The sequence below is a fragment of the Eschrichtius robustus genome, chromosome 2, assembly GCF_028021215.1.
Source record: "Eschrichtius robustus isolate mEscRob2 chromosome 2, mEscRob2.pri, whole genome shotgun sequence".
In the NCBI taxonomy this organism is placed as follows: Eukaryota; Metazoa; Chordata; class Mammalia; order Artiodactyla; family Eschrichtiidae; genus Eschrichtius; species Eschrichtius robustus.
The window spans coordinates 30,088,527-30,160,615 of record NC_090825.1 but is presented as its reverse complement, the minus strand read 5'-3'; the positions used below and the strand labels follow the sequence as shown (position 1 = coordinate 30,160,615).

Here is a 72,089-nt window from a genome sequence, read left to right as displayed (position 1 = left end):
CGTCGAGTGCTGCTTTTAGTTGGTCTAATTGGGAGCAGTCCTTTTGGAATTAATTATTTGGTTTAACGGAAGGAGCTCATAATAGAGGACTCCCTTCCAATCCCACCATATACACAACATCACCTTCTTTGGATGAAGACCGGCCTTTGGTGTGGTTGGTGGTGGTTCATTTCACTTGCCCCACAATCTCTTCCGTTCCACATTATTGTACAGTGTCCACTTTTCATTGCCCGTCACAATTTGTTTTAAAAACGGAATGTTTTCGTTATGTTTAAGTAGAGGATCGCATGCGGAAATAATGGTCAAGAAGGTTTTTTTCACTTAACGTATGTGAAACCCTCACATCAAAGTGATTAACATAACCAACGTGGTGCAAATGATTTTCAACAGTTGATTTGGATATTTTGAGTATGCGGCTATCTCCAGCATGGTATAACATTGATTGTTCTCAATTATTATCTCAATTTGATTGCTATCAACTTCAACTGTTCCACCCGACCGTGGAGCATTGTCCAGTGAGAAATCTCCAGCACAAAACTTCGCAAACCATTTCTGACACATTCGATCGGTCATAGCACCTTCTCCATACACTGCACAAATCTTTTTTTGCATTTCAGTTGCGTTTTTACCTTTCTTGAAATAATAAAGCATAATATGCTGAAAATGTTGCTTTTTTTCTTCCATCTTCAATATTCAAGTGGCTACACAAAAATTCACCAATTTTGATAAGTTTTTTTTTTAAATGCACGCTGATATGACAGCTGTCACAATACAATCTAACAAAATTGTTTCGAATGAAGTTAAAGACACCTAAACACTGTTAGAGCCATCTTACGAAAAAAACTGAATGAATGTTTTTGCCAACCCAATATATGTATATACAATATCTATTCATACATGTATTTATCTATAAACATTTTATTTAAACAAACATTATACAATTTAAAATAATAAGTACATATTTTGTTTCCCTGCAAAAGTGGTTATGATTAGTAACAGGGGCTTAGACTTTAGCACTGTACTGACTTGGATTCAAATCACAGCTCTGACACCAGATATATAATTCTGAATCTCAATTTGTTCATACGCGAATTTTAAGTAATAGCAGTACCTATCGTTTATTGAGCATTCTATGCACTCAGCACTGTCCTAAGCATGTTTTCTGAATTAATCATTTAACCCTCCCAAACTAAAACTAGTAATAAGGTGGTAGGTACTCTTATTATCACCATTTTACAGATGAGGAAACTGAAGAACAGAGGTTAAGTAAGTGGCAGAAACAAGCAATCTAGCCGTGAATCCTGAGATCTTAAACAACTATACTTTCCCTGGACTTTGCCTCCTCCTATGACATAACTAAACAGAAAAGAAGCAGCAACTGAGGCACTCAGGCCAACCACAAGGGTAAAATTTTCTTCACCTCACACATCTGAGCTGGAACCAGCGCTGGAGGGGCAATGGCCTTGACTCAGGAGATGGCAGAGCACTAAAATTGGCTGTCATCACCAGAAAGAGAAACTAGTCAGGGCTGAACACAATGAGGAATTAATGAGATGATCATAATGACTAACATGAACCTAATACTTACAATATGTCATGTACTGAACTAAATGCTATACATATATTATCTCATTTACTCCTTAAAACCTATGAGATAATTACTACTGTTTTCTCCTTTATACAGAGAAGGAAATTAAGCCTCAGAGAGATTAAGTACCTGGACTAAGGGTCAACCAGCTAGGAAGAAACAGAGCAGAGAATTTAATTGAGATTGCCTTACTCCAGAGACCGGGCTCTTGGCCAGTTCTTTACATTGTATTAGACTGGCAGAGTAGAAGCTTGCAAATCTATGAGCTCCTCATCCTCCCAACCCCACCCTGTGATTTGGGCAAATATGAATAAATGTGATGACTGAGCAAGGCCTGTGGAGTCTGAATCCCAGGAATCCTTAAAATATATCTCCTACTTGCTTGCTGGTGCAGGAACATAATGTAGGTAACTATTTAATCTGGTTTGATGGGCTCCTTTAAAATGCCTGAACTTAGCTAAGCAAAGTGCACCAAGATTTTTCCAAGCAGCATCACTCTGGAAACTTAACAATTGTCACCTTAGTACCAAACCACAAGCTTCTCTTGCTTGAATCTTGTGAGGAACCCTTGTGAAGTTGAGACTCGTCTCTGTTACTTACTTGCTGTGTGACCTAGTGCAAATCATTTGTATTTCTGAGAAAGTTACTTGCCCCATCTGAAAATGGGTGTATAAATACCTTATATAGAGTAGCATAAGGGTTAAAGTAAGATCATAAATTTGAAAATGCCTGGCATGTAGTAAATGCTCAATAAAATGAATTAAATGAAATAAAATGGCCTTCTTATTTCCAGCTTCGAACTGTTTCTCCAGCCTCTCTCTGCTTAAGTTCGGTCTGACCTGCAGTGATTGCTCCATCTCCCAAATTTTTTTCCCCTCTGGCAAATTCTGCAACCACATTCATAGGCAACATGGGGGAAGGCCTGGACTCAGTAATAGAAACTCCTGACTCCTCAGCAGGACTTAAGTCTTTAAAACCTAGTTCTGACATGTTTAATTATTGTATTGCCTTTAAAAAACATAATGTACTTCCATTATTTTTCCAACTGAAAATTTTTCTAAACTCAATGAGAAAAGTTGGAAAATTTCAGAAAGAAAAAAACCCACCATAATCCAGTGACCTCTAAATAAACATTATTAACAGTTGGAGGTATATATTTAAGTGTTTTTATTGATATACCTTGAGAAAGGGAGCCTGGTCTCTATTAAAGATTTTATTCTGAATCAGAAATTCAGCCATAAAAAAGTTAAATCAGCTCAAATTAGCATTTGATATGGAGGACCTACTGTGTGTGAGACATTTGACTAATAGTCTACAGAATTTAAAGTGAAATAATCAGTGTGTTACCTCAACAAAATGTAGAAAGGCAGACTGGAGCACACTATGAAAAGTTAGATGAAAAAACAAAGGGCTAGATGGTAATATATACAAAAGTAGGAGAAATTTCATATGGCAACAACTCACGAAAAAATTCCCAAATGAGTGATATCAATAGTGAGTACTATGAGTTCAAACTTGCCAGGATCTTTCAGCTAACAAGAGCAATTATGAAAAGATGAAGTTTCTGATAATAAAATGAGAATAACATAGGTCCTGTGTCAGGTTGGGGGTAATGTCTGAAGGCTTTTCCAAACTAGAATAAACAGGTTCAGACTTAGAATTTAGATGCCAGGGAATTCGTTGATTTGAAAAAGACTTGGAAAGAATTTTCTAGGCTAGAAATCATTTTTTCTATATTAATATTTCAATCTTATCCTCCTGGGTCACAAATAAACAGAAGGAGCTGAAGGAATCGTAGGGGATCTTGAAGGATAAAGTCAACTTTTCATTCACTTTATTGGATGTTTATTGAACACCTACTATGTGCCAGGCACCTAGAGAGCAAGGTGCCATGTATGTACACACATAGTCTATGTATGTACACACGTAGATTATGACCTGATTGTGCAGTACACGATCTATACAACTGTTTGTGATAACCCTGCAATAAAGATACAGCAGTGAACATGTTCCTGCTTTTGTGGAGTTTACAGTTGAGGGAAGAGTGGGGAAACTAACAATAAATATGTCAAAAATAAGGGTATTTCAGACAGTGATAATTGTTCTGAAGAAAGTAAAATAGGGTAATGAGATAGAGAATGATGGAAGCAATATCACAAGAAAAGCCTCTTTAAAGAGGTAACATTTGAGTCGAAACCTGAATGACAAGGAGTTAACCATACAAAGATTTGAGAGATGACTATTCCATGTAGAGGAAAAAGGAAGGGCAAAGTTTCTGGATGGGAATGATTTTGCCATTCATTTCAGTATGTCAGTGACATAGTGAGTGAGGGGTGGGCAACAAGACTGTAGCAGTAGGCAGGGACTAAATTATGTAAACTATGGTAAGAGGTCTAGATTTTATTTTAAAAGAAATATTAAATCTTTAATAATATACGGTAAGAAAGAGTCAGGTGCTCTATGTTGGGGTGAAGATTTGGGTGAACAAAAATTCTAGCAGAAGGATGGATATAATAGTTTTTGGGGTTTTGTTTGTTTGTTTTGTTTTGTTTTGATTTTTGGCATTGAGCCAGCCTGGCTAGAGATCTTGGAACCAAGAACAAGCTGTGGACCAACTGCTATTCCCAGGTCACCGCATGAAAGCCTCAGGTTTGGTTACATTGACTAGTGATGTAGTAGTCTAAAAGATTGGTGACAAAGGTATCTATACAACAAGGAGATAAGACTACACACCCATTAGAATGGTCAACATCCAGAACATTAATAATGTCAAGTCCTGGCAAGATGTGGAGCAATAGGAACTCTCATTCATTGCTCTGGATCTATGACTCTGTTTCTATATTGTTATGTTTGTTCATTTGTTTTGTCTTTTGATTCCATATATAAGTGAAGCTGTACAGTATTCCATATATAAGTGAAGCTGTACAGTATTTGTCTTTCTCTGTCTGACTTATTTCACCTAGCATAATACTTTCTAGGTCCATCTGTGTTGTTGCAAATGGCAAACTTTCATTCTTTCTCATGGCTGAATATTATTCCATTGTAAACAAATATACCACACCTTCTTCATTTATTCAACAAATGAGAGTTCATTCAATGGGAATGAAAAATGGTACAGCCACTTTGGAAGACAGTTTGGTGGTTGGCATGTTCCACCAAAATAACATAGAGAATACTTACAAAACTAAACATACACTTATATGATCCAGCAATCACGCTCCTTGGTATTTACCCAAAGGAGCTGAATATTTATGTCCACACAAAAACTCGCACATGGAGTTTAGAAAAGATTTATTCATAATGGCCAACACTTGGAAGCAACCAAGATGTCCTTCAGTAGATAAATGGATAAGTTAACTGTGGTACATCCAAACAATAGAATATTACTCAGCACTAAAAACAAAGGAGCTCTCAAACCCTGAGAAGACATAGAGGAAACTTAAATACATATTGCTAAGTGAAAGAAGTCAGCCTGAAAAGGCTATACACTGTATGATTCCAACTATATGACATTCTGGGAAAGGTAAAACTATAAAGACAGTAAAAAGATCAGTGGCTGGCAAAGGTTGGTGGGGAAGGAAGGAATGAATAGGCAGAGCACAGAGGATCTGGGGGGCAGTGAAACTACTCTGTATGATACTATAGTGGTGGATGCATGCCATTATAAATTTGTCCAATCCACAGAATGTAGAACATCAAGAGTGAACCCTAATATAAACTATGGAAGTTGGAGGATTATGATGTGTCAATGTAGGCACATCATTTGTAACAAATGCACCCCTCTGGTGTGGGATGTTGATAATGAGGGAGGCTATGCATGTGTGCAGGCAGGGTGTATATGGGAAATTTCTGCACCTTCTGTTCCATATTGCTGTGAATCTAAAACTGCTCTAAAAAATAAAGCCTATCAAATACCAATAAATATATCTTATTATACTTCAGCGTTTATATTTCTTTTAATTTTGCTTTAAATTTTCTTTTTTAAATTTTATAAACATTTCTTATTATCTCAGCTCTTCTATCATTCTAGTAACCATAATCAGGTATAGTTTTCACTAGCGTTCTCTATTTCTCTAACTTCCCTTTCTGTGTGTGAAGACCTAAAGCGACCCTCCAGCTTTGCCACGGGGCAAAACCTCCTTCCTTAGTTCATCAGGAAGTGTAGAAGAGTGTGGACTGCATGCTTGCCAGCAGGGTGACTCTGGGGTTCTGACTTTTGGACTAACGGAAATACAACATGAGATACACATGTTACTTTAAATTTTTCTAGTAGTCACACTAAAAAAGTAAAAAAAACTAAAACAAAAACCAAAAAACCCAAAACAGGTGCAATGAGTTTTAACTATATTTTATCTAACCCAGTATACCTAAAATATTCAATACTATCATTTCAACAAGTAATTAAAATAAAAAATTATTAATGAGACATTTTACATTCTTTTTCATAACACCTTCTAACTCCAGTGTATGTTTTAGGTTTATAGCCCATTTCAATTCAGACCAGACACATTTAAATGTGTCTAGAGGCTACCATGTTGGATAGGGCAGTTCTAGATCTTACTTCCATTGACTTTTGAGACTTGGTGATTCCAATCTACTTTGTTCTGTGGTGATTGGGCCTCTTGTCTTGGCTCTGACGTGACTTCCTGTTTCTAGATTTCTGTTCACCTTGAACCTTAAACTCCTGAATTGCTGATACCAGAAATGGCTCCTTTGCCTGACTCTCTTACTACCTGCTTCCTGGGACTAACATTGCCCTGCTGCTACCTACTAGATGCGACATGAGTAATTACCTAGACTTTTCTGCATTAGAAGAGAGTTCTATTTTATAGAAGTATCATTGAATGGAAAAACATGCTGAATTCTCTGTGGCTCACTTAAATTAATCTGTGGGGAGATTAACTACTTAGAACATAAAACTATTATCTGGTTATCACATCCACCTGGGGCAGCTTACTGCTTGCTGGCATAGTAGACAGAGGAAAACCATTTTTTTTTTTTTTTAAATTTTTTTTGGCTGTGTTGGGTCTTCGTTTCTGCGCGAGGGCTTTCTCTAGTTGCGGCGAGCGGGGGCCACTCTTCATCGCGGTGCACGGGCCTCTCACTGTCGCGGCCCCTCCCGCTGCGGAGCACAGGCTCCAGACGCGCAGGCTCAGTAGTTGTGGCTCACGGGCCTAGTTGCTCCGCGGCATATGGGATCTTCCCAGACCAGGGCTCGAACCCGTGTCCCCTGCATTGGCAGGCAGATTCTCAACCACTGCGCCACCAGGGAAGCCCTGTTTTTTTTTTTTCAAATTAATTAATTAATTTGTTTATTTATGGCTGCGTTGGGTCTTCATTGCTGTGCGCAGGCTTTCTCTAGTTGCAGCAAGCGGGGGCTACTCTTCGTTGTTGTGCTCGGGCTTCTCATTATGGTGCCTTCTCTTGTGGAGCTCAGACTCTAGGCGTGCGGGCTTCAGTAGTTGTGGCACACGGGCTCAGTAGTTGTGGCTCGCAGGCTCTAGAGCGCAGGCTCGGTAGTTGTGACACACGGGCTTAGTTGCTCCACAGCATGTGAGATCTTCCCAGACCAGGGATCGAACCCATGTCCCCTGCATTGGCAGGTGGATTCTTAACCACTACGCCACCAGGGAAGTCCCCGTCTTCTGGTTTTGAGAGGCCTTCTTTTTAGCTCCTGAGTCTTCTGAAGATCCAGGGGGTGCAGAACAATGGAGAAAAACTGGTGAAGTCATTCGGGTATCTAAGTCTCAGGTGCAACTCAACCAAATTCCTTGATTGCCATGTGTTTTAGGGGACTTTTTGGCCAATGATCTGGGGAAATTCCTTTTCCTTGCTAGGTCCCTGGAAATAATTGGTCATTTTGTAAGCTAGTCAGTGAAAGTTTTAGATGTCAGTCATAATTATTTTTCAGCAAAGTCTCTTTATTGTCTGCTCAATGTAATATTAATGAATAATGCAATATTACTCATACTAGTTACTCAACCCTCTGGTGGTGAAGTCTCTGTTCTTAAGGGTTGAACTATTTTAAAACGCCAGAAATTAGAGATCCCCTGCTCTCTATCCCACCCCAACCACTTATCTTAGGGGAGGCAGAAAGAGAAGAGATTTGTCTAGGTAGAAAGCCATATCCACAAACTGGCTGTTGCCTCCTTCCTAACAATCTTTGTTTAATAGTTTTACTTTCTCATGTGGAGCACTGAAAGGCAGCTTCTATCAGAGATGACCCAATGTAAGTTAAAAAAAAAATTAGTGTTCTATGAACTATGTTATTTCCTTGTTATCGTTTATATAAATAACTTCATTAGAAGGGGGAAGACTTACTGTGCTGTACTTTCCTGATGAAAAGTTTAGAAGTTTGTATGTTCACTGGCAAGGAACTTGGCAAATGGCCAAGAAAACCCCCAGCTGGCCCAATTCAGGATTATTTAAGGGTCTCAGGCATCCCATCTCAAAGTCTCCTTTACCTCTAACCTAACTCTATTCAAAATAATAGTCACCTTAAAAACAAAAACAAAACAAAACAAAACAAAAATAAGTCACCTTAGGCCTGTGGTTCTCAATCTTTAATGGGATTGTTAAAATACATATTCCTGGGTCCCACCTTTAGAGACTTCAGTTTCACCAGTTCTAGGATGGGACTGAGTACTCTGTTTTAACGAGCCCTGCAGGTGATGCTGATGCAGGTGATCTGTGTATACACATTGAAAAATCACTGCATAAGGGAATCCAGCATCTTGATTTTAAAAATCATACTAAGGTTATAACTATCAAATATTCCTTTCTGAAAACACATTCTAATGTTGGTGGTGGGGTTTGGGAGGAGACTGAATACTTTAAAACTTGGCATATAACAATGGTAGGGGAAGGGTACTTAAAATGGGGACTTTGCATGTACTTAATTCTTTATAATTTCATAAAGCTTCCTTTCTAGTAACAAGATCTTGTTAGAAACGAGAATAGGTGCACAGCATAAGAGAGGAAAAAGAATGGGAGATGAAAACATTTCTCCTCAAAGGGGGTGTCATTAAAATGCTTTAGATAATGCTTGAAGTTAGGAGGAACAGGCAAGGTGTCATCTTTTAATTTTCAAAAAATCAGTTTAGAAGATTTCTGCTGCAAGTAACAGATTACCCAGCCATTAAATCTATAATCCATAATCCATAAAGACATTCAATTATCTCATAAAACAAGGAACCTGCCAGTAGGGGGTTCCAGATGTGAAGCTCAATGATTCAGGCTCACTCCTCTCTGTCATCCTCAGAATGTTGGCCTATTGTTCCAGACTTATCACCTCATGGTCGCAAGATGGCTGCATCTTCAAACTTTCAAGGAAGAAGAAAAGGATCATCTTTCTTTGAGCAAAATTCTTCCCCAAAGTGCACCCAACAGATTTCCCCTCATCTCATTGTTCAGAACTAGCCAGAACTGACTCATACAAAACATTAACAAAGGAGAATGAGTTTACACTCTTGGTTTATGCCAATTATGGTCTACGTCCTGGCCTGGAAGGAGAGTCCACCTTCTATGAAAATGCTGCTAGAAAAAACTCAAGGTCTCTTAAATTGATATATAAACTATAAAGAACTGGTGAAATAACAATAAATAGGCAACTAATCATATGTGCCTTGATTTTTAATTAGCCTTAGGATTTTAGTGGTTGCAGAATCCTAGGAATGCATTGAGAATGGGGTAGTAGAGTGGGAGGGAGGGATTATGGTCAGAATTGCCTCTGAGGATGGTGGGAGGGTGGAGTGGGATGGGAGTGGGTACGTAGCAGATGACCTGGAGAAACAGTTGGCTTTCTTTTTTGATATTTTGATCAGTCATGCCTTGGTTGAGGATGCCTTGGTAAGAACTAGAAGTGTTTGTAAAGCTTGTATTGCCACAAAGAATAATAAAATAAAAGTGACAGCAAACTTGCAACTCTTCTGTAAGCTAATAATCTTTGGTTATGTTCAAACCCTATCTGTAAGATTGCTTATTGCAATAATTTAGTATCTTACCACCTTCTGCTTGAATATAAAACAAAGTATTGTTTCAGCTTCTTACAACTCCCATGAAAGACTATGGTAAATACAACTGTATAGTGTTTGCTTTTATCTTCAGCTCTGGAGATCACACGAGGCATTTAGACATGTTGGGGAAAAAATGTCAGCCATATATGTAATGCATTTGTTTATTTTATGCTTTGCCTTGTTCCAAAAATACTTGAAGTGGCTTAAAAGAATGCACCTAATACGGATAATAATAAGTAGAAATGTCAGCCTATCACCAAAGTAGGAGAAGGTTACTATGTTTAAATTATATATAATGTAAAATGATAAAAAATGCATTTAATCTTTAAAAAATGAATTTAGTCTAACTAATGTTAGACTTTCAAGGATTATTATTTCAAAATTAAAATGTAAATTGTAGTTGGGAAGTCTTTGCTTTCAACTTTGTTCTCATTAGAGTTGTTTTAAACAAAGGAATTTATTTCTTTTGTAACAATTTCAGAAATAAACGTGAACATTAATATTCATGTCAATATACTTAATGGTTATTGGAATTTTTACTTTATAAAAATTGAATTTCTATTTCAGAAATAGTATATTTAATAACTATTGACATTTTAAACACTTAAATTCTCTATTGATATGAACAATATTGAAAAAATAGGCATTGGTTTATCTGACATTGTAATATCTTAAAAGATATATTTTAACATTTTATGAGGAAGTTAAATTTCACTTAAGTAAATTGGAAATTACTATTGCATCAAAATGGTGCAATGCAATACGCTTTAACTTTAATAACTGTTTTAACAATATCTTGAAATATATTGAAACAATATTCTTGAAATATGAAAGAAACAGACAACACTGTGTAATATAGTCATTTTAAACTAAAACCTTGCCTTTGGAAAATAAATCCAGGAAAATGGCCCAATAATAGGGATTCTCTTGAAATTTTTTTCAATTAAACAGCGGTAAAGATTTTAATCTCCTTTCCCTCAGGAATGAAAAACATGCCATCTGTGTTAATGGTTTTAAAATTTTAAGGTTAAGCATTTTGAAATGGTTAGAATATCAAATTCTTAATACTGGACTTTAGAAAGAAAAACAAGCTAAATCTAAATTACAGTGTTTTAATGTGTGTATGTATATGAGTCTGTGTGTGTGTGTGTGTGAGAGAGAGAGAGATCTGAGAAACTTTTCATAATCATTTGAAATATGACTTTGCAGAACTGAAAAGTGAATTAATTGAAATAACTATCTGATTAATTCTCATTTATTCAAGAGCTTTTAAAATTATTTAGGCTAATGACTGACAAAACCAAAGCACATAAATCAAATAGCATAAAAAGTTAACCTATGGAGGTTGAGTTAAAAAAAGAGCATTCTAATCAAGTCTGGGCAAATGGTTAGATTAAGCACTGACTCTTGAGAGTTAAATGTTAATGAGAAATGCACTAAAGTGTCTGTATACTTTTTTCTTCAAAATTTACTGTGCATCATATTTATCATTTTACTTAGTAATGCTATTGAAAAATAAGTATGTTATAAGAAGTTATATTTTGGAAAAGGGGAAAAAGGGATTGGAAAATTCACTATCTAACATGGTTCTTGGGTAAATATACCTAGGGTAAAAATACCATGTGACTGATACATAGTAGGCGCTCAATAAATACTTATTGGAAATGAATGAATATGATGGGTTAATTTGGACAGCAGAGCTATGTGCAGATTCAGTTCTTCTTATTTATGAATAAACTCCTTGAACATTATTAATTATAGTAATATCACTATTACCGAAGGGCAACCACTTTATCACAGTTATTTGACAATGCCATACTTTAAGGAAATGAAGAGAAACACTTGGGAAACAGAAAGAGATATTATACAATTGTTGGAGAGGGATTTTCCCAGAATGTCAGAAGTGATAGTTATTATTCTTCTATCTAATAATGTTTGGCATGGTTGAATCATGTGTATTGCAAAGGCTAGTAATACAAAGAGTATTGTAATCATGTTAATCTTATTTCAAAGTTCATCTGATATATATGTGATGATAGTCATAATTGTACTATGCTACCTGATCTTTAGGCAACAATAGTGACATAGGGATCACAAAAATGGATATATGAATTATTATCCATCTTAGAAGATTGGGCTAGGGTTAGCGGAGGTGGATCAAGGGAATGGGAGGTGGTGGAGAGGAAGGAGGGTGGGGCAGTGACGGGAGACTGAATGGTTCAGGAAGTTACTTAATATCTAACTTTCTCAAGAAAAGTAACTGGGAAGTCACAAAACTTCCCCTCCTCCACACCTAGGGTTGTGTTTACTTAAAGGAGAAATCTCTTTGATAAAATTAAGCGTTGTTCAGCTGCTCTCAAATTTCCAAATCCAAGAAGGAGAGAGAAAGAGATCCCATGGGTGTAAAGGACAGAAGAGTAGCTTTGGGAAATGCACTGAAATATCTGCAGGTGTAAACATGCTAACACCTCTGAGAGATTGAAAAGGAAGTTTTCATTCATTCACGTTTCATTCATTCCTTCAGTGAGCATTTATTGAGCACCTAGTATTTTCTCCAAGCCACTGTATAGATATAATGCAATTCCAAGGACACTGAATCTAATCTCTGTTGTCAGAGGCCAAGAGGGCACTCTGTGTTTGCCATAAGACTATCCCTTCCTAGATGTCTTTGCTTTCATCTGTACGGAAAAGAGGAAGCCCTAAAAACATTACTCCCTAATCACAGCTTTACCACCAATATCTGCTGTGAACCCACAAAAATTAATTTCATATTAAAACTGCAAGTAGCCCCAGACTCCCCTTCCTAATCATTTCCCACTTGAATTCATACACTGCTCACACCCTCTATTTAATTCCTTTCTCCCACTTCTCCCTGACTTCTGAAACCTTTAACACTATGTCTTTTGGAACTTATGGATCCATCATCAACAAATTGTTCTATATCCTCAACCTTCTCTGAAGGTTCCCCTCACTTCCTTGCTCTAATTGAAACCTGACTCTCTCCCGAGTCTACTTCTACACTATCAAGTGATAAGATGTTTTTTCTCCCATAGGATTGGGGTTAGGGTGGGGGGAGTATGTGGCCTATTCTTTATCACCACTTTTAGAGCATTCTCACTCTCCCTCTTCCCTAAAAAATACTCAGATGTGAGTCTCATGTCATCAGACTATCCCCACTACCTCCCTTATTGCTTCCATCTTCTGGCCCCCTGGATCACAGCTCATCATTTCTTAGTTTTATCTCCTGACCCACTGTACACTATTCCTACCTTAATTCTTGGTAATGTCAATAAACACGTGGGTGATCCTTCCAACACTCTGGTCACTTAGTTCCTTCACATCTCTCTTCCAATAATCTTGACCCTACCTTAGCTCCTCATCCCATAATTATATCCTAGACTTTCTCATTACCAATAATTGCAATGGCTTCATAATCTCAATTTGCTGCATACTATTCTCTGACAACCACCTTTCTAACTCATGTCTCTGTACAGTAACTCTAACAAGCTTTGGATCTAACCAGAACCTCAGTCCATTGATCCTATATAATCACTATGTAAATCACTATATAGGCACTATAATCACTTACTTTCGTTCATCCTCAAATCCCTTGCCCTTCTCTCTTACCTCATCACACTGCCATAGCGAAACCACAACCCTGATTAATCTAGCCATTGCTGCTGTGTGCCTGCAACCCCACAACTGAACAGAGCTAGGAAACAACACACAACTGTGCTTTTGGTCTCAATTGAAATTCATGATCATTAACCTCATTGGGCCCTTAATGATTTTTGAGAATCGTCCTGTATTCTCCTAGTGCATTCACTTTACCACTCTCTTAGGTGACAAATTCATACCTTCTCTTTTCTCCTCAAACCTCCAACATCTCCTCTCATATCTTCATGCAAGTGAAGTGTAATTTTTCAATGAACAAAACAGCCTCTTTTTAAAGGCCAATCTCATCTTCTCTTGTCTATTAAAGTACATCTCCAGCAACTCTTCTCTCTCCTACATTATCATTTTTTCCCTCTTCATGGTCATTCCCATTAGCATGCAAACACTCTATTTGTTCTTGCATTTTTACTTTAATGGAAACATTTATTGAGCATCTACTTGTGCTGGAGGCATGAAAAAGAAAAAGAATCATTGCCTTTTACCTCTACAAGTCAGAGGTAGCGCTTACCCGAGAAAGATTTTAGGATTAAAGACTGTAGATGTAACGAGTTAGCGTACTTTAATATCACCTGTGAATTTCCATAATACCAGCTTCCTATTGACCAGGTAATATCTATAATAGAGGTCATTTTGCTCAGAGTAGAAGATTTTTGTGAGGCTTTGCACACTTTCTGTCACTAGAGATGATAATTGAACTTAATTGTGAATTCTCATGCATAGTACCTGGCTATTTTCCTTGCAAACAACAAAGATGACTCTGCTCCTTAAATTAAGGTTAGGGTAAGAATAATTGCCACAATTTATTAAATGTAAATAAATTTACTGAATGCCAGACTCTTGGCCCCAAGTTTTTGTACATCTGTTCATTTAATCCTCACTGCAATCTCGTGAGGCAAAGGGTGATCCCTTAACTCAAAGGTGGATAACTGAAAAACAAATAATTTTTTACATGTAATAAAGACCCTCCCCATGGGTTTTATAAAATTTTTATTTTAATTGGAATAACATACAAATTCTGGTTTGAATAGTCAAAGACAAAAAAAAGCATGCACGCAGATGGTCTGAACTAAATAAATCATGTGCACTTGAGAATGAATGCTGTCTTATGAAAGAGAACACGTCAGTAGCTACAGTGGACTTATTGTGTGAGTGGTTTCTGCATGACACCAGAAACCCTGGGCAATGACAGGACAATTTAGCCAACAGACAACTGGTACCATTAGGGGACATGCGGGCAGGAGGGCATGGGTGAGAAAGGAGGAGGGAACACCCAGTTATTGTTAGATAAGGTATACTTTTAAAATTAGATGGTTTAGCTTTTTTACTCTCAATTTTATACTTTGAAAAATTTCAAACCTATAGAAAAGTTGAACTAGTACAATGAACAACCATATATTACTTATATAGGTTCAAAAATTAACATTTTGCCATATTTGCTTCTCTATATATTTTTTCCTTTTCTTTTGGCCGCGCAGCTTGCAGGGATCTTAGTTCCCCGACCAGAGATTGAACCCACACCCTTGGCAGTGAAAACCAAGTCCTAACCACCGGACCACCAGAGAATTCCCTTACTTATTTTAAAAGTTAGTTGCAGATGTCCTGATGCTTCAGCATGTATCTCTCAAGAACAAGGACACTCTACAAGCCTATTTATCACACTTAACCAAATTTGACATGAATCCATTATTATTCTCTAATATGCAGTCTATTTTCAAATCATTCCTACTGTCCCAATGTCCTAATAATATCCAATATAAATCAGGTTTAACTCTGCTTTAGAACCTGATCATAGATACTACATTGCATTTGGTTGTCAAGTCTCTTTAATGTCCCTTAGTCTAGAACACTCCCCCAATATTTTGGTCCTTCATGACATTGATCTCATGGAAGAGTCCAGGCCAATTGTTTGGTAGACTGTTCCTCAGTTTGGATTAATATGATTTTTTTCTCTTATGATAAGATTCACATAAAACGTTTTTGGTGGGAGTACCACAAAGATGATGTTAAGATTAATTTGAACACATTTTCTTAATAAATGTATTACCATAACTATGTTTCATTTCAGTAATTTACATGTACATTAAAATTTTTTTTTGCTTATAATGCAATTTTACTCAAAGCTGTTAAACATGAGATGAAGGGCTTCCCTGGTGGTCCAGTGGTTAAGACTTCGCCTTCCAATGCAGGGGGTGTGGGGTCGATCCCTGGTCAGGGAGCTAAGATCCCACATGCCTTGGGGCCAAAAAAACAAAACATAAAACAGAAGTAATACTGTAACAAATTCAATAGAGGCTTTAAAAAAAATGGTCCACATCAAAAAATCTTAAAAAAAAAATGAGATGAAATGTGGTCTGTAATAATTGTCATGAATAAGAAATCCTTTGCAGATTAGCAGATTATATATTTTCATAGAAAAATTTTAAAATTAAGAGTGATGCAAGCTAAAATGTGTGGATGTAATTTGTTTAAAATATTTATGTATTTACCGTGTACAAGACTAACAAGTGCACTATATTATTTTTGTCTCGGTGATAATGAAGTAATGTGAACGCTTTTTAGCAAGTCTTAATAAGTCTTTGCTGCAATGTGGAGTAAAACTAACAAGGTGTTTGGTGAGAAATGCCAAAATTGTAAATTATAGAAACAGGAAATAGAGAAAATCTCCTGAAATAGCCTAATGCTTATTTACAGTATTTATTTACAAACTGTTAATGCATGGTTTACAATAACAATGGCTGCTGTTTACTGAGTATGTGCCAGATCTGTTACAAGTATCTCCTGTAATTAGCACAACAATCATAGGAGAAAGATATAAATATTAGCATTTTATAGGTTGGAAACAAAGCAGCTTTTAGCCATTATTCTAAATCCCTTTGGTTTTATCAGTCTACAAAGGTGCTATATTTTATTGCCATTATTGATGCCGTAGTGTATTCTAAACTTCAGGGTTTGTGTGTGTGTGTCTCTCTTTTCTTATAAAAAAAAGAGAAGAATAAGCTTAAACTTATATCTTTCTAAAATTCATTTTTACTGTTTTCCCCTGGCAGAGTCTTTTGTGTTCTGGATAGAACTCTGAGGATAGTACTATTTTTCTTGTTTATCACTTTATTTTTTCAATAAAAAATACTAATTTGGTATAATATAAACAGTTATATCAACAGCCAAGATGGCCAAGAAAGAAAGCTGCTGTTTACATTCTCTTTCTTAATAAATGTTATGTTTGCTTTGGCTAAATTGTCATTTTTACAAATTATCAGTTTTTGTTATTTTGCCATGTAAAAAGTGATGTGAAGGCTTAATTTTAACTTCTAAATTTTGAATCAAATTCTTAAATGAACATTATAATGATTAACTACAATATTTCTTTATTTTATTATATAAATATCTTAAAAATAACCTACGGTAAATTCATAATATTAAAGTAAACACGGAAGGCAGGGACCCCATACAGTAAACTCTCTTATTTTTAGTGCTAAGTTGTCAAAATGCCTTTATAGTAGGAGTAATTTTTAGTTCAAACCTTCACCCAGCATCTGATTTTAATTTCTGCATGATCTTCTACACCTAACTGGATATATAGAATGAAAAAATGGAGTGTGTAAACAAATGTGCTCCAATATTACTCCTAAAAGAAGATTTCCCCAAAGGTCTGGCTAAGCAATCCGATGAAGGCAGGTCTGGGGAAAAAAAGACTTTTGGACACATGTACATGCCTAAGGGATCAAAGAAAACCAGGGTCTAACATGTAATGCAAGTGCTATGATTCGACACACTTATTTAATTTGATGATTTAAAACTGTGATAAGAGGCATGCGAAATGCGGTGTCAAATTCAAAACAAAGTGTGGTGATCTGCCTTGTTTTCAACTTGTTGCTATCTGATGAAAACACTTTTCCACAAGCAAGACTGATGAGCAGATGGTGCTAATAAGGCCAATTAAGTGCTAAGCTTCTGGAAATGTTTTTGTTGAGTGACATCTTCAGACTGGTTTCTGCTAACATGCATCTTAAGCCATGTGTTTCTCAGGTGCAATAGCATTAATGCTAACGGTCACTGGAATTTTCATTTTCAAGAACATGCAGTCAGTCAAGACAAATACAAACCCTTTGCCCCAGTTCCAAAGACAGTATATGAAGTTGAATGATGAGATTCTAACCCTTTTGGGTTTCTGGGGGGCTCAGTCTAGGTCACTGGTTTCTAGTAATTGGGGCATGAAGAAATTTTCTCTGGTCTGCAATGAAAAAAGGAGTATACAAAAAAAAAAAAAAAACAACAAACCTAAAAAAAAGTAATAGATATTTGGGGGTGCTTTTCCCTTTTCCCTCTTAACTTTTACTTTCTTTTTTTTTTTATTCTTGTAGTTTGGAAGTAATTGACCCTATTCTTTTATTGATTTCTATCTGCATTCTATGTTTTATTTGGATCACAGGTAAACAGAATTGAATTAACCATAATACATTGCCATCACTGATCCATGAACAATCCTTCTTTAACTTTTTATTTTATTTTTAAAAATTTTACTTCCCATCCCCCCAAAAGATATGACTAATACTCACCCAAGCCAATAACTACCAATAATTTACCTCCACCTGTCTCCCTCCCCCATGTATACATTGCCTTCTCCATGTATTGGGTTGGCCAAAAAGTTCGTTCAGGTTGTCCCGTAACATCTTATGGAAAAACCCGAATGAACTTTTTGGCCAACCCAATATGTGTGCATCTCCAAATTTCTCCTTTTTTATAAGGACACCGGTTAGAGTGGATTAGGTTCCACCATAATACCTCGTTTTAACTTGATTACCTCTGTAAAGACTCTGTCTCCAACTGTTACATTCTAAGGTACTGGAGGTTAGGATTTCAACATATAAATTATGGGGGAATACAATTCAACCATAACAATAGAGAACTTGCTTTTTTGTTTATTACTATCAAGTTAAGAGTGAGTCTCTTGAAAAAGTTCAAAGAGGGTTCAAGTCCTTTCCCAGAAAGGAAAGTGAAGGAAGAGAAAAAATGGAGTAATGGGAAAAAAGAAATTTTTTTCTCCTTCCTTTGGTAGCATCACCCTGATTTTGTTCCATACAGGGTTCAACCAGGGGCTGAATCGGAGCGTACCATTCCATCTCCCTATGCTGAGTTGTTGGAGTAGGGATGGCTACTTGACCTAACATGGGCCAATCTTGACATCTGAGAGTGTTATTTGGGACTTCTGTTGGAGCCCTTGACCTGTGGTATGATCTGTCTCCTGGGGTTACCGGTGGCCAACTTTGACACTTCTTCGAGAGAACCTAAGTCAGCACAGGAGAAAGTATAACTGAATGACGAGGGAAAGCAGAATTATAACGACATCATCTCGAGTTCTTAGATTCAGCCATGCCTGAAGTTCACCCTTTAAACTTCCAAGTTACATGAGCTGGTAAATTTCCTATTTGGTTTAGGTTGGGCTCCTGTTATTCGTAACCAAGAGTCTTAACAGATGCTCAGTCAGTTTCTGAGGAAAGATAATAAGAAGTAGGCAATGACAGAAGTGGCATAATTTGTCACATGCTTCAAGTGAGTTCACAAATAACAGGACAGCTCTACATCTTTCTAAAATGAACTTATATTGTCTCCTCCTTTTTCACTTTCATTGATTGCTTCCTCTCTCAAAATAATCAAGTGAGAAGAAAAACACTCACATTGTATATAAGTGGCTGGATATGAGCATCACTGATGAGCTTTAACTCATGTGTACTTATTAAATATTTTGTTATTAAAACATATTTCTAATAAAGTTGCCATTCTATTATTGGTAAGGCCTTGAGCATATATGCTCTGAAATTCCATAGTCCAGATGGAAGTGTATTAATCTGTGGGTAGTTACCAATCTATGAACAGGCTGTATTCTAATAGAAATTTGCAAAAAAGACTGGAGATCAGAATGCATCTTCCCACAGAAATAATGTTATATAAAGTTGTTGCATACGCAAGCTAGCAACTATGGAGAGAGGCAGTATAATACGTACTAGATAAGAACTTGGCTCCCAGATCCAGGCTACCTGGGTTCAAATCCTAGCTCTGCCACTCACAAGTTTGTCCTTGTAAAAGTTATGCCCACTAGAATATCTAAAATTAAAAAGACTGAACATACTAACTCTCGGTGAGGAGTTGGAGGAATAGGAATCCTGATACACTGATGGTGGGGATGTAAAATGGTACAATCACTTTGGAAACTGCTGGTAGATTCTTAAAAAGTTAAATTTATACCTACCATATGATGCATCCATTCTACTCCCAAGAGAGATGAAAACGTATTTCCATATAAATATTTATATGTATATATTCATGATAATTTTATTTGTAATAGCCCCAAACTGTAAACAATCCAGAATTCTATCAATAAACAAGTTGTTTTCTATCCATACAATGGAATCCTACTCAGCAATAGAAAGGAACAAACTACTGATACATGCGACAACATGGATGAGTCTCGAAGTAATTATACTGAGTGAAAGAAGCCAAACAAGAAGAGTGCTTACTGTAGCATTTCATTTGTATAAAATTCTAGAAAATAAAAAACTAGTTTACAGTGATAAAAGCAGATCAGGGTTGCTTGGGGATAGGGATGAAGAATAGAGAGGATTAGATTACAAAGGGGGATGAGGAACTTTGGGGGTTGATTTCATGGGTGTAGTTATACGTCAAAATTCATCAATAAATTCATCAATAAACAGCACTTTAAATATGTGCTGTTTATTATATGTTAATTATACCTCAATAAAGTTGTAAAATATATTTTTTAAAGATTCTCTTGTTCCTTCCTAATTCCTGGAAAGTCTGAAAAGCAAAGTGTTATATTTGTATTCCCTTCCCCCAACTTTTATTAAAACAATAATAACAAAAACCTCACATCTGAACAAGAAAACAATTCATTCTATTTTTTTAAAAAATTATTTATTTATTTATTTATATTTTTGGCTGTGTTGGGTCTTCGTTTCTGTGTGAGGGCTTTCTCTAGTTGCGGCGAGCGGGGGCCACTCTTCATCGTGGTGCGCGGACCTCTCACTATCGCGGCCTTTCGTTGCGGAGCACAAGCTCCAGACGTGCAGGCTCAGCAATTGTGGCTCACGGGACTAGTCGCTCCGCGGCATGTGGGATCTTCCCAGCCCAGGGCTCGAACGCGTGTCCCGTGCATTGGCAGGCAGATTCTCAACCACTGTGCCACCAGGGAAGCCCCATTCTATTTTTAAAATAAAAAGTTAAAAAATACAAAGGCAAGAAATAGTCATTTATTTTATAAATCATATCAGCTTATGCCAACATTACTGTAAGTGCAACACATTAAGATATTAGGCACTGCTATTCTGTACTTCACCACACTTTTATGTGTTTATATAGCAAATGATATATTTTGTACTATTAAAATTTTTCAGCTTTTCATGACACATTTTAGGAATACTAAGGTGTCATTAAGACAGAGCCCTTCTACACTGTAATCTAAGAGTGAACACTCTGCTGACACATTAGTTGCTGGTAGTTGGTTAATCAAAAAAATGGTTAATGCAATGAATAGTAAATAAGTAAAATCAAAAGAAAAGATAGAATTATCACAGAAAAAGAACAAAGGATGACAGTAATTTTAAGGTAAAATTGAGCAGAATAAGATGACAAAGCAAGATGCTAAAAAGAGTGATTTATCTGAGTTATAATTGTGAAAGAAATAAGTATTATCTTTGTGAAATATTAACCACATTAACATATTAAAATGGTTTATATGATCTCAGGGGAAATAATAATCAATATTCCATACCCTAGATGGCTAATTCTAAATATAGAAGCAATTACCTTCATGTATTGCAAAAGCAATGTTTGTGTCACTGTGAATATTTCAGTTAAGTAATAAAAACAAAAACGTATGGCTGTTTTGTTATACTCTTTATCAGTTCTTCCACTTTATCTAGTTACACATCCTCTGCACCAGTTTATGAGTGCATTTGCATATTTTCTACTATTGCAGGTTATATGGCAGAGTTTTATCTTTGAAATTTCTTGTGAAATTACACAAAAGAAAAATAACAGATCTTGCATCAACAGCAAACTTATCATTTTTGTCAACCTCTGAGGGGATTCCCAAGGAATACGTTGATGCACTTAGACGAAGAACTTACTCTACTCCATACGAATACAGGAGGGAACTAACTACTCATGGAAATTTTTTGAAAGACTGCCTATGCCCTAAAAGGTGCAAAACTGGTAAAATTCATATTTATCTGGCATGTATAATTTCCATAGCTGGATTAGTGGGTAATGAAATACATACTGGTTCAGTGAATAATTTTGCTATCACTTTCAACTTAATTGTACAATGACTTATTCTTATAGTATGTAGTGTGTTCACATGTAGAGATAAAGCAAAGTAAGTGGGAATCTTTTTATCCACATTCTAACTGGTATTCCAGAAGGCTATGCCATTCACAAATGGAACAAAAATGGAAAACTCCAGTAAATTGTCTTTGCTTTGTCTGATTTTCTATCTAATTGTATCTTTGATAACAAGTAGGTAAAGCATCAGTATCATGGAATTTTTATCTAGATGTACTATTTTTAACCTTTTTTGAATTTTTCATTGTGGTAAAAGATACATAACATAAAAGTCACTATTTTAACTGTTTTGTAGTGACAATTCAGTGGCATTAAGTATATTCACAGTATTGCACAACCATCAATACTATCCATTTCCAGAACTATTTGTTTATTTATTTATTTATTTTATTTATTTATTTTTGGCTGTGTTGGGTCTTCATTGTTGCGTGGGGGCTTTCTCTAGTTGCGGTGAGTGGGGGTTACTCTTCGTGTGTTGTGTGGGCTTCTCGTTGTGGTGGCTTCTCTTGTTGCGGAGCGTGGGCTCTAGGCGCATGGGCTTCAGTAGTTGTGGCATATGGGCTAAGTAGTTGTGGCATGTGGGCTCAGTAGTTGTGGCTCGCGGGCTTTGTTGCTCTGCAGCATGTGGGATCTTCCCCGACCAGGGCTCGAACCCATGTCCACTGCATTGGCAGGCGGATTCTTAAACACTGCCCCACCAGGGAAGCCCTCCAGAACTATTTTATCATCCCAAACAGAAACTTTATATCCACTAAAATAACTTTCCATGTCCCTCTTCCCTTAGCCCCTGGTAACCTCTATTATACTTCTGGTCTCTATGACCTTGCCTGTTCTAAGTACCTCATATAAGTGGAATCATACAATATTTGCCCTTTTGTGTCTGGCTTATTTCACTTAGCATAACGCTTTCTATATTAAAACAGGTATCAGAACTTCATTCCTTATTAAGGCTGACTAATATTCCATTATATATACACAGATACACACACACACACAATTTTGTTTATCCATTCATATGTTGATGAACACTTGGGTTGTTTCCACCTTCTAGCTATTAAGAATAATGCTATGAACATTGATGCACAAGTATCTGAGTCCTTGCTTTCAATTTTCTTGTTTATATACATGGGAATGGAATTGCTGGATCATATGGTAGTTCTATGTTTAATTTTTTGAGGAACCACCATACTATTTTACACAGTGGCTGCACCATTGTGCATTCCCACCAGCAATGCACAGGGTTCAATTTCTCTACATCCTCCCCAACACTTGTTATTTTCCATTTTTAAATAATAGCCATCCTAAGGGAAGTGAGTGGTATTTCGTCGTAGCTTTGATTTGAATCTCCCTAATGATTAATGCTGTTTAATGCATTTGCTTGCCATTTGTATATCTTCAGCTAGTCCAGGTTCCTTGACTGTGTTGGGGGATGAAGGTGACTCTGAGGGGTCTGAGCAGCGATCAGGCCATGGTGGACTACGGCTGCTGCAGTTACCTATTCACAACTTAAGTAGGCATGGAAGCACCAAGAGATGCCCCCATGAATCCTTTGAGTTACAAAAATCCTGCCTAGCTTCTCATGGTAATCAGAGTCTATTTTTCTCTAACAGTAGAGTAACCTCTGCCTTTGCTGGTCCACTGACACAAGGAGTCCAAAGAGACCAGATGGTATTCATAGTTGCAAGTTCAGTGAAATTCTTATTTCATTCTCTAGTACAAGTGTTCCCTTGAGAATGAGAAGTTAATCTGACAAAACCCAAAATTTCAGAAAAGAGAAGCACAAAATCTGAAAATATGTCACTGGTAATGATGATGAGAGAGACTAATCTCCCTTCTACCTCTTGTTTTCTGGATCTATGTATGCCAACCATTGGGAATTAGCGCCATGTATAGGTCACTGATTCAAAGCTTTCCCCACATTTTTGGGACTGTGCTATCTCCCACCTTCTCAGAACATTGTCCTTGAAATGGAGAATTGCCCGAACCTATTGAAGGTCATTTAACCATCTAATAAGCTAGACACATCGCGCTAAAGAAGTATGTAACAAAGCAAGTGTGTCTCGTGCTCATGTACCCACTGACACACCACTTTTGCCACAAAATGGGTCCCCTCATTAAAGGTAATGTTGTGCTGATAGACCAGTCATTCTGTAAACCTCTGAAACTGTCCTTCCAGTCCTCAGCCAAGACTGAATCAGAAGTAATACCTAATCCAGAGAAAAATGTAGTGACTGGTGCCTCCATCAATATTTAAGGAATCCAGGATATGTCTAAAGCCCAGATCCCCGACCCCTGGGGCCTTTTAGGAACCAGGTTGCACAGCAGGAGGTGAGCGGCGGGAGAGCAAGCAAAGCTTCATCTGCCGCTCCCCATCACTCGCGTTACCACCTGAATCATCCACCCCACCCCGCCCCCATCCGTGGAAAAATTGTCTTCCACGAAATCAGTCCCTCGTGCCAAAAAGTTGGGGACCGCTGAAGACTAAAGGTCATTATATCCCTGCGCAATCCACTTGTTTAGTCTTTACAAAACCTTTCAAATCAAAAATATTTGGGGCCACCTTGACAATCGTTATCATTAACATGACCACTACTAAGTACCACCGCTTTTGCACGTCCCAGCACTTCGCCTTCCACCTGCACTTCATCTCAACCTCTGGCAACTGAGAGTCTCAGGAATTGCAATGGGGTCTTATTGCTGTGAGTGATGCAGTTCCCAAGTCCCATCCCAAGGGCCTGTTTTCTAGGTCTACTACTGGTACCGATTGTCTTGGTTTAGTATCTTAGATCATGTTTCCTAGGAAACGTACTCTGGGGTGGATATTTACATGCAGGAGGTATACTGAGGAGTGTTCTCAACGGCAACACCTGTAAGGGAGTGAGGAAAGCAGGAGTGAGCAGAGGGAGAGGCTGAGCTGTGACACAGTTGCAACAGAGGGTTTGGGGGTTCCATGGAGATCTCTGGAGCTGAGCTTGCCTTTTGAAGAGGTCCCAAACTGAGGCAAGGCTACTTTACCCCCAACTCTACCAGTCATTGGGTTGGGCTGTGGGGATGGGCTGTCAGCTTGGGGGAAGCAACCCCTTTTGGCCAGGGCCACACCTGAAAGGTACTCAGCTGTGAACCGTCAGCAGGCAACAGTCCCAGCGACAGAAGGGGCTGAAGGCGAGATCTGGGGGTGGCGCACCCCTGCATTTACTACTTTTAAAGAGAAAGCAGGGTCAAGACAAATGCTTTGTTGCAGATGCTCTATTTGGGAAGTGATGTCAGGGAGCAAGAGTGAGGCACAGGAGAGTGAAAAAGAAGGAAGAAAAGCCAGTGCAAAGATGTGCTACATGGTTGTTTGCTGCTTTAGAAGTCTGCTGCTCAATGCGCGAGATCTCAGGAGCCTTAGGAGGTTCAGCCCAGAAGTTTCTGCCTAAGGCAATAACAGAGAAGAACTTATCAATTGGCTCCCACTGGTCAAGGTTGGTGCCATGGGTATTAAATTTCCCTGCGCTTCTGGGTTTCCCACGTGTGAGCACTGAGAGTGCCAAGAAAAGGTGTTGTAGAAGCCAGCATGGCTTCCCTAGGAATAGAGTGAAATTGAAGGGTATCTAGTACTTCTGAAAATATCTGGAAGAATTTGAAATGTAAACACTCTATGATCCACAAATTTCACTTACAGGAGTTTGTACTAGAGAAATTTGTGTTTAGAGGTGCAAATATCTATGTGAATTTGATAGGCTTTGGGCCTCACTACCTGGGTTGGAGGCCAGGCTCTGCCACTGTAAGTGAGACACCTGTAAATTATGTCATGTCTCACATAGGATTGCTAAGAGTGTGAACTGAGTTAAAACATACAGTAGGCTTTGAACAGTGCCTTGCACATAGTAAGGTCTCAATGTATGTCAGTTATTATTAATATTACTCTTTCAAGGATATTTATTACAGCTACTATTTGTAGTGATAAAAGATGAGAACCTAAATATCTATTAATTAAATACTAGATAAAGAAATTATAGTATGACCACACATAGAGAAGTATCACACACACCATATGTGGAAAAAACAAAGTGGAGAAAAGTGTGCCTAGTATGCTCCCATTTGTGTAAAATACGTGTGTAAGTACATATGCGATACAGATTTATTAGTATTTACCGCTAGCCGGTTCTCCTCTGCTTCCTGGGTACACAGAAGATTGCTCTTTCCAGTTAAGTGAACCATGTGATTAACTCTGGTCAGTGTGAGTCCAAGTAGGAGAGAGAAGCCTCTGTGTAACGTGCCAGCTCTCTCTTCCGTGGAAGCCACATGCCGAGATGGCAGTGTCACAAGGTGATACAGCTTAAACATGTAGTTTGATGGAGAAACGAAAACCTTTGTTCTGTCTAGCCACTGAGATTTTGGGTTAAATTTGTTACCACAGCACAACCCAGCCTATCCTGCCTATTTTAATATGATTCCGCGAAGGAGATGAAAAAAATGAAAACGCTCGTTGCTCCTGGGGAGGAGACCTGGGGGAACAAAGGGTCAGGGGTTGGAGGGAGACTTATTTTGCTCTCTATACCCTTTTGTATAACTTGAAATTTTAGATTACAAGTGCATAAAATTTAAAAATTAAGGGGACTTCCCTGGCGGTCCAGTGGTTAAGACTTCGCCTTCCAATGCAGGGGGTTCATGTTCAATCCCTGGTCGGGGAGTTAAGATCCCATGTGCCTCGTGGCCAAAAACCCAAAAACATAAAACAGAAGCAATATGGTAGCAAATTCAATAAAGACTTTAAAAAATGGTCCACATCAAAGGAATCTTAAAAAAAAAATTAAGTGTAGTTTGGGTCTGACGGAAACCATCAACCTTCCCTAAAACTTAGAACCTGAAGCCCTCATCCCCCTGAAAACAAGAACAGAAACAAAAGACAAAAACCCTCCACCCTCCCCTCCCCGAAAAAGACAAAAACCACAGATCGTTTAGCCTGATTACATTGTTTTCTCCAAGAATGTTCAGCAGCTTGAATAAAGATACAGAAAAGGACCTTTTGGGCAAAGAGGGCAGTAAAAGTAGGAGGGAGTGGAGTAGTAGATTGCGAGGAAGAGGGGGGTCATTTCACTGGAGGTCTCCAAGGGCTGGAGTTTATGCAGTGGTGTCAGAGGAAGTAATGAGGAAGAATAATTGCTGATGATCAGGAGTTAGACACTTGAAGAAAAGATGTACTAGTTATGAAGGGGTCCAGGAACAGGCAGCTGAGATAGGGTAAAGTAAAAGGTAGTGTGATTTTGATATTTTAATACAAGTACTCTAAACGTTGGTCTTCTTTCATATCTCATTATGCTTATAATATTCTGACTGATTGCAAAATACATGGCATATTTCATAACATAGAGGGTAATGAGGAAAGAAATCTTTATCATTTTTCCCTCAGGAGCTTTTGCAAAGAAATTTCTGATTTTTCTATAAATTTTATATGCAAAGGATGGCATGACATGTTGCTGATCAATAGTGACCAAGCCGGATATTTGCAGAACAGTTATGACAAAAGAGGATGAATAATGAAGAAGATAAAAGAAAACCTTGACAGATAACTCAGTTAAGAGGGAAACTGGAAAGTGTTTAAAGATCCTGATTCATACCAATAGGCCATTCTATGGAATTACATCTAAAATAATAAACAATATTTATATAGATGATCCCTTTGAGTCACAGAAAATTTTTCTTGGTGACTAGAGAACTATGGCATTTTGGAAAATAGATGAAGGATTTTATTAACATGAAATAATAGAACCCTCCTCAATAATACTGTAGCAAATATTGTGGGAGAAAATTAATTAATCAAAGTAGTTATTCAGCAACTAGACAACAGGATGGCGCTGTTTGATCCCAGATCTTAAGGTACTTTCGGTTCATTTGGAGAGATGTGTAATAATGAGATATTCCTCACAAGAATGATGGAAAGAAAATGAGATAGTACTCATTGATGAATTTCAAGATAAAGAATAAAACTGGTATGGAAACTCAGAGGACGGTGAGCTCAGGGTAGATGAAATATGTTGTGAAGACTCAGTGGAAGTTATCGTCAACTGGATTTGGAGTTAGAAGACTTGGATTAGAATCTGGTGCTGTCATTTACTAGCTTGAACAAGTTTACTTAATTTGCCCCTGCTTCTTAATTTGTAAAGTAAGAGTGATAATATTTACCTTGCCGTATTGTGAAGTACTTGTCCCATTGTCCTCAGATCTATTTCTTGCCCTTTCTGTATCACAGTTGAGTGGGGGTGACAAGCGGCTGCATGTTCTGGGTGCTGTGGATTAAACTGTGTCCTGTCAAATTGATATATTGAGGCATATATTGAATATGACTGTATCGGGAGATAGGGTCTTCAGGAGGTAATTAAGGTTAAGTGAGGTCATAAGAGTGGGGCCCTAATCCAATAGGACTGTGGCCTTATGAGAAGGGGAGAGAGTAATCTCTACCTGCCTGCTCCCAGTGACCATGTGAGAACACAAAGAAGGCAGCATTCTACGAGCCAGGGAGAGAATACTCACCAAAAAATGATCACGCTGGCACCTTGATTTGGGGCTTTCCAGCCTTAAAAACTGTGAGAAATACATGTCTGTTCTTTAAGTCACCCAATCTATGGTATTTTGTTATGGCAGCCTGAGCTAAGACACCAGGTTCCCATGTCAGGAGCATCAGGTGAATGGCAGTTACAGGAAGAGACTGAAAAGTGGGATGAAGGGAAAAGCCAGAGTATTTCTCTTCTTCTCTCTGCCTCAGCAGCATCTCCAGCCTCTTTCATGACCTCAGCTCCCTGCATTTAAGCGGACTGTGCTTCTAGCTTTTGCTGGGGAAGTATGGCCCTGGGTTCCCGTAATGCCACCTCCTCCTCCTTTTGTCTCTCAAGCCCAACAGCTCTCTGCTTTTACTCATCTCTGAGTTGCCTCAACTGTCTTCCGTTTCCCTTTCACCTTTTCCATCACCTGTATTATCAGTTTCCTGTATTAAAGTCCCTCTGTCGTTAACATGTAACTATGTCTTCTATTCTCTGGTTGAATTTTGACTAAGACAAAGAGTAAATTTTAAAATGTAATATTGTGAAGCTGTATGTAATGTGCCATACAAGTAATAATTATACATGCATACAGATGTCATACTACACATATCTGTTTTTGCTTGTCCTGTCCATTATGGCTATGGAACCATATTTGTGATGTCTTTTTTGATCTAACTGATAATTCCAGAGAACCCAAAGAGGGCCCATCACAGGGCACAATGTTGATCTAATCACAGTCCCTTTCTTAGTAATTGGAACTAAGAAACATAAAGGAACATTCTAGCTGGTGGTTGTCACTGGAGCTGAGAAGCCAAGCTATGAAGTCATGTCTGATGCCCATGTTCCGATAAGTAGAAGAATCTAGTTAAGAGAGAGAGGACCAAGTGGTAGGTCACATGGCTCCTGGGAAGTAGAGAGTGTAGCCTTGGTTCCAGATAACTTTCCATTCCCCAGTTCCAGTTTTACACAGGCTTGGTATATTCCTACCACCATATTTTATGAGATTCTTTTATATGCTTTGTGTATCTGCATTGGGGTTAGCTTATTTGGATATCTGAGTTTTTGAGTCCTAACTAGGACATCCCTGTACACACACACACACACACACACACACACACACACACACACTTCTTCAGATGTTGAGCTGCCTTTAAAAATATTTAGCTTGTGATAGGGCAAAGAGACAGTTATATGGAATTCTGTCTAGGATGAACAACATGAGCAAAATTTGTAGATAAGAGAGATTAGACTCTAGAATACCTTGTTGACTGCTCTCCTTGTTTTAACTAACCGAGAATTTATCAAGATGTCTTAAAGGTTTGGGTGAAATTGTTTTTAAGCTAACTGTAGTAGGAATTTTATCACCTTTATTCTATAGTTACCTAATAATGTTGGTGTTCCCTGATGCTTGCTTTAAAATAACGTAAGTATATCATTCAAAACAAAGAATCAATGATCATTACATTAAAATGTATTAAAAACTAGATTTATAAGCAGCATGTTTCCTCCATGCCCTGAAGGTCATGCCACCAGGTTTCTGCAAAATCAGACCAGGAAGAGAATACAGTAAAAAAGGGCTCTCTGGAAACTATCTTATTTGTCATTTCCTGAAGATAAATTTTTGAAACTCACTCAGACCACTTAATGGACCTTAATGACCAGACACAACACAGTTTTTGTGTGTTGGTTTGTCTTGCTATGAGGTATTTTGCAGTCATTCACTCCCTGCCCAGAAGCATCTTGCTACTAAGATGAACATCACTCCTGTGTTGATCAACGGCTGCATTCTAAAACAGGTTGAAATGCTTTTTGGTTTCAATGTAAAATATAACCAAGAAGTGACTTGGATGGAAACATGAAATGTGCTGTCAGAGGAAAGTCCCAGTTACAAAGTTTTAAAAGACATTGGTCAACTTCACCAATATCTGGAAGTTGTTTCTTTTAAAACAAAGAATATTTTCTGGACACAGTATTTGTGTGTACTATAGTGAGTTTTAGCTGATTACACAAATCCATTTGTTGTCAAAGGGCAACATATATTTTAATGAACTTTATGATTAGAGATAGTCATGTGTTTTTTACTATCTTCAACTATATAATTTGAGCTGGTATTAAAGATCACGTAGCCCATATAAGAAAGCATAAGAGTTTCTCCCCACTCCAAGTATTAGATCATATTAATGATACCAATAATCATTTATATGTTATGTATATTTGGCTGCTATTGTAAAATGGTCAAATATTCAAATTAAGATATAGAGTGTTGTCTTTTATGTTATCAGAAACAATCAGTAGGGTGGGAGAGGGTTAGATTGGGAGTTTGGGATTAGCAGATGCAAACTGGTATGTATAGAATGGATAAACAACAAGGTCCTACTGTATAGCACAGGGAACCCTATTCAATATCCTGTGATAAATCATAATGGAAAAGAATATGAAAAAGAATGTGTGTGTATATATATACACGTATAACTGAGTCACTTTGCTGTAAAGCAGTAATTAATACAACATTATAATTCAACTATACTTCAATTTAAAAATAAATTTAAAAAAAGAAAAAAGAAGAAACAATCAGTAGTTATTATTAGAAACAAGACTCATTCTAGGTTTCTAAACCTGTTTCTTTGTCTCTTTTACAGAATCATACTTCTATGAAAAGGTCATAGGGCAAATTTTCTGAAACCTAATCTTGATGAATTAATTTATTAATAATTTAGCTTTCTATTGAATGCTTCAATAATATAACGTAAAATTAGTATCAGAAAACATTTCTTTTTTAAATAATTTTTAAAAATATTTATTTATCTATTTTATTTATTTATTTTATTTTTTTTGGCTGCGTTGGGTCTTGGTTGCAGCAAGCAGGATATTTGTTGAGGCACGCCGGATCTTTCGTTGTGGCGCTCGGGCTTCTCTCTAGTTGTGGCATGTGGGTTTTCTCTCTCTAGTTGTGGCACGCAGGTTCCAGGGCACGCGGGCTCTGTTGTTGAGGCGTGCAAGCTCAGTAGTTGTGGTGCATGGGCTTAGCTGCCCTGTGGCATGGGAGATCTTAGTTCCCTGACCAAGAATCGAACCCACGTCCCCTGTATTGGAAGGTCGATTGTTTACCACTGGACCACCAGGGAAGTCTCGGTACCAGAAAATATTTCTTTAAAAGGCAGGTGTCTTACTCAGCCATAAAAAGGAACGAAACTGAGTTATTTACAGTGAGGTGGATGGACCTAGAGTCTGTCATACAGAGTGAAGTAAGTTCGAAAGAGAAAAACAAATGCCATATGCTAATTCATATATATGGAATCTAGAAAAATGGTACTGATGGACCTAGTGGCAGGGCAGGAATAAAGACACAGACATAGAGAACGGACTTGAGGACACAGGGAGGGGGAAGGGTAAGCTGGCACGAAGTGAGAGAGTAGCATTGACCTATATACACTACCAAATGTAAAATAGCTAGCTAGTGGGAAGCTGCTGCAAAGCACGGGGAGATCAGCTCGGTGCTTTGTGAAGACCTAGAATGTTGGGATAGGGAGGGTGGAAGGGAGGCTCCAGAGGGAGGGGATATGGGAATATATGTATACATATAGTGGATTCACTTTGCTGTACAGCAGAAACTAACTCAACATTGTAAAGCAATTATACTCCACTAAAGATGAATTTAAAAATTAAACAATAAAAGATAAAAGGCAGGTGTCGTATGCATTTCACAATTAAACGTTTTAAAATAAGAAAATTATGTTTAAACATTGGTCCTACTGGACCCTTTAACCGTAACAGGTGCTGTACTAATATTTACTGTTTTGCATTTCATTGCTGTCAAGATCTGTCTTTTAAGTTCTGCCACTTTTCTTTCTTACACATCTGATATCGTTTCTGACATCACCATGAGATGAACCTGTTCCATAAGCCCAGTGGGCCCAGAAGGTAGATGGGAGACATACGGGGCAGAGCTCCCTCATTCGAGCTGCCCAGCCACTAGCCCAGCCAAGATCAGCCAACCACAAGCTCATGAGCTATGTAGATACCTCTCGATGTAAGGCTAATGAAGATTTGTGGTCGTTTGTTAGGCGTTGTTGTTGTACTCATAGTTAACTGACATGACAGTAATGGTAGATTATCATTGAACTCAGTAGTTCCAATAACAACATTTTGGTTCCCTCTTTTGTCATTGTGACGAATGTAGTAGCTTCCCTAGTGGATCAGTTTATGGTGTTCTGGGAATCACTATGGAAGCTCAGTATAGAGTTTGCTGCTCCAGTACTTCAAACAATTTTTATCTAATTCCCGTTCTGCTTGAAATAACTGTACAACCTCACATCCATTAGCGTGGCTACTGCAGAAAAACCAAAGAGAAATAACAAGTGTTGGTAAGGATATGGAGATATTATAACATTTTCACACTGTTTTGGGGAATGTAAAATGATACAGCTGTTATGGAAAACAGTACGGTAGGTCCTCAAAAAATTAAAAATAGAATTATCATGTTATCCAGCAATTCCACTTCTGGGTATATACCCAAAAGAATTGAAAGCAGGGACTTGAAGAGAGACGTGTACATCCATATTTATAGCATTATGCACAATAGCCAAGGGGTGGAAGCAATCTAAGTGTCCATCAACAGACAAATGGATAAACAAACTGTGGTGTATACAAACACTGGAATATTATTCAGGCTTAAAAAGGAAGGAAATTCTGACCCATGCTACAACAAACACTGGAATATTATTCAGGCTTAAAAAGGAAGGAAATTCTGACACATGCTACAACATGGATGAACCTCGAGGATATTACATTGAGTGAAATATTACATGATTCAATTTATGTGAGATACCTAAGGTAATCAACTTCAAAGAGATAAAAAATAGAATGGTGATTCCCAGGAAATGGAAAGAGGGAGTTTGGGGTATTATTGCTTAATGGGTACAGAGTTTCAGTTTTGCAAAATGAAGAGTTCTGGAGATGGATGGTGATGGTGGTTATACGACAATGTAAATGTACTTAATACCACTGAACTGTACACTTAAAAATGGTTAAAGACATAGAAAGCAAACTTATGGTTACCAAAGAGGAAAGGGGTAGGGAGGGATAAATTAGGAGCTTGGGATTAATAGATACACATTACTTTATATAAAATAGTTAAACAACAAGGTCCTACTACATAGCACAGGGAGCTATATTCACTATCTTGTAATAACCTATAATGGAAAAGAATCTGAAAAAGAATATATATTTATACATACATATATATATGACTGAATCACTTTGTTATACACCAGAAACTGACACAACATTGTAAATCAACTCTCCTTACATTTTAAAAATTAATTTATTTATTAATTAATTTATTTTTGGCTGTGTTGGGTCTTCACTGCTGCGCACAGGCTTTTCTCTAGTTGCAGTGAGCGGGCCCCACTCCTCGTTCTGGTGTGCAGACCTCTCACTGTGCTGGCCTCTCTTGTTGTGGAGCACAGGCTCCAGACACGCGGGCTTCAGTAGTTGTGGCACGCGGGCTCAGTGGTTGTGGCTCATGGGCTCTAGAGCGCAGTCTCGGTAGTTGTGGCACACGGGCTCAGTTGCTCCGTGGCATGTGGGATCTTCCCGGACCAGGGCTTGAACCTGTGTCCCCTGCATTGGCAGGTGGATTGCTAACCACTGCACCACCAGGGAAGTCCCAACTCTACTTAAATTTCTAAAAAAATGGTTAAGACGGTAAATTTTATGTTGTATGTCTCTTACCACAATTAAAAGTAATTTTAAAATGAAAAAAATAACTAGAGAGATTTACTTGTCTGTACGAAAACCCGAATGATTCACCAGATGAGAGCAGAGACCTCTGGGAAGGACCATACCAATCATTCACAATAATTCCCAAACTGGGCCTCTGCATTTGATGTCATTCATGACATTCCACATGCCCCCACCCAGTAGAGGGAGCCTAATTAAGGTTGAGGAGGGGACCCTCTTTTGGATCATGAAGGGGTGTTTCTTCCTAATCTGAGTGAAGAATAGAAAGTAGAGAATTAAGTCTTATAGTGTCTCATATCTGCAGAGTTGTTTTCCTTATTAGGATCCTCTTTGGTGGCTGATACACACGGGTTATCCCACCTAGTAGCTCACTGGGATGACTGTCCACTCAGATGAGGGCATTATAAATACCACACAATGAGACCCAGAAACTCATGGAGCCTTCCTGGTGGGGCTCCGTGTTCCATGTGAGGCCACCCATACCTGCCTCGACTCTTCTCAGGAGAAGAGCAATGCCACCTCTTCAGCTTTCCTCCAAATCACTGAGATGTGGGATTTGAGTTTCAGAGATGCATTATGAAGCCTGAAAATGGACCAGGCTTCAGTCCCAGTGATTCCCAGCGGAGAAAAGTCAGGAAGTCCAAGTGTGATAAACTGAGATGGGTGTGGGGCAGGTTGTGGGAGCAAAGAACGAATTCGGGAAAAGCAAAGTGAAAGGGTGGAAGACAGTTGCTAGAAGAGGAAGCATGGGACCTAGCTTTCAATTTTACTGAGCGTTAGTGCTGGTTACACAATGTGTGATGAGTCAGCCTGGGTTAAAGGCACAGTTGGAGATAAACCTTAGATTACCTTGATTTTTGTACAAGAAAATTATCTTACTAAAATTGGTAAATATTTTGGCCTTGAACCTTACTCCTTTAACCTTCTGCATTAAAACTGAACACATTAAAAGGAAAAAGTCACTGCAAGTGAAGGTTGGCTTGAGGAGTTACTCTGGGCTCTGCCTCCCACTCTCCCTATCAAACTTTGTTCTCCCTGGCTCCTGTTTTGTGATTCCACACCCACATTATCCTTGCATCACCCAGAGGACTGACCACTCTGGCCCTAACCTTGAGGAACTCAATTTAGTTGAGGAGACAGCCATATAAACAGATTCAAATAGTAGATAGCAAGTGCTGAAACAGGGACATAACTCAAGTGCTACGGAAACAGAAGACAAAGCAGCTAATTCTACCTGGGGCTATTGGAGATGCGAGAACACAAAGGCTCTGAAAGATGAAGAGGGGATATCCAAGCAGAGGTTAGGCAAGGACATTTCAGGAAGAAGGACCGCAGGTCTTCTCTGTCTAGTTGTGATTCTTGGGATATTCATTTCTAGGCAAGTAAACATTCTGGGCTGGTTGTGAACTTGGAAAGACTCCCCATGTGTTCCTTGACAGCTAGTGGGGAAAGAGAGTCCATTTGGAAAGTTAGTGTTTTGGAAAAAAATTTTTAAAAAAGTTAACTCCTCTTTGAGAAACCATCTCTGATATGTAACTTCTAAAAAGGTAGGCATTTGCTTCTTATGAGTTGAGAACTTTAATGGATGAGGTACATAATCTGAAAGTAATAGCCACAGGAAATATTAGTGAGGATCAAATCACAAGTACAAAGTCAACTTGATGTATATATTGCTTTTTCTTTTTTTGGACTGGCTGTTTTGTTTTGTTTTTTATTTTAAAGGAAAAACAATTGAACCTCTGAATCATGTGATTTTTAATTTTTAAAAAAAACCCAAAAAGCAAAATCAAACAACCTCTAAACATGCTTCTGTATGTTCCATAAACAAAGAAAGCATAGTGGCCAAGTAGAGGTGTATAGGACAAGATAGTACCTCAGCCTGGACCAAGCAGGGATTCAAGTAGTTAATGTTTTTGCAGACCAGTGACAGAGGGTCTCTTACTCAGGTTGCTAAAGGGAGAATGTCACAACAGAACTGACATCACTCCCTTCTCCAAAGCAACAAGGCATCTTGAAAGCTCAACTTCTTGGTGAAGTTTTATGGTTGGTGGCAGGATTTAGTTCACCCATGTGAAAAGACAGCTCAGTCTGCGATGAAAACTCTTCAAAGGAAAACCTCCCCTCAACAGTCTTACTGAGTAACTTAAGCCAACACATAATCAAATTCACTTTTGGGATAAGTCTATACCAAAATTGTGCAGTGGGAAGAGAGGTAGGTACAGTTACCCAGCCAACATTCACTGCTTTCTTCCTTGACTGAATTAGATGGTAGTCGAAGAGAAGCTCTCCTACATTCATCATCTAGGCCAGGAAAGATGAACAGAGGCAAAAGTGGGGTCTTGTCCTTCACGGATTCATTTTGGTTCTGGCAGATTGTGAGCCATAAGCGTCCTGTTCCCACTACATGCACTCTGGGATCAGAGAAGTCAGCACCCATGCTCATGTCTGTCTGTCAGTTAGATCTCCTTGGTTTAGTGACTCCTGTGGATCTATGGCAGTTGAGACAGAAACCTCACATGGCTGCCTCCATGACTGCATGGTCACCAAATGATGTGTCACATCAGGCACTGAAGACAGAGGACATGGGGATCCTTCAGTGAGCCCCTAATCATCAACTCCTAGGATAGAATCGGTATTCGGTAGTTTCAAGGACTCTCCACCAAGGCTGGCTGAGAATTCATAGACACCAGGTTTTTACTGGTTACTGAAGCCTCTTCAAGCAAACGACTGCCCATTAGTGGCTCATCAGTTTGTTCCGGCTCTTGACTCCCAGCGGCTCCCATCTGCAAGTGATGCTTTCTCGCGTGCACATTCCTGCTCCCACTCCGAGAGAAGGTCTTCCCACGGTCTTGCCGCTGATGTGGCTTCTCTCCTGAGTGAAACACCAAATGTTTTGGAAGACTAGAATACTCACCAAAGGAACTGCCGCATCCTTGGGCTTCACAAAGGAAAGGTTTCTCTCCTGTGTGGACTCGCAGGTGGTTCTTCAGGTTTCCAGCTGTAGTGAACTGCTTACCACAGTTAGACTCAGGACACATAAAGGGCTTCTCCCCATTGTGGGTCCTCATGTGCACCTTCAGCCTCTGCAGTACGTAGAAGCTCTTCCCACAACCTGCTGCAGGGCAGATAAAGGAGCGGTCGTTTCGATCAGTTTTGAGGTGGTACTTAAAGTGAGCTGGCCACACAAATGTCTGGTCACAGCCTTCAACTGTACACTTAGCTTCTTCTCCATTTGAGGAAGGGGCCCAGAATCTTCAGGTTGCCCCTCATTAGAACCAAGGTGGACATTTCTCCATTGCTGCTGGTTTTTGCATTCTTTGCCAGTTGTGCACGAGTAGCAGCAATCAAACTGTCATGGGCCAACTCCCGAACCCGGAGGATCCATGGAATGCTACTGTCTGTGCTCTCACTGGAGAGGAAATCATTCCCTGAATCCTTTGCCTCATCTTGTACAAACACTAAGTTTTCGGCTGAAGAGCCCAGACTCTTGTTAGGTTAAGAAGAATAAAAGAAGTGCTGTCACTTGGCTGTAGATCTTGCAACAAGCTAAGAGACTGGAGTTGACAAAGACTCCGGAGGCTTCTGTACAATCTGAGCCCTCGTCTCTTCTCTGTCTGGACCCACCTTCACCTGAAGGCTTCTCAACACAGCTCAGGAAGGAACCTCCTTGGAGGAGTTAGTATATTTAGAGTATTATCTGGTAACATTAGCCGACTGCATTCTGAGGCCTCAGTCACTGGAAGGAGGGACAAGCAAGTAATGTCTTTAGCTTCTGATTCTACTAGCCCCTGTCCCGGTGGGATGGACGTATTCTGAACAAACTGTACCAGGAGCTCTGGTTTGATTTCTAACTCATCTGATAACATTAATTCAGCTTCCAAATCCTGTAGCTGTTCAGGGGACAGGTTAAAATTTTAATTCAGAGTCAATGACACCTCTCTGTTATGCTCATATTCCTCTAGGAAGTGCTATGCTTTTCCTGTAAGATGCTGTGCTGGGTGGGTAATCAATTTAGCCTTTCTGTCCCGGGAAGCCGGCCATCTGTCAGTCGGTCTATTGCTTTTTTTTTTTTTAATGGTTCCAATAAAATTATATTTATAAAATCAGGCAAGGGGCCTACCAGCCTAGTTTGCCAATTCTTAGTCTTAGGGAGCCCTGCACTATTTTTTTTTTTTTTAACATCTTTATTGGTGTATAATTGCTTTACAATGTTGTGTTAGTTTCTGCTGTATAACAAAGTGAATCAGCTATATGTATACATATATCCCCATATCCCCTCCCTCTTGTGTCTCCCTCCCACCGTCCCTATCCCACCCCTCTAGGTGGTCACAGAGCACCAAGCTGACCTCCCTGTGCTATGCGGCTGCTTCCCAATAGCTATCTATTTTACATTTGGTAGTGTATATATGTCCATGCCACTCTCCCACTTCGTCCCAGCTTACCCCTCCCCTTCCATGTCTCCTCAAGTCCATTCTCTATGGCTGCGACTTTATTCTTGTCCTGCCCCTAGGTTCATCAGAACCATTTTTTTTTTTTTTTAAGATTCCATATATATGTGTTAGCATACGTTATTTATTTTTCGCTTTCTGACTTACTTCACTTTGTATGACAGACTCTAGGTCCATCCACCTCACTACAAATAACTCAATTTCGTTTCTTTTTATGGCTGAGTAATATTCCGTTGTATATATGTGCCACATCTTCTTTATCCATCATCTGTCAATGGACAGTTAGGTTGCTTCCATGTCCTGGCTATTGTAAATAGTGATGCAATGAACATTGTGGTACATGACTCTTTTTGAATTATGGTTTTCTCAGGGTATATGCCCAATAGTGGGATTGCTGGGTCATATGGTAGTTCTATTTTTAGTTTTTTAAGGAACCTCCATACAGTTCTCCATAGTGGCTGTATCAATTTACATTCCCACCAACAGTGCAAGAGGGTTCCCTTTTCTGCACACCCTCTCCAGCATTTATTGTTTATAGATTTTTTGATGATGGCCATTCTGACCAGTGTGAGGTGATACCTCATTGTAGTTCTGACATGCATTTCTCTAATGATTAGTGTTGTTGAGCATCCTTTCATGTGTTTGTTGGCAATCTGTATATCTTCTTTGGAGAAATGTCTATTTCGGGTCTTCTGCCCATTTTTGGATTGGGTTGTTTGTTTTTTGTTTTTTGATATTGAGCTGCATGAGTTGCTTGTAAATTTTGGAGATTATTCCTTTGTCAGTTGCTTCGTTTGCAAATATTTTCTCCCATTCTGAGGGTTATCTTTTCGTCTTGCTTACGGTTTCCTTTGCTGTGCAAAAGCTTTTACATTTCATTAGGTACCATTTGTTTATTTTTGTTTTTATTTCCATTTCTCTAGGAGGTGGGTCAAAAAGGATCTTGCTGTGATTTATGTCATAGAGTGTTCTGCCTATGTTTTCCTCTAAGAGTTTGATAGTGTCTGGACTTACATTTAGGTCTTTAGTCCATTTTGAGTTTATTTTTGTGTATGGTGTTACAGAGATTTCTAATTTCATTCTTTTACATGTAGCTGTCCAGTTTTCACAGCACCACTTATTGAAGAGGCTGTCTTTTCTCCATTGTATAGTCTTGCCTCCTTTGTCAAAGATAAGGTGACCATATGTGTGTGGGTCTGTCTCTGGGCTTTCTATCCTGTTCCATTGATCGATATTTCTGTTTTTGTGCCAGTACCATACTATCTTGATTACTGTAGCTTTGTAGTATAGCCTGAAGTCTGGGAGCCTGATTCCTCCAGCTCTGTTTTTCTTTCTCAAGATTGCTTTGGCTATTCGGGGTCTTTTGTGTTTCCATATAAATTGTGAAATTTTTTGTTCTAGTTCTGTGAAAAATGCCATTGGTAGTTTGATAGAGATTGCATTGAATCTGTAGATATTGCTTTGGGTAGTATAGTCATTTTCACAATGTTGATTCTTCCAATCCAAGAACATGGTATATCTCTCCATCTGTTTTCATCATCTTTAATTTCTTTCATCAGTGTCTTACAGTCTTCTGCATACAGGTCTTTTGTCTCCTTTGGTAGGTCTATTCCTAGGTATTTTATACTTCTTGTTGCAACGGTAAATGGGAGTGTTTCCTTAATTTCTCTTTCAGATTTTTCATCATTGGTGTATAGGAATGCAAGAGATTTCTGTGCATTAATTTTGTATCCTGCTACTTTACCAAATTCATTGATTAGCTCTAGTAGTTTTCTGGTAGCATCTTTAGGATTCTCTAGATTTAGTATCATGTCATCTGCAAACAGTGACAGTTTTACTTCTTCTTTTCCGATTTGGATTCCTTTTATTTCTTTTTCTTCTCTGACTGCTGTGGCTAAAACTTCCAAAACTATGTTGAATAATAGTGGTGAGAGTGGACAACCTTGTCTTGTTCCTGATCTTAGAGGAAATGGTTTCAGTTTTTCACCATTGAGAACGATGTTTGCTGTGGGTTTGTCATATATAGCCTTTATTATGTTGAGGTAATTTCCTTCTATGCCTACTTTCTGGAGGGTTTTTATCATAAATGGGGGTTGAATTTTGTCAAAAGCTTTTTCTGCATCTACTAAGATCATCATATGGTTTTTCTCCTTCAATTTGTTAATATGGTTTATCACATTGATTGATTTGCATATATTGAAGAATCCTTGCATTCCTGGGATAAACAGCACTTGATCATCGTGTATTATCCTTTTAATGTGCTGTTGGATTCTGTTTGCTAGTATTTTGTTGAGGATTTTTGCATCTATGATCATCAGTGATATTGGCCTGTAGTTTTCTTTTTTTGTGACATCTTTGTCTGGTTTTGGTATCAGGGTGATGGTGGCCTCGTAGAATGAGTTTGGGAGTGTTCCTCCCTCCACTATATTTTGGAAGAGTTTGAGAAGGGTAGGTGTTAGCTCTTCTCTAAATGTTTGATAGAATTCGCCTATGAAGCCATCTAGTCCTGGACTTTTGTTTGTTGGAAGATTTTTAATCACAGTTTCAATTTCAGTGCTTGTGATTGGTCTGCTTATATTTTCTATTTCTTCCTGGTTGAGTCTCAGGACGTTGTACTTTTCTAAGAATTTTTCTGTTTCTTCCAGGTTGTCCATTTTATTGGCATATAGTTGCTTGTAGTAATCTCTCATGATCCTTTGTATTTCTGCAGTGTCAGTTGTTACTTCTCCTTTTTCATTTCAAATTCTGTTGATTTGAGTCTTCTCCCTTTCTTTCTTGATGAGTCTGGCTAGTGCTTTATCAACGTTGTTTATCTTCTGAAAGAACCAGCTTTTAGTTTTATTGATCTTAGCTATTGTTTCCTTCATTTCTTTTTCATTTATTTCTGATCTGATATTTATGATTTCTTTCCTTCTGCTAACTTTGGGGTTTTATTGTTCTTCTTTCCCTAATTGTTTTAAGTGTAAGTTTCAGTCGTTTATTTGAGATTTTCCTTCTTTCTTGAGGTAAGATTGTATTGTTATAAACTTCCCTCTTAGAACTGCTTTTGCTGTATCCCATAGGTTTTGGGTCATTGTGTTTTCATTGTCATTTGTTTCTAGGTATTTTTTTATTTCCTCAGTGATTTCTTGGTTATTTAGTAACGTATTGTTTAGCCTCCATGTGTTTGTATTTTTTACAGCTTTTTTTCCTGTAATTGATATCTAGTCTTATAGTGTTGTGGTCAGAAAAGATAATTGATACTTGATTTCAATTTTCTTAAATTTACCAAGGCTTGATTTGTGACCCAAGATATGATCTATTCTGGAGAATGTTCCATGAGCACTTGAGAAGAACGTGTATTCTGTTGTTTTTGGATGGAATGTCCTATAAATATCAATTAAGTCCATCTTGTTTAATGTGTCATTTAAAGCTTGTGTTTCCTTATTTATTTTCATTTTGGATGATCTGTCCATTGGTGAAAGTGGGGTATTAAAGTTCCCTACTATGATTGTGTTACTGTCAATTTCCCCTTTTAGCTAACAGCCATAAGGCAAATGACTGTTAGCATTTGCCTTATGTATTGAGGTGCTCCTATGTTGGGTGCATATATATTTACCATTGTTATATCTTCTTCTTGGATTGATTCCTGATCATTCTGTAGTGTCCTTCTTTGTAATAGTCTTTATTTTAAAGTCTATTTATCTGATATGAAAACTGCTACTCCAGCTTTCTTTTGATTTCCATTTGCATGGAATATCTTTTTCTATCCCCTCACTTTCAGTCTGTATGTGTCCCTAGGTCTGAAGTGGGTCTTTTGTAGACAGCATATATACGGGTCTCGTTTTTGTATCCATTCACCCAGTCTAAGTCTTTTGGTTAGAGTATTTAATCCATTTACATTTAAAGTAATTGTTGATATGTCTGTTCCTATTACCATTTTCTTAATTGTTTTGGGTTTGTTTTTGTAGGTCTTTTCCTTCTCTTGTGTTTCCTGCCTAGAGAAATTCCTTCAGCATTTGTTGTAAAGCTGGTTTCGTGTTGCTGAATTCTCTTAACTTTTGCTTGTTTGTAACGGTTTTAATTTCTCTGTTGAATTTAAATGAGATCCTTGCTGGGTAGAGTAGTCTTGGTTGTAGGTTTTTCCCTTTCATCACTTTAAATATGTCCTGACACTCCCTTCTGGCTTGCAGAGTTTCTGCTGAAAGATCAGCTGTTAACCTTGTGGGGATTCCCTTTTATGTTATTTGTTGCTTTTCCCTTGCTGCTTTTAATATTTTTTCTCTGTATTTAATTTTTGATAGTTTGATTAATATGTGTCTTGGCATGTTTCTTCTTGGGTTTATCCTGTATGGGACTCTCTGCACTTCCTGGACTTGATTGAGTATTTCCTTTCCCATGTTAGGGAAGTTTTCAACTATAATCTCTTCAAATATTTTCTCAGACCGTTTATTTTTCTCTTCTTCTTCTGGGACCCCTGTAATTCGAATGTTGGTGCGTTTACTGTTGTCCCAGAGGTCTCTGAGACTGTCCTCAATTCTTTTCATGTTTTTTCTTTATTCTGCTCTGTGGTAGTTATTTCCACTATTTTATCTTCCAGGTCACTTATCCGTTCTTCTGCCTCAGTTGTTCTGCTATTGATTCCTTCTAGAGAATTTTTAATTTCATTTATTGTGTTGTTTATCATTGTTTGTTTGCTCTTTAGTTCTTGTAGGTCCTTGTTCTACGTTTCTTGTATTTTCTCCATTCTATTTCCAAGATTTTGGATCATCTTTACTATCATTACTCTGAATTCTTTTTCAGGTAGACTGCCTATTTTCTCTTCATTTGTTTGGTCTGGTGGGTTTTTACCTTGCTCCTTCATCTGCTGTGTATTTCTGCATCTTCTCATTTTGTTTAACTTACTGTGTTTGGGATCTCCTTTTCGCAGGCTGCAGGTTCATAGTTCTCATTGTTTTTGGTGTCTGCCCCCAGTGGGTAAGGTTGGTTCAGTGGCTTGTGTAGCCTTCCTGGTGGAGGGGACTGGTGCCTGTGTTCTGGTGGGTGGGGCTGAATTTTGTCTTTCTGGTGGGCAGGCTGCGTCCAGTGGTGTGTTTTGGGGTGTCTGTGAACTTAGTATGATTGTAGGCAGCCTCTCTGCTAAGGTGGGGTTGTGTTCCTGTGTTGGTAGTTGTTTGGCATGGGACGTCCAGCACTGGAGCTTGCTGGCCATTGGGTGGAGCTGGGTCTTAGCTTGAGACAGAGATCTCTGGGAGAGCTCTCACTGATTGATATTATGTGGGGCCGGGAGGTCTCTGGTGGTCCAATGTCCTGAGCTCGGCTCTCCTACCTCAGAGGCTCAGACCTGACACCAATCCGGAGCACCAAGACCCTGTCAGCCATACGGCTTGTAGCTTTCAAGCCTTTTCTTCAAGGCTCTGTCCTGAGGTGCCGGGTGGGGACTGTCCAGGCCTCCCCATTTTCCCATGGATGCTCTTGGTGGTGATGTATGGTTGCCCTAGAATCCCTGAGCTTTATTTTCTTCTCTGACGTGGTTAAATTACTGAACCCACTTAACAGTATCCACAGCAGGAGCACCACCTGGGAAGTGGGTGTGCTCAGACTACCAGTTGTTTCGTCACTTCTGGTCTGATTGCTTTTTGATTAAAGGAACAAAATACCCAGAGTTCAAATTTCAAAAGCAATTATCAAACAAGTGTGGGCAAGGTATAAATTCATGCCAGGATTTTTCATACAAAAATCCACTGATTTTTTTTTTTTTATGAAATCTTTCATCTTTTAAAGTGTCATTATAAAATGATGATTTTGGAGAGTTTTGAGTAAGGAATGATGATGTTACTTTTGTTGCAGGGCTGAACAAATATCGGAGACCTGTTTCATTTTCTTTTTTGATGGGAAAGTTTTAAAAATTTAGGTATATTTTTCATTGCAATTATGGGGTTAATGTGAAAAAAATTTTTCACTTGAATATTTGTATTTGTAAGAGATTCGATATTTGAGGGAGATTAGATACTGTGAAGGAAAATGCTAATAATGAGTATGTAAATCTCCCCACTTCTAACATTTACTAGGAGTCAGTGGGTTAAATTCTGGATTACCATAAATGTTAAGGTCCTTTTTGGCCCCAAACTCTGCTCTTTTCTCCTTCTTCATCCATCTTTCTATTGCTGGTGGTGGGAAATTATTTTATCTCTTGGGAGTTATATTGGAAAAAGTAATATATTAGTTAAGGAACAGATTAGGTTGCTGTAAAAAGAGGACCCCAAATATAGTAGCTTAAGCAAGACAGACTGTGTCTTTCTCACATGGAATTCTGGGGAGGCATTCTAGTGACAGTATGACTGCTCCATAGTGTCAGGCACCCTATCTTGTTATTCGGACAAGATCAACACTCAGGTTCTATCCCTCATTTGAAAATGCTGTTTCAGCTATAACCAGTGATCAATTTGTTGTAACACTAATGAAGATTCAACTTCGGGATCCTTTACTTGCATGGGTCTTTTCTACGCATCATGTAATGTTGGAGGGGCTGCAGGCTTTTCTGGGATACGACTGTAGGGGTACTTTTAGTGCCATAGACACTTTTGGCCCTTTGGTGAAGTCTATAGACCCCTTCTCAGAATAATATATTTTTTAAAATATTTATTTATTTATTTGGCTGCACCGGGTCTTAGTTGCAGCATGTGAGATCTTCTTTGCAACCTGCAGGACCTTTAGTTGCGGCATACGGGATCTAGTTCCCTGACCAGGGATCGAACCTGGACCCCCTGCACTGGGAGCATGGAGTCTTAACCATTGGACCACCAGGGAAGTCTCTCAGAATAATATTTTTAAAAGTTTAATGTAAAATACACAGGATTACAAAGAAAACCAATTATATTAAAGATCACTCATCAAAATATTTTTAAATTTTTGTACTTCCCTGGTGGCGCAGTGGTTAAGAATCTGCCTGCCAATGCAGGGGACACGGGTTCAAGCCCTGGTCTGGGAAGATCCCACATGCCGTGAAGCAACTAAGCCCATGCACTACAACTACTGAGCCTGCGCTCTAGAGCTCATGAGCCACAACTACTGAAGCCTGCGTGCCTAGAGCCCATGCTCTGGAGCAAGAGAAGCCACCGCAATGAGAAACCTGTGCACCACAACAAAGAGTAGCCTCCGCTCGCTGCAACTTGAGAAAAGCCTGTGTGCAGCAATGAAGGCCCATTGCAGCCAAAAATAAATAAATAAATAAATTTATTTTTAAAAAATCAAAAAACCAAACACTTAAAAAAAATTTTTTAAATTTTGTTATATAAAAATATATATATGCTTCTTTATTAATGCATTAAATAATAAGATCTAGTGATGGGACTAATAACTATAGTAATTCGGAAGTATTAATGACCATTAATGATACTTCATATATTAGTATTAATTGCAATGTCATATGAACACATCTAATTTCTATTGGTGACAAAATCACAGGTAAAGCACATATGACTATGCTTTATTGTCTACATCTATAGTAGAGGGAGGAATAATAAAAATTATACTCCCCACGGTAAGAGATCTGAGCGGTGCATTTTCATGAATTCTACACTGGTTTTCTAAATAAGAGAGAATAATTATATCCTTGTATTTGATTGTGTTTATTTTCCATCTCAGTTTCTCTCTGTGTTCATTTCTTTTCATTTTCATCAATGTGTACTGTGATTATCTCAGGGCTTTCTCCTATGTCAGTAGATCAGTTTTTTTAGCTTATTTTGTTTCTTACATATTTATTTGTTTTCTAATGATATCATTTTAGTCCTCAAGTTTTCCTTAGATCCACAAGCCCTCTTTTTATTTCATTTTTCTCTTTTTTTTTTAAAAAACATCTTTATTGAAGTATAATTGCTTCACAATGGTGTGTTAGTTTCTGCTTTATAACAAAGTGAATCAGCTACAGATATACATACGTACCCATATATCCTCCCTCCCGCATCTCCCTCCCTCCCACCCTCCCCATCCCACCCCCCAGGCGGTCACAAAGCACCGTGCTGATCTCCCTGTGCTATGCGGCTGCTTCCCACTAGCTATCTATTTTACATTTGGTAGTGTATATATGTCCATGACACTCTCTCATCCTGTCACATCTCACCCCTCCCCCTCCCCATATCCTCAAGTCCATTCTTTAGTAGGTCTGTGTCTTTATTCCCGTCTTGCCACTAGGTTCTTCATGACCTTTTGTTTTTTTTTTTTCCTTAGATTCCATATATATGTGTTAGCATACTGTATTTGTTTTTCTCTTTCTGACTTACTTCACTCTGTATGACAGACTCTAACTCCATCCACCTCATTACAAATACCTCCATTTCATTTCTTTTTATGGCTGAGTAATATTCCATTGTATATATGTGCCACATCTTCTTTATCCATTCATCCGATGATGGACACTTAGGTTGCTTCCATGTCCTGGCTATTGTAAATAGAGCTGCAATGAACATTTTGGTACATGACTCTTTTTGAACTATGGTTTTCTTAGGGTATATGCCCAGTAGTGGGATTGCTGGGTCGTATGGTAGTTCTATTTTTAGTTTTTTAAGGAACCTCCATACAGTTCTCCATAGTGGCTGTATCAATTTACATTCCCACCATCAGTGCAAGAGTGTTCCCTTTTCTCCACACCCTCTCCAGCATTTATTGTTTGTAGATTTTTTGATGATGGCCATTCTGACCGGTGTGAGATGATACCTCATTGTAGTTTTGATTTGCATTTCTCTAATGATTAATGATGTTGAGCATTCTTTCAAATGTCTGTTGGCCATCTGTATATCTTCTTTGGAGAAATGTCTATTTAGGTCTTCTGCCCATTTTTGGATTGGGTTGTTTTTTTTTTGTTATTGAGCTGCATGAGCTGCTTGTAAATCTTGGAGATTAATCCTTTGTCAGTTGCTTCATTTGCAAGTATTTTCTCCCATTCTGAGGGTTGTCTTTTGGTCTTGTTTATGGTTTCCTTTGCTGTGCAAAAGCTTTTAAGTTTCATTAGGTCCCATTTATTTATTTGTGTTCTTATTTCCATTTCTCTAGGAGCTGGGTCAAAAAGGATCTTGGTGTGATTTATGTCATAGAGTGTTCTGCCTATGTTTTCCTCTAAGAGTTTGATAGTGTCTGGCCTTACACTCAGGTCTTTAATCCATTTTGAGTTTATTTTTGTGCATGGTGTCAGGGAGTGTTCTAATTTCATACTTTTACATGTACCTGTCCAATTTTCCCAGCACCACTTATTGAAGAGGCTGTCTTTTCTCCACTGTATATGCTTGCCTCCTTTATCAAAGATAAGGTGACCATATGTGCGTGGGTTTATCTCTGGGCTTTCTATCCTGTTCCATTGATCTATATTTCTGTTTTTGTGCCAGTACCAAACTGTCTTGATTACTGTAGCTTTGTAATATAGTCTGAAGTCAGGGAGCCTGATTCCTCCAGCTCCATTTTTCGTTCTCAAGATTGCTTTGGCTATTCGGGGTCTTTTGTGTCTCCATACAAATTGTGAAATTTTTTGTTCTAGTTCTGTGAAAAATGCCAGTGGTAGTTTGATAGGGATTGCATTGAATCTGTAGATTGCTTTTGGTAGTAGAGTCATTTTCACAATGTTGATTCTTCCAATCCAAGAACATGGTATATCTCTCCATCTATTTGTGTCATCTTTAATTTCTTTCATCAGTGTCCTATAATTTTCTGCATACAGGTCTTTTGTCTCCTTAGGTAGGTTTATTCCTAGATATTTTATTCTTTCTGTTGCAATGGTAAATGGGAGTGTTTTCTTAATTTCACTTTCAGATTTTTCATCATTAGTATATAGGAATGCAAGAGATTTCTGTGCATTAATTTTGTATCCTGCTACTTTACCAAATTCATTGATTAGCTCTAGTAGTTTTCTGGTGGCAGTTTTAGGATTCTCTATGTATAGTATCATGTCATCTGCAAACAGTGACAGCCCTACTTCTTCTTTTCCGATTTGGATTCCTTTTATTTCTTTTTCTTCTCTGATTGCTGTGGCTAACACTTCCAAAACTATGTTGAATAATAGTGGTGAGAGTGGGCAACCTTGTCTTGTTCCTGATCTTAGTGGAAATGGTTTCAGTTTTTCACCATTGAGGACAATGTTGGCTGTGGGTTTGTCATATATGGCCTTTATTATGTTGAGGAAAGTTCCCTCTATGCCTACTTTCTGTAGGGCTTTTATCATAAATGGGTGTTGAATTTTGTTGAAAGCTTTCTCTGCATCTATTGAGATGATCATATGGTTTTTCTCCTTCAATTTGTTAATATGATGTATCACGTTGATTGATTTGCGTATATTGAAGAATCCTTGCATTCCTGGAATAAACCCCACTTGATCATGGTGTATAATCCTTTTAATGTGCTGTTGGATTCTGTTTGCTAGTATTTTGTTGAGGATTTTTGCATCTATGATCATCAGTGATATTGGCCTGTAGTTTTCTTCCTTTGTGACATCTTTGTCTGGTTTTGGTATCAGGGTGATGGTGGCCTCGTAGAATGAGTTGGGGAGTGTTCCTCCCTCTGCAATATTTTGGAAGAGTTTGAGAAGGATAGGTGTTAGCTCTTCTCTAAACGTTTGATAGAATTCGCCTGTGAAGCCATCTGGTCCTGGGCTTTTGTTTGTTGGAAGGTTTTTAATCACAGTTTCAATTTCAGTGCTTGTGATTGGTCTGTTCATATTTTCTATTTCTTCCTGGTTCAGTCTCGGTAGGTTGTGCATTTCTAAGAATCTGTCCATTTCTTCCAGGTTGTCCATTTTATTGGCATAGAGTTCCTTGTAGTAATCTCTCATGATCGTTTGTATTTCTGCAGTGTCAGTGGTTACTTCTCCTTTTTCATTTCTAATTCTATTGATTTGAGTCTTCTCGCTTTTTCTCTTCATGAGTCTGGCTAATGGTTTATCAATTTTGTTTATCTTCTCAAAGAACCAGCTTTTAGTTTCATTGATTTTTGCTATTGTTTCCTTCATTTCTTTTTCATTTATTTCTGATCTGATCTTTATGATTTCTTTCCTTCTGCTAGCTTTGGGGTTTTTTTGCTCTTCTTTCTCTAATTGCTTTAGGTACAAGGTTAGGTTGTTTATTCGAGATGTTTCCTGTTTCTTGATGTAGGCTTGTATTGCTATAAACTTCCCTCTTAGCACTGCTTTTGCTGCATCCCATAGGTTTTGGGTCGTCGTGTCTCCATTGTCATTTGTTTCTAGGTATTTTTTGATTTCCCCTTTGATTTCTTCAGTGATCACTTCGTTATTAAGTAGTGTATTGTGTAGCCTCCATGTGTTTGTATTTTTTACAGATCTTTTCCTGTAATTGATATCTAGTCTCATAGCGTTGTGGTCGGAAAAGATACTTGATACGATTTCAATTTTCTTAAATTTACCAAGGCTTGATTTGTGACCCAAGATATGATCTATCCTGGAGAATGTTCCATGAGCACTTGAGAAAAATGTGTATTCTGTTGTTTTTGGGTGGAATGTCCTATAAATATCAATTAAGTCCATCTTGTTTAATGTGTCATTTAAAGCTTGTGTTTCCTTATTTATTTTCATTTTGGATGATCTGTCCATTGGTGAAAGTGGGGTGTTAAAGTCCCCTAATATGATTGTGTTACTGTCAATTTCCCCTTTTATGGCTGTTAGTATTTGCCTTATGTACTGAGGTGCTCCTATGTTGGGTGCATAAATATTTACAATTGTTATATCTTCTTCTTGGATCGATCCCTTGATCATTATATAGTGTCCTTCTTTGTCTCTTGTAATAGTCTTTATTTTAAAGTCTATTTTGTCTGATATGAGAATTGCTACTCCAGCTTTCTTTTGATTTCCATTTGCATGGAATATCTTTTTCCATCCCCTCACTTTCAGTCTGTATGTGTCCCTAGGTCTGAAGTGGGTCTCTTGTAGACAGCATATATATGGGTCTTGCTTTTGTATCCATTCAGCCAGTCTGTGTCTTTTGGTGGGAGCATTTAATCCATTTACATTTAAGGTAATTATCGATATGTATGTTCCTATTCCCATTTTCTTAAATATTTTATGTTTGTTATTGTAGGTGTTTTCCTTCTCTTGTGTTTCTCGCCTAGAGAAGTTCCTTTAGCATTTGTTGTAAAGCTGGTTTGGTGGTGCTGAACTCTCTCAGCTTTTGGTTGTCTGTAAAGGTTTTAATTTCTCCATCAAAGCTGAATGAGAGCCTTGCTGGGTAGAGTAATCTTGGTTGTAGGTTTTTCTCCTTCATGACTTTAAGTATATCCTGCCACTCCCTTCTGGCTTGCAGAGTTTCTGCTGAAAGATCAGCTGTTAACCTTATGGGGATTCCCTTGTGTGTTATTTGTTGTTTTTCCCTTGCTGCTTTTAATATGTTTTCTTTATATTTAATTTTTGATAGTTTGATTAATATGTGTCTTGGCGTGTTTCTCCTTGGATTTATCCTGTATGGGACTCTCTGTGCTTCCAGGATTAACTATTTCCTTTCCCATATTAGGGAAGTTTTCAACTATAATCTCTTCAAATATTTTCTCAGTCCCTTTCTTTTCCTCTTCTTCTTCTGGGACCCCTATAATTCGAATGTTGGTGCGTTTAATGTTGTCCCAGAGGTCTATGAGACTGTCCTCAGTTCTTTTCATTCTTTTTTCTTTATTCTGCTCTGCAGTAGTTATTTCCACTATTTTATCTTCCAGGTCACTTATCCGTTCTTCTGCCTCAGTTATTCTGCTATTGATCCCTTCTAGAGTATTTTTAATTTCATTTATTGTGTTGTTCATCGTTGCTTGTTTCCTCTTTAGTTCTTCTAGGTTCTTGTTAAGTGTTTCTTGCATTTTGTCTATTCTATTTCCAAGATTTTCGATCATCTTTACTATCATTATTCTGAATTCTTTTTCAGGTAAACTGCCTATTTCCTCTTCATTTGTTAGGTCTGGTGTGTTTTTACCTTGCTCCTTCATCTGCTGTGTGTTTTTCTGTCTTCTCATTTTGCTTATCTTACTGTGTTTGGGGTCTCCTTTTCACAGGCTGCAGGTTCGTAGTTCCCATTGTTTTTGGTATCTGTCCCCAGTGGCTAAGGTTGGTTCAGTGGGTTGTGTAGGCTTCCTGGTGGAGGGGACTAGTGCCTGTGTTCTGGTGGATGAGGTTGGATCTTGTCTTTCTGGTGGGCATGTCCACGTCTGGTGGTGTGTTTTGGGGTGTCTGTGGCCTTATTATGATCTTAGGCAGCCTCTCTGCTAATGGATGGGGCTGTGTTCCTGTCTTGCTAGTTGTTTGGCATAGGGTGTCCAGCACTGTAGCTTGCTGGTCGTTGAGTGAAGCTGGGTCTTGATGTTGAGATGGAGATCTCAGAGAGATTTTCGCCGTTTGGTGTTACGTGGAGCTGGGAGGTCTCTTGTGGACCAGTGTCCTGAAGTTGGCTCTCCCACCTCAGAGGCACAGCCCTGATGCCTGGCTGGAGCACCAAGAGCCTTTCGTCCACACGGCTCAGAATAAAAGGGAGAAAAAAATAGAAAGAAAGAAAGAAAGAGAATAAAATAAAATAAAATAAAGCTATTATAATAAAAAATAAGAAAAAAATTACTAAAAATAAATGTATTCAGAAAAAATTTTTTTTAATTTTAAAAAATAGATTTATTAATTTTTTATAGTAAAAAATAAGAAAAAAATTTATTAAGAAAAAAATTTTTAATTTTTTAAAATAAAAAATATGAAAAAACTTATTAAAAAATTTTTTTTAATTTCTAAAAATAGAAAATAAGGAAAAAATTATTAAGAAAACATTTATTAGGAAAAAAAACCCAAAAAACAAAAAACCACGGACGGACCTAACCCTAGGACTAATGGTGAAAGCAAAGCTATACAGACAAAAATCTCACCCAGAAGCATACACATATACACTCACAAAAAAAGGAAAAGTGGAAAAATTAATATATCCTGCTCCCAAAGTCCACCTCTTGAATTTGGGATGATTCATTGTCTATTCAGGTATTCAACAGATGCAGGCACATCAAGTTGTTTGTGGAGTTTTAATCCGCTGCTTCTGAGGCTGCTGGGAGAGATTTCCCTTTCTCTTCTTTGTTCGCACAGCTCCCGGAGTTCAGCTTTGGATTTGGACCCGCCTCTGCATGTAGGTCGCCTGAGAGTGTCTGTTCCCCGCCCAGACAGAACGGGGTTAAAGGAGCAGCTGCTTCGGGGGCTCTGGCTCACTCAGGCCGGGGGGAGGGAGGGGTACGGATGCGGGACGAGCCTGCGGTGGTAGAGGCCGGCGTGACGTTGCAGCAGCCTGAGGCGCGCCGTGTGTTCTCCCAGCGAAGTTGTCCCTGGATCATGGGACCCTGGCAGTGGCGGGCTGCACAGGCTCCTGGGAGGGGCGGTGTGGAGAGTGACCTGTGCTCGCACACAGGCTTCTTGGTGGCGGCAGCAGCAGCCTTGGCGTCTCACGCCCGTCTCTGGGGTTCGCGCTGATCGCCACGGCTCGCGCCCGTCTCTGGGGTCCGCGCTGATCGCCATGGCTCGCGCCCGCCTCTGGGGTCCGCGCTGATAGCTGCGGCTCACGCCCGTCTCTGGAGTTCGTTTAGGCAGCGCTCTGAATCCCCTCTCCTTGCGCGCCGCGAAACTAAGAGGCAAGAAAAAGTCTCTTGCCTCTTCGGCAGCTGCAAACTTTTTCCCGGACTCCCTCCCGGCTAGCACTGAATCCTGAGCCTCAGCTCCCAGCCCCCGCCCGCCCCGGCGGGGGAGCAGACAAGCCTCTCGGGCTGGTGAGTGCCGCTCGGCGCCGATCCTCCGTGCGGGAATCTCTCCGCTTTGCCCTTCGCACCCCTGTGGCTGCGCTCTCCTCCGTGGCTCCGAAGCTTCCCCCCTCCGCCACCCACAGTCTCTGCCCACGAAGGGGCTTCCTAGTGTGTGGAAACCTTTCCTCCTTCACAGCTCCCTCCCACTGGCGCAGGTCCCGTCCCTATTCTTTTGTCTCTGTTATTTCTTTTTTCTTTTGCCCTACCCAAGTACGTGGGGATTTTCTTGCCTTTTGGGAGGTCTGACGTCTTCTGCCAGCGTTCAGTGGGTGTTCTGTAGGAGCAGTTCCACGTGTAGATGCATTTCTACTGTATCTGTGGGAAGGAAGGTGATCTCCGCATCTTACTTTTCCGCCATCTTGCCCCTCTCTGCCCATTTTTCTCTTTTATTTGATCTCTTGCTTTCTTTAGTTTATATTCTTATTCATTTTTATACAGTGATGTTAAGTTCAAGGAATTTCCTCTATTCCTTGAATTAGGTTTTCTTCTGGTTTGAGCTTTTTATCTGTTTCTTCAATGTTACCTTCCTCCCCCCCACGCCTGACTTTTTGATTTTCACTCTTTCCTTCTTCCTTTTAAAAGTTTTCCAGATTAGCTTTTCATGGTTGTCACGCTATTCTTTTTCATGCTTGGCTCTGTCCAGGCATATATTCTATTTGCTCCCATATAATGCAAGAGATTTCTTGACTCTCTTTCAGCTCTGAGACCACGTTTTCCCTCTGAATTTTCATGTGGAGCTGGGGGGTGTTGTTCTCCATTTACTCTTCTTTAGCTTGAGGAAATGTGACCTGTAGTGTGACTGTCCATGTGTGGGAGGAGATGGTGTCTGTGTTATAGCACCTAGGTTTTGCTGAGAACCAAGTTTCACTCCACCTTTTTTGGATATGTGTACCGTTCCAATGGGGCAGACTATGTACAGCACTGAAGGCTTCATTTGTTAACTGGTTAAAGAAAACTAGCCTTGCTATTCACTTTCCTTGTTTTATCCTCTTCTCTTCCAGTTTCCATAGCTCCTTACTGAAAAGAATGATTTAAAAAAAAGAAGAGAAAGACAAGGGTGGTTGCTCAGTTTGCTTTCCTCTGGACTTGAGATAAGTGAGAATTCTCAGGATTCATTAAAATGTCTGGATGGTGGAGGTGGCATTAGGAGGTGAACCAGTTGCTCCTTTGCTCAGCTCCTGAATCTCCTGTTTCTTTCTTTGGACACCTGTTATTGAGGTTTGTAGCATTAGCTTAAACACCTTTTCTAGTTTGGTGGTTGCTAGTAAGTTTTTTGATCATTCTGTTAGGTGAAGTAAGATAGAATTTCTCTGAAGAAGTTTCAGTCTCCCATCTTATCCCAGGAGTCTGAGCCTCAGTTTTCTGAGTAATAAAATGGACCTAAGTATATCTAATTCCAAGAGTTGCTATAATGATAAGATGGATTGATGTTTGTCAAATGCCTAGTACAGTATTTAGCCTGAAGAAGGTAGGTGGTAGTAGATGGAATGCATTTAATTTAAATAAAATGAATTATTTGTCAAGTATACCCATAAAGCTGGAAAAAGTAAATAAAATGAATAACTATAGTAGTATCTTTATATATATTATAAAATATGAAATATATACATTATTTACAAATCTCCTCCTCAAGATATGTTCCAATTTCTAATACTTAAAAATACTACTTTTTAATACTATTTTAAATGTAATACTTTTATTACTAACAAAGAACACATGATCAATTCAAACATTCAAAGTAAGTGTCATGCTTAGGCCATTAATTAAAGATTGACCTCTAATTTATTTCCTAAATTATCATCTTTTTAAGTGAGTTGGGAGAATCAGGAGAAATCACAGTTGTCTAGGAAACATGTCAATACATTTGTAACCAATTCTTGATTATCCACATGGGGATTTTCTGCATGTTCAATTATAAGTTCCTTCCAGATGATGTCTAGAAAACAAGAAAAGATCATGCTTTAGTATTATGCAGATTAATGGGTTTTTCTTCATATTAGTGAAATTTAGGCCAGATGGTGATTCCCAAGCAAGCCCTCCTACTTAAGAGAGTCTATAAACAGACGATCTCCTTCCATACCAACCCCATGTTAGAAATCTGTGCTGTCTCTTCCATGCACCTTTTGGAAGAATGACACATTTGTCTTTATTAAATGGAAAGTTAAAGGAGATAGGGAAAGCCTTATAGAACTACTTGATCAAAGAATCAAATACATGTGTTTGATAAAAATAAAAAATATAAATTTAAAGAGTCACATGTGAACTTTTCCCTCCATGCTTTCTTTCTCCCTTGTTTTTCCCTTGTATGATTGTAAATTCCTTTGGAGGGAGGAACTCAGTCTTGTGCATCTTTTTATTCTTCTTTCTGCTCCATCACCTAGCACAGTGACTAGCATTTAGTAGATGTGTAAATATTTTTTGAAGAAATCGACATGTGTATTTAATGAGTGAGCTGAATAAACACTCCAATCTGAATCACAGACGTCCTTTATTGAGCTTGTCAGATCCAAAAACATATTTCTTATTTTTCTGAGGAGCTATACACGTAATTAGAGGACTGTACTACGAGCCATTTTCTAGTACTACCAGAGAAATTGCTGTCACAACTGTTCTTGGAGACTAGACTATGTCTAAGCTTCCTTACAATTAGGGTCAAGGGTATCATTTTGCCACATCCTACCAGGAAGACTAGATTCTGCAAGCCATTTGGAGAGGACACTGTGGAGGCAGTCGCCATATCTTCCCCAGGTATTGATAGTATTCATAGTATGATTATTAGAGATTCCTCATATTTCATAGCTATGCCCTGACGATAGCCTTTTTTAAAAAAGCAAATGACTCTTTTTGTTATTGGGGTGTGTGTTGGTGTGTATTAAACAATACATTTGACCAATGACGCTACAGCTAAATAGTCAAGAAAATGTTATGACTCATACTTCCTTGGGAGTTCCCTTTTTTGGTTGATGGGTGGCTTACCTAAGTCAAGGCTATTACATTCTCCAAAATTAACAGGTGTGTACCTACATATTGTGTTTTAATATACCTCCTTTCACAATTGGTAGCATTATTTACATAGAATCAAAAGGTATCTAAGTGCTGAAAAGGTTTTGACTTCCCAGTCTCAATACCTTTGCTTATCCTCATCCTTCTACATTGAATGCCATCTGTTGTCTCCATGTATCTGTTGAGGTCATTTCTATCCTTTAATGCCCATGTCAAATGCGCTCATATCTCACACAGTGCTTTTCATTATAGTACCATTTATCTTAGCTTTTAAAATGAAAACTACATATATATATCTCGAGCAAAGAAGATTCAAGAACAGCGATAGGAAGCCAACCAGGTACAGGGAGACCAGCATGAAGTACTTTGAAAAGACAAATCAGTAATAAGAATGTAATGATACCTGTGCTGGGAATATATCTTTAGAATTCAGCATCCCTACTTCATTTGCTATTATCTTTCATGTTCTAGTATTTTCCACTTATTAGGTAGGTTGGGATGGGGATGTGGGCTGTATCTTGTGGTATCTTGCACATGAATCTTGAAAATTGTTATGGGCTCACACACCTAGGACATAAAAGAAAACCTGTCAGGTCAAGTGAAATGAGCTAGAAGATTTTTAATTAACTTTGAAACGATTGCCAGCCAGGCTGATACTATTTTTCTTCAGGTGACAGATCTCACTCTCATTAGCTACATTAATCCATTAATTAATACAAGGAAATTTAGTGGGCACTTATTCTACACCAAGAACTATGCTTGTTTCTGGACACTGTGTGAAGCGCTATATTACCTTTACTGACATGGGGACGTGTGGAAAGAATTATGGAACATACATAGCATTTAAATTTTTTTTAATTTTAAAGTTATGGTTTGGGACATTAAAACAAATACGAATACTTAATGCAGTTTCTCCATTTTTGTGAAACATAACTATAGTTTCATTAGGAACTTTTCTTTTGTTTTGTCAAAATAATTCTGAAATATCTTGCCAAGTGTTACTGTTGCATGAGGGTGGTCTCTGCTCATAAAAGGGAGGGCATGCTTTTTTTCAGGGGACCCCTTTAAAAATAATTTTACTGCTTCTTTAAAAATTATGTAATAAATTGAAATTATTCTTATTTGTTCTAATTCACTTCTTCAGTGAATTCAGTAAGATAATTCAAACCCTTTTTATTCCCTTACCCTGACACTTTTAAAGTGACCTACCTATATTTTAATTACTTGTGGGGATTCCTGTCATGAAACAATTGTAGAATTTTATTTTTCACCCATAAAAAAGGTAGGTCTGTTGTCACTGGTAATAGTGACTATGGGGACAAATCTTATCTTTACATTAGCTTGAGTAAGGAGAGGCAAATTGACCTTCATGAAAACTTGCCTTTGAAGGAGAAAAATTAGGATGATAAAAGAAAGAATAAATAAATGTGACCAGTTGCCAAAAGGGAAGAGATAATCTTATTTGGGGTTATTGGAATTGTTACCAATGATGAGAAGTATTTTGCAAGTGTTACATATTATATGCAAACTGCATAAAATTTATGCAAAATAATACACTTTCACATCTGTAGAGGATTATGTGACAGCTTAAAATATGTCCACAAATTTTTTGACACTCCTCCCTTCAAAGAGTGGAGCCTAAATTCCCTCTCCTTGAGTGTGGGCTGGACTTAAAGATTCACTTCTAACAGATAGAATAAAGCAGAAGTGATAGCCCACAACTTAGGAGACAAAGTCATAAAAGGCACTGCAGTTTCCTCTTTGGTTTCTCCCTTGGACTGCTTCCTTTGGGGGGATTTGCTGGTTGCTAAATCTTTAGGACACCCAAGCAGCCCTATGAAGAGACCCATGCAGTGAGGAAGTGAGGCCTCCTGCTAAGAGCAAGTGGAAACTGAGGATTCCTGTCAGCAGCTTGTCAGTGAGTCACCTTGGAAGTGGATCCTCCCACCCCAGATGATTGCGGTCCTGTCTGATATCTTAATTGCAATCACAGAAGAGGCTTTGAGCCAGAAACACTAAGTGAATCTGCTCCTAAAGTCCTGGCCCACAGAAACTGTGAGATAATAAATATGTATTATTATAAGCCAGTAAATTTGGGGGAAGGGGCAATTTGTTACACAGCAATTGATAACTAATGCAAATTCCTATAAGAGGATTTTTTTTCAAGAAACAGAACTAATTCCAGCTGTTTTAAGCTAAAAGAGGTATAATATAAGTAGTTGAGAGGACTAGAGGAATGATATTTAGGCCATATTTGCAGAATAATACCACTATTTTCACCTATAAGGGGAGCTGCTACCATTGCCACTATTAGGAAAGTGAAAAATTGAGAAGCTCCCCCTGAAACTGCTGACTTCAGTGAGCTCTGCTAAATGAATCAGGAAACCTCTGCCACTATTGCCACTGCTACAATACCCACAAAATTTCCTACATGGATAGGGGAATGTGACTGCAGAAAAACAAACAAACAAACAAACAAACAGTATGTGTATCCATAGTATCAACAAAAGCATCAAAAAAAAAAAAAAAAACAAGTCTCTGCTACACTTTTGCCTTCCAAGTCACATGAAAATATATCTGGTTGGCAAAAATATAACACAAAACAAGAACCAAACAAAAACTTGTCTTCAGGATCCCAGCTGTTAGGGAATCTGAGAAATCTTGTTTATAGGTTTCTAGCCTCTGCAGTACAGGAAGGCATACTTATTGGGTGCCAGATTTTTTGTATTTCTAGAAATATTCCTGAGCTTTGTTCTTCAACGCAGGTAAGTTACTTGAACACATTTAGATTCTTTAGAGTCTTGCTTTTAGGATTTGTTAAGCTAGGGTTAGTCTAGGGTTAATTATTTCCCACTACTGAGGCAAGAACCTTCAAAGTATTCTACTCAATGCCCTGTGGATTATGAGGTTTTCCAGTCTGGTTGGTGGGCACTGTTTCAAACCCTATGCAGGCACTAGGCACTCCTTTCTCTTGCCTAAGGTATTTTCCTCACACACAAGAGATGTGCTGAATACTAAAGGAGTAGCCTCTGTAGATCTCTGGGGTTCTTTCATATGTGCAGCTCTCTCATATCTGGTATTCTGTCATGTGAACTCTGTCACCTTAGTCTCCCTGAGCCCTCAGTTCCTTCTCCTTAACTCAGAGACTCCATCCAACTCGACCTGGGTTTCTCCTTCCTGTACCACAGCCTAGAAACTCTCTCAAGCCAGTAAGCTAGGGTAATCATAGGGTTTACCTCATGTGTTTCTTGTTTCTCAGGGATCACTATCCTTTATTGCCTCATGTCTAATGTCTTCAAGACTGTTTTTTCAATCACTGGGTTCTTTTATTGTTGTTACAGATGTGAGCATAAATAGGGTCTCTATTATTCCATCTTGGCCCCTTATTGATTTTTTGATCAGAGTATATATCCCACCCTGTAGGAAAGCATTCCAACCTAATTCAGTGTTATTTCCCAGGTGACACCATAAGCAAGTCTTCAATAAGTCACTCTATTGTTCTATAAGACTGATTGCTTCTGGGTGATGGGATACATGGTAAGATCAGTGATTGCCATAGGTATCAATTTATCACATACCTTATTTTTCTGCACATTTTAGTTCTTTGGTCAGTAGTTTCGTGAACAAGATATTTAGTAAGTGTGGTAGAAATATGACAGAGAGGAAAGATAATCCATATCCAGGATACATCTCTATACCATTAGGACAGTCTCTGCTTCCCTATGATGGAAGGTTTCCCATGTAGTCAACCTGCCTTCAGGTACTAGTTTATGGTACTACATTGTGGGTTCATTGCTGGGTTTTGCCATTGGCAATGCTTAGCAGTGGGTACCGAGCAGATCAGCATTGGTGAGACAAAGTTCACCCCTCTCAGCATGGCTACCTGTTCATAAGCCCATTGGACAAGTACAGGTGGGCTGGAGAAAAAGTCTGACTAATATCCCCAAACAGTTGTACCTGTCCACCAGATTTTTGAGAGCCTCATCTTCAGTGGTTGACTTTTGGCTAGCCTTCATAAGGGCACATATAATTTTACACTTTGGGCCAAGTCTGAGAGGTTATCTATCTGTTATCTATTGCCATGTAACAAATCATCCCAAACTTAATGGCTGAAGACATTTATTTTGCTCATGAATCCGCTGTTTAGGCAGGTGTCACAGGAATAGCACATCTCTTTTCTACTTAGTGTCACTTGCAGTGACTTGAAGGTTGGGAGTAGGATTATTCCAAAGGCTTGCTCACTCACATATCTGGAGGTTGATACTGCTGTAGGCTGGGTCTTCAGCTGGGGCTGAGACTGGAACATCTGTCTACATGTGGCTTTTCCATTTGGCTGCTTGGCTTCCTCCCAGCATGGTCACTGAGTTGCAAAGGTGAGCATCCCAAGAGGACTAGAAGCAAGCGGTATTGCCTTTTATGACAGCCTTAGAAGTCATATGACATTGCTTCTGCCATGACCTGCCCAGACTCAAAGAAAGGAAACATAGACCTCATCTCTCTATGGAGGGGTGTCAATGGCACATTGAAAGGAGCACATGTAATATGGGATATATTGGCATGGCCATCTTTGGAAAATAAAATTCTACCCCACCATCATATACCTCTTCCCCAGAATTCCTCATCTCTAATTTTTCATTCTTGTTCCTTCCAAGACCCTAACCATCTAGGCAAATTCGTAACCCTTGCCCATTAATTGATATTGATTTGTACTTTGGGGCATCTCCATTTCCAAGCAGAGGATAAACCCATGTACTGCCCAAAGTTCTCCACACTGAAAGAATGTATCTGCCTCACTACCCTTCATAGTTCACCTGCGTGGCACTGTAATGCTGAGACATTCCACTTACAGAAGGTGCCAACAGAGTACGCAGAATAATTTTAAAAACCTTTCTTTAATTTTGTTATTCCCCGGCAATTGTCATAACTGATTAGATGAGGAGGATGTGGCAGTGCATCAGGACTAGGAATATTAAGAAAGTAAGCCACATGTTTGTGAAAAATGCTGGTGTCTTCAGGACCTGCTTGGGCCTAATCTTTTTCCTAGAGGATGGAGTGCAGCTGCATACAAATTTAGGGTTTGCTGGATCAGATAACACCTCAGCTCATGACAGGAACGTCAGGTTGCATAGTCACTTGAAATCCAATGGTTAGATAGCATGGTAGGCTAAATAATGGCCCCTCAATACATCCACATCCTAATCTCTGGAACCTGTGCATGTTACCTTATGTGGCAAAAGGGACTTTGTGTATGCGGTTAAGAATCTTGAGATGGGGAGATTACCCTAGTTTATGTGAGTGGACCCAGTGTAATCACAACATTTTTTATAAGAAGAATGTAAGAGGAGTCAGAGTCAGAGGAAAGGACAGTGGGATGACGGAAGCAGAGACTGGAGTGATGCTCTTTGAAGAAGGACGAAGGGGCCAGAAACCTAGGGCCCGAAACCAAGGGCCACAGCCGCCAGAAGCCAAAAAAAAAAAGCAAGGGAATGGATTCTCCTCTCAGAGCTTCCAGAAGGAGCCAGTCCTTCTGCCACCACTTTGACTTTAGCCCAGGGAAACTGATTTCAGACTTCTGACCTCCAGAACTGTAAGAGAATAAATTTGCACTTTTTTAAGCCGTTGTATTAGTTTCCTGTGGCTACTCTAACAAATTACCACAAACTTGGTGGCTTAAAACAACACAGATTTATTCTCTCACAGTTCTGGAGGCCAGAAGTCTCAAATCAGTATCACTGGGCCACGATCAAGGTGTTGGCAGGGCTGCCCTCCCTCTGGAGGCTATAGGGGGTATCCATCCCTTGCCTCTTCTGCTTCTGGTGGCTGCTGGCATTTTTCAAGCTGGTGGTCTCAACACTCCAGTCTCTGCTTTCATCTTCACATTGTCTTCTCCTCTGTGTGTGTCATCTCCTCTTTAACAAATCTCCCTCTACCTCTGTCTTCTGAGGACATTTGTGAGTGCATTTAGGGCCCACCCAGATAATCCAGGATAATCAACCCATCTCAAGATCTTTAACTTCATCACATGTGCAAAGACCCTTTTTCCTTGTAAGGTAACATTCACAGATTCCAGAATTAGGACTTGCTGTTTGGGTGGCCATGATTGCCCCTACTATAACCACTAAATTTGTGTTAATTTTTTACAGTAGCAACTAATACAGGTAGGTATTAAGTCTCTACTAGGGCACAGTAGCAAGCCAAAAGCTGTTTCTCAGAAGGAAAATTGTTATTTTTCAGGAGGGCATGGCTTTCCTATGAAACTCTAGGAGCCTGGGCAGTAATTCTTTGAATGCAGCTTTTCAGATCTGCCACAGACATTTCAAACTCTATTGGATATGTTGTTGTAAGGGACTCATGTTAGCCTAGACCAGCTAGCTGGAGAGCTTCTCTTTCTCTCTGCTCCATTCAAAGCAGGCTGCCTTGAGGGTCATTTAGCGAATGGATGGGAACCATGCGCTTAAATGTGGTATATGTTGCCTCCAAATCCCGGGAGGCCCATTAAGCATTGTGCCTCTTCCTTGGTGGGAAGTGGTGCAAAGTACACCACCTTTTCTTTCATATTTTGGAGGAAACATTCTGGCATGTTCCAGTCTGGGCTCCCAGAAACTTCACTGAAGTAGCTGGTCCCTGGATTTATCTGCCACATGTGTGCCTTACTAAGGCATTCCAGTCCTATTAACCCTTTGTTACATACTCTTTCAAACCCCTTTATTTTCATTTGTATATACATAGATATTGCACACTTAATTTACTTCTCACCCAGCTGCTCTTCATCTTTTTCTCACTATAAAATATACAGTGGTGGGATTGGGATAATCAGTTCTGACATCTACACTCTCAACTCCCACCCACAGAGTCCCTGGTGAATTGAATGAAAGAGAGATATTCTGGAATGAGAGTATACAATATGAGAACAGGCATCCTTTTTCAAGTTCAGTTAAACCAGATGCAAAAAGAATTTGTTATTAGGCGTGATGGGTGTGGTTTGTCTTTTTTGTGTAGATTGGGGAATTTGCAGGTGGGTCTGACTACTAGATTCTTCTATTTCTGAACCAGATGTGCTCACAAATAGAAGTGGCACACATTTACTGCATGTATGTTTGCATGAATAAATTCCTCCCTCATTAAAAGCCGAGGATTAGAATAATCGGTGACCTCTCTCTTCATTTGACAGGGACAAATAGGTGTTGTATTTATCCTTCAATGGATAATTTCCAGAAGAACTTTTTTTTTCACTTCTATTCTGGTTTTATTTATGTCTCCAAGACTGGTTATTTACAAAACTATCCGTATATGAATTTAGATGCTTCTGAAACCTTAGTTCAATTGTTTTGAAACAACTGGAAAAAAAAAAAAAGAACATTCAATAAAACCTTTACATCTTGTAAGGAAAAAAAAATTTGGTTTAGATAAAATTGAAACACATGTCCGCAGATTTTCTTTTAATGCAGGAAAAAAATAATCATAGGGTTCAATGGAGATTCTTAGAAACTGGGTATAGGGGAAAACATTTCATTTTGTAGATTGCACACATGAGGTCCATAGGAGTCAAGAGAGTTGGGACTAGAATTCCAAGGTGCTTTTCTGTGCCTCTCCAAGGAATCAGAGAATTAATACAAAATCCTTGATAGTAATGAAATCTTAAAATCAAAGAAAGATTTGTACAGTGAAATATCACCCAGCCATAAAAAGAAAATGGAGTACTGATGCATGTGACATACGTGGATGGACCTTGAAAACATTATGTTAAGTGAAAGAATCCAGACACAAAAGACCACACAGTGTCTGATCCCATTTATATGAAATGTCCAGAGTAAGCAGACCTATAGAGATAGGAAGTAGATTAGTGACCGCCAAGGCTGGAGGAGGAAATGGGGGGAGGTGAGTATGAGTGGGAATGGAGCTCCTTTCAGGGGTGACAACAATATTCTGGGATTAGATAGTGGTGATGGTTGCAAAACTCTGAACACACTAAAAATCACTGAGTTTACAGTTTAAAAGTACGATTTCTTTGATAAGTGAAATTATATTTCAACAGAGCTGTTATATATTAAAAAATCAAAGCAAGATATCAAAAGAATTTTGCCTAATTATTTCTCACACTTCATAAGATGTAGCATTTCTACAAGACTTGGAAGAGCAGACATATGTAGTAACATTACAGGTAGCTTCTTACCCGGTTCATTTAATTAGTATGATGGATCGTCTAAAAGGAAAAGGAAAAATATCACCAACAAAGTACTTAATTCACTTAATGATCGAGAGAGATAAAAATCTTCTGACCCTAAAAAATTAGGAAGAGTTTGCCCTGATTAATTATAAATTGAATTATAAGGGCCTCAGCAAACATTAAGAATAGAGATCCTCAAGGAAGCAAATTCTCCTTTATTTGTGATAATTGCTATTCAACATAACGGACACCTGCTGGTGTCTTCCAGAGTATTCCTAATGAGAACGTAGGTCACGGCAGCTGGGGAAAGTCTTACATTATAAGAAAAATTAAACACCTTAAATAAATAAGCAGGCCTTTCGTTACAGCTAAGTAGTCCTCATCAGGCATCATGTTGATAAATATCTAAACTGAACTGGGGGCAATTTTCAAGCTTTTCTGTTTGTTTGTTTGTTTAAAGAAAATCAAGCAATATCGTAGGTTTGGCAGACATTGCAGTGTATACCCTATACTAATTTCCCCCTTCTTTCTTGCTAACAGAACCCTGATTATGTTTGGAAGGGTGTTGTGGGCTGAATCTTGTGCCCTGACAATGCATATGCTGAAGTCCTAACCCCAATACCTCACAATGTCACTGTGTTTAGAGACAGGATAATTGAAGAGGTAATTAAGGTTAAATGAGGCCATTAGGGTGGGCCCTCATTCATTATGACTGGTGTCCTTATAAGAAGAGGAAATTAGGACAGAGACACACAGAGGAAAGACCATGTGAAGGCACAGAGAGAGGGCAGCCATCTAGAAACCAAGGAGAGAGACCTCAGAAGAAACCAACACTGCCTATACCTTGACCTTAGATTACTACCCTCCAGAATTGTGAGAAAATAAAGTTCTGTTGTTTAAGCCACCCAGTCTGTAGTACTTTGTTATGGCATCTCTAGCAAGCTAATATAAAGGGTAAACAAAAAACTTTTTTTTTTCAGTTTCCTGGCAACAACAGGTGGCCATGCCTCAGCTTTCTGGCCAAGGGGATAAAAAAGTGGAAGAGTTCCTTGGTGGGCCAATTGCTAAAGCTCTCTAAAAGAGGTCAGAATTAGCTACCATGTGCCTTTAACTCGTTGCCCTTCTTTTTCTTCCTGTCTGGAATAGGAATATGAATCTGATGGTAGAGTGGCCAACTTGAGACCAAGAAGCAACAGTCAAGGATGGCCAAGTGGGAAGACAGAAAACCCGGGACCTGACGGCATCATAGAGCCACTATCCCAACCCAGAACCAGTTAACTCCAGAATCCTTTCATGTGAGAAAAACAGAAACTTTCATTTATTTGGCCACTTTTTTTTTTTTTCCCATTCAAGTTTCTATTTCTCATAGCTGAGTGCAATTTCTAAACGATACCTTAGATATTTAGTGACTGTTATTAACCTCATGAAAAAGAGGACTGCGCTGTATTGGGCATAGTTGAAAGATCTAATTGGAAGCCATGCAGAACACGAAATTTCTTTACCTCCAACCATCTGATGGCTAGACAGTTACCACCTTCCCACCTGTGAACAAATTTCAAATTAGTTTAATAGTTAAATTAGAGTGATACAGACTTTTTTCTAAGTGGGCAATGATGTGTACAAATATACTTATTCAGTACTATTAAAGAAAATTTCAAAGGAACCATAATTTGGTAGCCGGCACATCGAGATGTAAAGAAACCTTCCACTGTGAATCACTAGAGTAGGTTTCAGAGGAGAATCACGGGATTTCTCTCCTTGTAAATTATCATATGTAGGCTACACAGGTACCTGACTCCTAACTTATTAGCCTGTGTGGTTGTGGACCAGCTATGGGCCTGCAAACTGTTACCAATTAGCAAAGAGATAGGGAGATAAGGAACTTGTCACCAAATGTAAATCAACTACATCACTAAGCACATTGTTTAGTTCAGCTTACCTTTTTTTGTGGCAAGACTGCTGGAGGAAGGAAGCAAGTATGTTGGTTTACATTCTGGTGCGATCTACGTATCTCATCGTGGTTGGGACTTTGAGTAGCACTGAGAAAGACAACTTGATTAGGTAGAATCAACTAATCACTGTGGGAGGTTCGACTGTCAATGTCTGCCCTCTGTAACTCACAGGGCCGTGAGTCCAAAATCCTGTGTGTATTAGGTCTAGACTGTAATGACTTTGAGCCACAACTGTCTGCATAAGAACTTGGTCATGCTTATGAAAATCCCTAGCAAACTGTCTCATATTTGTTCAGGAAATATTCACTCACGTTCTTGGTCTTCGAGCCAAGTTACCCCAGCATGGCCTCTGAGGCTGACATTCTCAGTGATGAAAGTGAAGTGCTCTATTACGTAGGATACATTTGGCTGCAAGCAACAGAATACCCACCTAGTAATATCTTTAGAAATAAAGACGTAATTTTTTCACGTAACAGAAAGTCTGGAGGAAAGCAGATGTAGGTTTGAAACTGGCTCAAGGGTTATCAGTAGCACAGGCTCTTTGCATCTTTCCACGGTGGCATCCTCACTGTGTTGGCTTTTTGTCCTTTCACAACTCTAGACATTATGGTCTAAAGCAAAAGCTTTCTTTTCTTTTATTCAGAGGAGAAAACCCTTTCCGGAGGAGGTATCTTCCTCCACCACACATACCCAGAAGATTTCCTGTGACATCTCATTGGTCAGAACTAGGTCTTATGAACTGCCCTTCAAGGAAATTTGAGAAAGTGATCATCTGCTAAGGAGAAACAGAATAAATATAACTGGCTTAGTCAGTTAGGATTCATCCCCTTGGGCTCTACTCATTGATAACCCCAAATTAGATCAAGTTTCTGTTGGCAGAGAGGAAAGGGGGAGTTCTGTTGTGTAGTTAGCCAACAGTATTTTCCAGGGATACTGCCTTCCCAAAGTCATCTTTCTTGGAGGGTCAGAGAAGTGCTAATGGTAGTGGACAGACCTATGTTTCAAAGCAGCTCCTTGACCCGGATCCAGAATCTTGCAATTTTGCTCTTGCAAAGAGCTGCCTAGCCTCTAGCACTGAGTTGCTGAGTCCTTGACAACGTCTCCTTAACACACATTCACATTCTTCCATGACAAAGAGCCAAAGCTTTCCAGCAACACAGCAGTTTCAAATGCGTACTTGGAAAGAAAACATTTTCTCAAGGGACCATCATTCTACTGAGCTGTAACTGCCTACAGCACAGACATTATCATTCACTGTAGCTTTAGCCCCTAACCCCTTGGAACCAGTCTCAAACATTTTTTGTTTCAGATTGCAGTCTTTACATTTGTAAAGATACCATCCAGGTAGTTTTTCCAGAACAAAGAAAAGTGTGTGCAACTCTCTACTTTTTGCACACACCAAACTGTTAGATGCTTTGAAGTGGCAGTTTTCCAGCTTCCATTCTCCCCGTCAAGGTTTCAAAAGTCTTAGGTTCAAGTTTCAGCCAGGGGTCATGCACTTACTCTGACCATCCCCTCCTTCTAGCAATTTCTGAAAAAAAGAAGCTACTCTCGAGAAACTGGCCTAGGAATGGGATCTCAACCCTGAGGTGGTGGCAAAAGGTTTACTTCCCCTTCTTCATTACCTATTTAGTGATCCTTGTAATTAAATAGTACAAAGGAGTGTATGATACATATAAAAACAATTGATAGAATTCTATTAAGTTCAATGTGTGTGTGTGTGTGTGAGTGTGTGTGTGTGTGTGTGTGTGTGTGTGTGTGTTAGCCTACATAAGCTGGATGATTTAGGAAGACTTTAAACAAGATGTAGAGTTAGAAGTATGGGTAGGTTTTGGCCAATGGAGAGAAAAAAAGAATGGGCATTCCTGGTGGAGGGATGTTTAACATTAATATGTCTCAAGGTAGGTACAAATAGGAGACATGGATGGACAGGTGAGTTAGGACTGGTCAGTGGAGGGAGTATAATCATATTACCTAGGGTAGAAGTAGTTTAGATAAAGCCATGAATAATTTATCTATATCATTTCAAGTTTTTCTGTTCTATGTTTATGCTGGTTATTACAGTTATTGTGGTGGGCTTTTTAGGAAAAACTTGAGCTGTGTGTATTCAACCATTTCATGTCTCCTGTCCAGTTCCTGCATGTGATCTGGATCTCGAGCTAGCTGCCTCTAAAACAACAAATTCTGAATTCAAATGAATCAGAAGTTTTGCAAGATCTGCATTCCTTCACATTATCATTCACACCAGTGAAAGAAAATGGGGATATAACCTGAATTCTCCTGAACTTTCTCCAACTGGTATAACTGCCTTGTATTAATAGGGACATTTTAGCACCTTCTGATCTTTTCCATGCATGTATTCTGAATAGAATCCTCCAAATGTACTATTATTATTTTTTTAATTTATTTATTTTTATGGCTGTGTTGGATCTTCGTTTCTGTGTGAGGGCTTTCTCTAGTTGCGGCAAGCGGGGGCCACTCTTCATCGCGGTGCGCAGGCCTCTCACTATCGCGGCCTCTCTTGTTGCAGAGCACAGGCTCCAGACGCGCAGGCTCAGCAATTTTGGCCCACGGGCTTTGTTGCTCCGCGGCATGTGGGATCCTCCCAGACCAGGGCTCGAACCCGTGTCCCCTGCATCGGCAGGCAGATTCTCAACCACTGTGCCACTGGGGAAGCCCCTATTTTAATAATTCTTAAGCCTCCTTTTAATTTAAAGGGGGAATAAGAAATGGGTTGACTATTACAGGCATGAGAGTCAGTTTTCCACCTTTCCATTTTCTTTTTCAAGAAAGTTTGACAATATGCATAGAAACATGCAATCCTTGTCTTCTGATAAAAGGCAATTTCTGGCTTCTACTGGCTGAGTTTAATCTCATTAGAAAATTTGGAAAATTGGATTCCACGTGTCAGCAAAACGGATTGTTCCTTAAAGCATTTGAAAAACCAGTGGGGGTGGTGGAATCAGACAAATGGGAGAGGATATATGGATCCTGAAACAGGGCTGGAGAAATCTTTATTCACACAAGACCAAATGTGTGTTTACTGAAAACAACACATGGAGAGGATGGGGAGCTAGAACTTGCTTTGTTAAGCTAAAGCTCGGGAAATATTGTAATTGAAGATCCACCTGGTGTGTTCAAAGCAGATTATAAAAGCCTCTTGAGCAGCAACTAGCTTCTCTTCTCTGGAGGTCAGCTTACACCTACGAACATAACTGGATTGGCTTAATGATATCCAAATCAAACCGTAGTTTTGGTCTCACCCATGATACTCTCTCTTACTCATTCTCTGTCTCTCTGTTTTTCTCTATCACACACACACACAAGTTTTGATGGGTATTTTAGTAGACTGAATAATGGCCTCACATATGTTCATATTCTAATTTCCGATATCCTTGAGTATTACCTTACATGGCAAAAGAGATTTTGCAGTTGTGATTAATTTAAAGGTCTTGAAATGGGAAGATTATCCTGGATTATTCAGCTGGGCCCTAAATGCAATCATAAGTATCCTTATAAGGGGGAGGCAGAGGAGTATTTGCTACAGACTGAATAGGAGAAGGCAATGTGACCACAGAGGCAGAGGTTGTAGTGATGCAGCTACAAGCCAAGGAATGCTGGCAGCTACCAGAAATTGGAAGAGGCAAGCATTAGATTCCCCCTTAGAGCCTCCAGAGAGAGTGCAGGCCTGCTGATACCTTGATTTTGGCCCAGTGAACCTGATTTTGGACTTCTGGCTTCCAGAAGTGTGAGAGAATAAATTTCTGTTGTTTTAAGCCACCAAGTTTGTTGTAATTTGTTACAGTAGCAAAAGGAAATGAATATAGATACATAGTAGAGTAACATCGTAGATATCAGAATTTAAGGCAAAAATCATATACAGATACGTTGACCTGAAAATCACTTAAGAATATACCACATTGGAGAACAATATAGCACCTTTTCCCCCAGGACTGGAACAAATGTTTCTTCAGTTGAGATGCCAAATGCAGTGGTTGGCTTGGTTTAGAGGCTTGTCGCAGAAAAAATATTTATCTTTAAACATTAGACTCCTCACAAAAGTACCTGGGAACCAAGTTCCCCTGAGGGAACTGCAGATTCATATCTCCAATCTTACTCTCAATCAAGGCATATGCTCCCTGAAAGGAACAATGGGCAAAATTGCTCATGTGATTCAAATTGTCCTTTCTCTCCCAAGGTTGAATTTGCATATGATAAATAATAATAGCTAACTGGTATATAGACTCACTGTTTGCCAGATGCTTTCCTAATTGCTTATATTAACTTATTTAAGGCCATAAGCTGGAGTGTAGAGAGGTCAGTAGCCTAATATGCATTTTTCTATTGTATACATATATATATTTAAAAAGTTAAACAATCTTCCAATACAAAATTAAAGACATTTGAAAATCTCAACTTCTTGTCCCATAAGGCTTCCTTGGGGAGGCTGCCTAATAAAGATGTGTGCTCCAATTTGAGAATCTGTGGACTCTAAAAATATGCTACCCCAAAAGAAAACTCCCTTATTTATTTTTGGCTGCATTGGGTCTTCATTGCTGTACACGGGCTTTCTCTAGTTGCAGAGAGCGGGGGCTACTCATCGTTGCAGTGCGTGTGCGCGGGCTTCTTATTGTGGTAGCTTCTCTTGTTGCGGAGCATGGGTTCTAGGTGCGCACGCTTCAGTCGTTGTGGCATGCGGGCTCAGTAGTTGTGGCTTGAGGGCTCTAGAGCGCAGGCTCATGTAGTTGTGGCACATGGGCTTAGTTGCTCCGCGGCATGTGGGATCTTCCCGGACCAGGGCTTGAACCCATGTCCCCTACATTGGCAGGCGGATTCTTAACCACTGCACCATCAGGGAAGTCTCTCCCCTTTCGTTTCATGTGGACTTTCCTATTACCCATTCAGCTTGAAATGAAAAGAAGTTCTTAGAAAACCCTTTCTCTTCTTTGCTATTAACTTGAAAATATTCTGCTATTTCTAAACTTCTATTTTCATAATTCGGTCTGATGCTGTTAAATTAATACATACTTTATTCCCAGGTTCTTTTTCTAGCAACCGCTGTGGATATCAGAGCTAATTCCGTCCGCACTCCCTTTTACTTATTTTTAGCCCATTTCTTTCAATTGCCCATTTTCATTTGTCTTTCATATAATGCATTTGAAATAATTTATTTTCCCTTTCTAAACACAGAACATTTTCTTGGGTTCAGTGAGATTGCTGCAATTTTATACAATCTTCGATAACACTCTTACTAGAAAAGCCTCATAGTTAAGCTTCGGCCACAGCTTAAAGCTGCCATAAAGCTTTGTCTCTAACAGTTATATACCCAGACTGTAGCACACTTGATGGGATTCTTCAGGTCCCCTGAATGACTGAGTAGTGTTGCTGCATAGTTGATGGCCACCCAATGATTCACGGAGATTGAAAAAAGGAGTGAATTGGCGGTGGCTGCCAGTTCGATCACTAAGCATGCAGGGGAGATACAAGAATAATTCTGCAGTGCTAAAGTCACCTGCTTCATTACTGTACACGCCACTTGTCTCACTGATCATTTACAAAATACAGACTTCTTTTTCTGGCTTTTTATCCAGGCAACTTGGCGGTCTACCGTGGTATCGTTCCTCTTTCTACAGCCTCGAGGTTTCCCTCCTTCTTTGCCACAGCAAAAACTTGGCTCTCTCCTAAGGACACTGATGCCTCTGCAGCCCTTTCGGGTTTATTTTCCCACTCGCAACATACCTCAGGTTTGTGAAGAAGGATGGTGCAGTTACCACACGGTTGCTGCCCTGCCCAGATTCCCCTTCCCCTCTGGGCAGCCGTCCCGTCCCCTGGCTGCTCTAAG

General features: G+C 38.9%; 1 pseudogene; it reads right to left on the bottom strand.

The window, feature by feature from the left end:
- Window positions 1-36,341: 36,341 nt before the first annotated feature.
- Window positions 36,342-37,768, bottom strand: LOC137756116 (zinc finger protein 410 pseudogene; annotated as a pseudogene).
- Window positions 37,769-72,089: the final 34,321 nt, after the last annotated feature.